The 72,089-nt window shown below is 36.6% G+C and overlaps 2 protein-coding genes and 1 long non-coding RNA gene across 3 annotated transcripts in view; 1 reads left to right on the top strand and 2 right to left on the bottom strand.

Moving 5' to 3' along the window:
• LOC126815470 (uncharacterized) overlaps positions 1-1,984 on the bottom strand; it is a 10,102-nt gene extending 8,118 nt beyond the window's left edge. Inside the window, exon 1 of the long non-coding RNA XR_007677927.2 lies at positions 1,835-1,984. This is a non-coding gene — a long non-coding RNA (uncharacterized LOC126815470). The remainder of the gene's footprint in view (positions 1-1,834) is intronic.
• Positions 1,985-22,324: 20,340 nt separating this feature from the next.
• Positions 22,325-61,519, top strand: LOC126815225 (E3 ubiquitin-protein ligase DCST1). Its single transcript, XM_056099257.1, has 16 exons — positions 22,325-22,333; positions 25,566-25,647; positions 26,677-26,880; positions 27,684-27,823; positions 33,986-34,001; positions 34,884-35,021; positions 36,646-36,779; positions 42,453-42,607; positions 43,102-43,201; positions 43,354-43,449; positions 44,112-44,238; positions 53,944-54,060; positions 55,290-55,432; positions 57,196-57,311; positions 60,737-60,903; positions 61,506-61,519. The coding sequence occupies exons 1-16, from the start codon at positions 22,325-22,327 to the stop codon at positions 61,517-61,519; spliced, it is 1,758 nt and encodes a 585-aa protein (XP_055955232.1).
• Positions 61,520-64,331: 2,812 nt separating this feature from the next.
• On the bottom strand, positions 64,332-68,155 carry LOC126815226 (uncharacterized). The gene is made up of 4 exons (XM_056099256.1): positions 68,145-68,155; positions 66,867-67,240; positions 66,139-66,315; positions 64,332-64,354 (listed from the first exon to the last, which is right to left on the bottom strand). The coding sequence occupies exons 1-4, from the start codon at positions 68,153-68,155 to the stop codon at positions 64,332-64,334; spliced, it is 585 nt and encodes a 194-aa protein (XP_055955231.1).
• Between the last annotated feature and the right edge of the window lie 3,934 nt (positions 68,156-72,089).

The raw sequence follows: 72,089 nt of genomic DNA, 5'->3' as shown, positions 1-72,089 counted from the left end.
AAAAACTGATGTATATTTACCTATATGAACATTTCTTTTTTTTTTTTGTCGAATATATATTTCATTTTCAGAAATCCTAATAAAATGGAGCGTTGAAGACAAATTTATAATTCAATTTAAGAAGACTTTCTGTCGTAGGCTTAAGGCCCGGTCCCAGTGGCCGATGGACACAAAATGTATGCAAAAAGGACACAGCGGACGAGCAAACTTTCGGGGGTGGCTCCATCCGTTTTCATCCGCTCCAGAAATGGACAAAATTGACAAAAATTTGCGAAAACAGAACGGAAAAGAACGAACGTGGGAAGTATGTAGCGGGGATATTAAATGGATGTTCATTGGAAGCCTAGCAGATGAAAGCGGGTGGAAGTGGATGACAGCTCCGAGGGGGTTTGGCAAACTCCAGACATCCTTCAATATACCAGATACATCCCAGATACAAACGCTTTGTCCGTTTTGACAACTTTATATACGAGATGCATACGCTTACACCCTTTCTATTTCCGTGCTACTAACGATGTATTGACGTTCCATGTACCTTATCTTTCCTCCCTCTTTCCGTTTTCAGCTGGAGCGGATGTGGGTTGCGAGGATTCCCAGAGGATGCAGAGAGGATACAGTGGACGTTTAAAAGATGATAACGGACATGGAACGTTTGGTGCTCGTATATGTCGCGCATTTACATCGTACACGACAGAAAGTTCATCCGTTATAAAAGTTTTGTGCAGCTCAAAACTTTTTGTGCGGATGAAATCAAAGTGAACGGATGCTCGATGGATAGAGCGTATGAAACACGTATGCAATGAGTACACAATGGATGCATGGCGTTTTCAAACGGAGGGCACGTTTTTTCCCCCGTTTTACATCCTCTTTGCATCCGTAAGTGCAGTGGGACCGGGCCTTTACTAAGAGAAGTAATAATTTTAATTAATAATCCTTAAGAAAGTTGACAGTCTCATAAGTACGAGACAAAAGTGTAAAATTAAAATATAAAAGACATCGTTAATCTAAAAACAAAAGACCGTTTCGTCAGTTTAAATATCAAAATATCAGTCAATATTAGAATAATCATATGTATTCAGATTAATTCACCAAGTAACGGAAAATAACACTCGAACTCGGATATTATTTTATGAAATGCGTAAAGTTACTTTGTCGTTACTTGTATCATCCTTGAGTGGTATTTGGCGATTGGGCTAAATAAAAAACACAACACAATTAATTTATGCGGAAAATTGTGCTTGTAAACGATAAGAGAACACTAATTGTCGAAACAGCGTGCTAAATGTGTGCAAACTAGTGATGGTTTACCATATAAATTGTGTTTTTGTGTTACTTATATCGTTTCGTATCATTAAATGTATTATCTGCAATTACAAATGGTATCTGAAAAGGGGGTCGACCGTGTAAATAATATCCATGTAAAATTTAAACAGATAAGCCAGTTATCAAATACTAATTTATAACTTATTAATTTATTACTTACAAAAAAAAAAAAAGTTTATAAGAGTAAACACTCCTTATAAAAATCAGATACGGGTAATTATGGCATAGCGGTAATTTGATATACATAATTTCATCTTTTGTAAAGAAAATAAAATTGCTACAGGCAAAATAAAATTGTTACTAACATGAATGGTAGGCTACTTAAAAAGTCCATTAACAAGAGTATTAGGATCGACTACTTCAAATATTTTTTTTTTCCAATAAAGATGAGAGGCTAATGAAATAACCATTATAAAAATCTAAATCTGAGAATGTTTTACGAAAGAAAGATATAAATGCAAGACTTATCGAGCAAGGATTTCTGGTTAAAAAAAATAAGTAAAAAACTTACCCGGTAATGCCGATATAAGGTAGAATGTGCATATAGATAAAATACTTGTTACTGCTAAACGGCTCATTCCACAAATTAATATATGATCAACGCTGGTTGTGTTCTCTATAGGTTGTTGTACTTGTGATCTGATCTGGAAATGAACGATGAACAACACAACTCTTCCTTAAATAAGTCTTCAACACTTCGATACTTCAAGACATCTTCACGTCTTTCTATGGGGGCGTGTTTAGATTGATGACGTCGCTTAATCGTAATTATCAGGACATTAAAAGGAGGTACCAAACCGGTTTAATCACGTATTGAAGGTCTTGTTAAAATATTATGATTGGATGGTTAGAGAATTGACAAGAAATATCTCGTTTATGTCATGGGTAATGGATTTGATGATCTACCGGTATTGAAATACGTGAGCGGAAGAATATTTACAACTAAAGCTCGTCATTCCTTGATTGGTAAGGTCGCCAGTTTTGGACGGTGATCACCAACTTAGAACCATGACATCACCAGGGATGTGGGTTATTGTAGGCCATCTGACTCAATTAAGATATTAACACACCAATGATAAAAATAACCATCGGTAAAAACAATGAGATAAATACTGTTTGGCGAATTCTTAATCGTAAGAATAGGTGATCTACATCTGTCGTTGTTGACCATACATGCTTTCTAATATGCATGTTTTTCTCACTTCATCAAGCTGCAAACAACGAAGAAGAAAAAAATCGCCATCAAAACAAACGTGTATGTGATTAATTTCATGATGATTGTTAATTGGTTGTTCCCACTTGAAACGGACATGAGCCCACCCAAATTGTGCAATATAGTTATAATTCACAATAGCCATTAAAATTGTACACGTATCTTAAATTTTATTCACCCACTTAATTTGCTAACCCCAAGGAATACAGATTTTTCACACCGTGTCAAAATGGTTTCTCCGGGGAGAATTTCTTTTAAAGTTCTAAATTCGATGGAATCGGTAATTCTAGATCGTGCCATTATCGACTGAAGTTATCATCACATATATAAACATTTTATCCACATGAGACATAGTCAGATTTGGGCAAAAATCAAGTTTTAAACTGTCCATGTATATAATAAGTACAAATGTTATGACTGATATTTGTTAATAGATAATGTTGGTATCCACCAATATTACATATATCAACACATTCCAAATATAATATTAACATAGCGATCATTGCTACGGTAGATATACGTAACAAAGATTTAAAGAAACGGGAAGTGACACAACAGGTTTAAGTGGAGAATGAATAAAAACAAGGTAATGAACGGACTTGCTGTTTTTCTCGCCTTCTCTTATCACGTGCTAGCCTATTCTTTTCATGAATTGTCAGATTTGAACAGACATCCTCTTACGGTCTCATATAACAACTTTTCTTCATCAAAGGAATTATCAATGAGCTAAAATCGACCCTGTATCTGTTATCCCTCTCCACTTCAGCCATTTTTTGCGTCACTTCCCGTTTCTTCAAATGTTCTACCGTTATAGAAATGATCTCTGTGTTAATATTATATTTGAAATGTGTTGAACCATTTCTATCACAAATGTATTATTGACCTTTAAAATAAGCGTATAGGAAACCGTCCATTCTTTTTTTATATCTATTTGGTGTGTGAAGGGGCGCAGAAGAAGGGGGTAGAAGTTCATATGTGACGATGGACAGACGTATGTGGGACGATGTGGAGAAGGGTACAGTTGTAAGGGCTTTAAGCAAATAATGACAAGGACATAGAGGTGAAGACTTTTCAGAATGACAAGGAAGCGTAGATAAACCGAGATGATTGCGAGAGTTGGGTACAGGTGAGATGATTTTGAGAAGTTTACAATGAAAATTTAATCATGAAAAAGTGCAGACAACGGACATTGTAGGGATGTACTGAATTACTGTCAGCTCAGACTTCCCCTCATGTTCTCGAAGCAATGACCGCAAGTTTTACAACATATGTACGGAGTTAAAGCCAGATAAAGCCTGCCATTGAAGATGCCCCCCACCCCCACCAAATGGTCCCATTTCGATTGTTACTAACTGTGTGGAACAATAAAATAGAATTCTCTACAATTACGTATATATATATATGATCTGGCACGAATAAGGCCATTATTAACTTATTATACGTGAGTAATCAAATACATTTATAGTATTATTCTATGTTTAGAAAATATTAAATTCAGTGCATATATTAGCTTAGATTAAATGGTCTAGACTAGACAAGACAAACATATAATCACATATTTATAAACTTTTCGGCGGTTCTAAATTGACTTCTAAAGTAGAAGACAGAATCAATGAACAAAAACGATAAGCATCCTATTATCGTTTATCCTAGTCATATACTAAGTACACGACTGTACCACACACAAACTAACAAAGACCCAGAAAACAAACCAAAGGACAAGACACACAACACATGGACATTACAAGAAATAAACAAAAATGGTATCATTGTATTGTATTATTCTATCTAACAATATAAAGCTCTGTGATACATTTGCTAAGAAATACAAACGTTCAATATCTATGTAGTTGGCTTTAGTGTCTGGATGACCTGGCGCCTGGTACGTTCGGGCATTTTTATGCGCGAACTCTTAGTTTTTTTTTACTGGCATGCGCACAGGTACTATTTCTTTTTCTTTTAACAAGTACCCAAATCGGGGATTTCGTGCGGAGGTAGTTCGGAGGTAAACAGTCTGTGAAGTACAACACTTGCCACTGTACCTGTGTATCGCTAATTATAAACCGAATGTGTGAAGACAGTTCATACATATCACTCAAAAATTTTTCAGTACAAACTCAGTTGATTCACGCTCGATTTGCTACTAAACAAACCCATCGGTTTATTTTCTCAACAGTGTGACCCGAAGTGAGCGCGGATTTATTGACCTTGTATGAACTTATCCATAGCTATATCCTTACACCGAGAGAAATTATCTAGTCTCGGTGAAAAGAACCATGGTCATCTGGTAGAAAATTACTTTTGTATTTTTTGGAACGGAAAACAGTGTTTTTAGAAGCAAACTAACCTGCCGCACATGAGGAAGTCATTATACTAATAATAAAAGGCGAGACCTCTTTTTGCGGCGCAGACTTATCACTGAGTAGTAAACCGTCCACAAACAATAATATAGGAAGCCTAGTGAAGAGTGTAGTAAGTAGGCTATAGACTATAGGTTTGAGTCGAGATTACTCGCTTTCAGTTTACTCTGTTTTTGCGATAACCAATTATGTGAGAAATACCATACTGACATTCGGTTTTTAAAAGTTGTACGCCAACTAAATGCGTTTGTTAGATACTGACAGAGCAGCCCCGAGTCGAACAATCGCCGCCCGAGCTGTCTTCGTCAGCTAGTTTCACAATATCGTGCAATAGGTGTATTAATGTGATTTTTAGGTTTAACCCCGCCAACAATGCCAAAATAGTGTTTTCACTGCTTACAGAAAACTGAAATTTTAAAAAAAAAAATTTTATGAGGGTGACCCTCCCACACACTCCCTATCGAGCTGCCGCTCGGTCTGCGCAGCCTCATGCCTGGCACATACTGTCAACATTGTATATTTTTCCGTTTCCGCCCTTCCCCCCCACAATATATATTTCACGGCTACGTTACCAGCATACCCAGTTGTTGACACCCATTACATCACTCCTGTCTAACAAATCATAAAGCTGTGGTGTTACGGTGGCGGCATAGTATTTCACCGTAACACCACAGCCACTCTAACCATTCATAATACATCTAACTATCCCTTTACAGCACTTCACTCCCTACACATTTCCCCTCGTCCTACTTTCCCAAACGTCAACAACACATCTCATACATTCAGTCCGCTGATTAACCCTTGTACCACGTCTACTGGATGACCTGGCGCCTGGTACGTTCGGACATTTTTATGCGCGAACTCTTAGGGTTTTTTTACTGGCATGCGCACAGGTACTATTTCTTTTTCTTTTAACAAGTACCCAAATCGGGGATTTCGTGCGGAGGTAGTTCGGAGGTAAACAGTCTGTGAAGTATAACACTTGCCACTGTACCTGTGTATCGCTAATTATAAACCGAATGTGTGAAGACAGTTCATACATATCACTCAAAAATTTTTCAGTACAAACTCAGTTGATTCACGCTCGATTTGCTACTAAACAAACCCATCGGTTTATTTTCTCAACAGTGTGACCCGAAGTGAGCGCGGATTTATTGACCTTGTATGAACTTATCCATAGCTATATCCTTACACCGAGAGAAATTATCTAGTCTCGGTGAAAAGAACCATGGTCATCTGGTAGAAAATTACTTTTGTATTTTTTGGAACTTAAAACAGTGTTTTTAGAAGCAAACTAACCTGCCGCACATGAGGAAGTCATTATACTAATAATAAAAGGCGAGACCTCTTTTTGCGGCGCAGGCTTATCACTGAGTAGTAAACCGTCCACAAACAATAATATAGGAAGCCTAGTGACGAGTGTAGTAAGTAGGCTATAGACTATAGGTTTGAGTCGAGATTACTCGCTTTCAGTTTACTCTGTTTTTGCGATAACCAATTATGTGAGAAAAACCATACTGACATTCGGTTTTTAAAAGTTGTACGCGAACTAAATGCGTTTGTTAGATACTGACAGAGCAGCCCCGAGTCGAACAATCGCCGCCCGAGCTGTCTTCGTCAGCTAGTTTCACAATATCGTGCAATAGGTGTATTAATGTGATTTTTAGGTTTAACCCCGCAAACAATGCCAAAATAGTGTTTTCACTGCTTACAGAAAACTGAAATTTAAAAAAAAAATTTTTTATGAGGGTGACCCTCCCACACACTCCCAATCGAGCTGCCGCTCGGTCTGCGCAGCCTCATGCCTGGCACATACTGTCAACATTGTATATTTTTCCGTTTCCGCCCTTCCCCCCCACAATATATATTTCACGGCTACGTTGCGACGGTACCAGCATACCCAGTTGTTGACACCCATTACATCACTCCTGTCTAACAAATCATAAAGCTGTGGTGTTACGGTGGCGGCATAGTATTTCACCGTAACACCACAGCCACTCTAACCATTCATAATACATCTAACTATCCCTTTACAGTACTTCACTCCCAACACATTTCCCCTCGTCCTACTTTCCCAACACATCCAAACAAACAAACCAATGGAAGGCTACGTTTACATTGCAGCTCAGAATGTTATAAAAAGGCCATACTTACAAAATATTACTACAATGTCTTTTTTTTAAAGAAAGTGATGTAATGTTCTCAAGGTATCACTCCACAAAATCATCTAATCTAGTAAGAGCTGTGTATCAGTTTCTAATTTTGTACAAAAGCCAGGAGGAACAGTTCTTCCGGCCTCCAGCTGCTTCTAGGGTAAATATTGCATGTTATCGGACTATTCGACATTTAGGTAGATTGGTTTGCCGAAAAGCTCCGGTAAAATATTAGCTCTCGGTCACCATAGATAAGAAACGTCATCTGTTGACCCTGCGTGCCTCAAGATAAGAGATGGTACTCTATATTTTTTTCTGGAAGATGCAGATGTGAATCTAGTCGGAATTCAATAAGCAAAACAGTTGATAATTTGTAAGTTATTACATTTCAGCCACACCCAACTACAATTAAACATGCATTATGCAAGAGGTAAATCTGCCTATTGCAGGTCTTTCTTTCGGCCTGAAATGTTATAAACTATTAAACATACATTATGCAAGAGCTAAATCTGCCTATTGCAGGTCTTTCTTCAGGCCTGAAATGTTATTAGACATTTATTAATAAAATAAGACCATGGTTAACTCTCGATGACATCGAATACTCGAGATTTTATATAGATTAGAACGGTTCGCCATTTGAAAATTTAATTTACAAATGGGAAAGCGAGGCTTAAGTCTCGAATATACCAATGCCCTGGTTACCACTATGCACACATCTTGTCAAAACTACAACAAAACTACAAACAGTCACTGTGATATTTGAATGACATTTTCATTATTTTCATTTTATATTATCTAGTTCTCTTTATCTAAATCTTATATAATGTATCTATAATTAGACATTTATTAACATGAAAATACCTTAATCAACTATCGATACCATCTTATGTGTCCGATTTTCATTGGATTTGAATCCGATCTGCTATTCAACTCCCATTGATGATTAACCACAAGTGACGCAATTTTACTAAAATCTACAATTTTGACAGTTCGGTACCATTTCTTGAAGGGAAATATTATTATTTTTTTTTTAAAAACTGATATGACTTTAAAGGGTGTGGCCTGTAAAGGCGCTTAGAATATCTCGCTCAGTTTTTTTAATTTCGATTTCATTTTCGAACCATTTGAATAAAAAGTGAAAAAGGGTGTAAAATTAAGCTATTTACAACTCATTCAGCATCTTCATATTTCTTCGTAACTTTTATAAATTTGTAGCTATATTCCATACAAAGACAATCTATACGAAAGTAAGTTTGCAACTTGAGCGGTTGCCGAGAAAGAGGCAATTCTGCATCAGTCACTTTTCATGTTTCTTTTGCCTATAAAAGTTTCAGTTATTGATCAGTTATTGCCTAATGCTTATTGTGACAAGGTCAAACCAATTTAACATTTTCACTGCCACCGGAAATGTATTGTTTGCCTTCAAAACAAATATTTTGTTATTTGTTTATAATTAAGATATTTAGTCTCTAGCATGTGTTGTATGTGGTTCGTTTAAAATGACAACAGAATTTATTGCTTTGCATTATGCATGTTTAGTGCTGAAAGGATTGTATTAATATACGTAATTATGAAGTGCATCTTCGCTAGTACTGAGTCGAGAGTGAAGTGTATGTACATACTTGTTGATGCATAGCAAACGCTACCAGAAGAGTAATCATCCTCATTTACCTTTGATTGTGGTGCAGACGAAACTGTGCCCGACTCTCAATTGCAAGATGCAAGACCCGGCGTCGCTGATGTAGCCTTACTCGCTCCAAGAAATTAAACATCAGCAACAGAAGATCACGAATATGAATGACGGACGCATCCATCTTGGATATGAATGACGTTCACTTCTGCTAGTTATGCGCATTCAGTGTGGCGCGTTTCAATATGAATTCAAAGCGATTAATCCGAGACAAACTAATCCGAATTTCGGAGGCCGGTGTCCGGAATTCGCATTGAATGCGCATGCAGTGTGAACGCAGCTTTAGAGATTAAAGCTATTTCGAACGTTCTGCGACAATGCGAAATTTCCAAAATCGCCGAAGTTGTTGTTTTGAAATATTGCCGTAATATTAACAATAATCGTTGGATTTTAACATTTGATACATTTTGAGATAGCCAGAGAAAAGGCACGTAGCTGCGGTTCTTTAGATTTTTGATTTGGCTAATTCAGTTTTTCGGTCCTAGATTAATTATTTGTTGTTCGATTTTTATAAACAAAGTTCATATGCCCTGTGGTCCCAAATGTCATTTTTTGTTACCGAAAAAGTTTTCTGTTGGCACCGGAAGTGATTTAATTTTGCCAAAAACTACAATTTTGACAGTTCGGTACCTCTTTTCGCAAGTAAATATTATTTTTTACAAATCTGACAGGTCAAGATGAATGCCGCTACTACATGCGTAAAAAATCTCGGACTCGGTTTTTTTAATTTCGGTTTTGCATTTGCGCCATTTCGATTTAAAGGTAAAAAAAGGTATAAAAATTTATAACCCATTCAGGTTTTTGATACTTTAAAATATTGCTTCGTAACTATAATAAACATGTAACATTAATCCATACGAAGACAATGTATGTCAAAATTAGCTTGTAATATGAGCAGTTTCCGAGAAATAGTCAATTTTGTATAACTCACTTTTTAAGTTATTTGGCCTGTAAATAAATCAATTATTATTCAATTTTCTTTCACCATTTGATGCCTAATGCCACTTATGACTAGGTCAAACCATTTTAACACTTTTACTTCCCAGGAAATGACGTCATTTTGGCAAAAACTGAAGTTTTAGTCTTCAAAACACATATTTTATTTCAATGAGTCGTATTTGTTATTTGTTTAAAAGTATGATATTTGATTCCAATCAACAAATAGAATGAAACAATGCGATCATACAAATAGCACACAATGGTTTGTAACTTGTACGGTTGCAGAGAAATAGACGATTTTCTACAAGTCACTTTTCAAGGTTTTTGGTCTATAAAAGTGTCAATTATTATTTGATTTTCATGAAACTAACATAACATTTTCATTGTCAACGGAAGTAATGTCATTTTAGCAAAAACTGTATTTTTAGCCTTCCAAACAAATATTTTTTTGAAGTGAGTTATTAGTATTCGTTTAACATTATGATATTTAATTCCAATGGACATACAGATTGGATCAATACGATCATATTGATTTCCAAAAATAGCTTCTAGCATCTTCCCTTGTCAAGAAAATTTTTTGCCTTTCAAATTTCAGGTTAATGATTTCAAGTTAATTATTTATTGCTCGATATGTATAATACAAAGTTTTTTAATTTTGATTTTGTGTTTGGGCCATTTTGATTTAAAGGTGAAAAGAGTGTAAGATTAAGCAATTTACAACCCATTCATGCTTTTCTTATTTTAAAATATTTCTATATAATGTTCATAAACTATGCCGAAATTAGTTTGTAATATGAGCAGTTGCCGATAAATGGGCAATTTTGCACAAGTCATTTTTCACGTTATTTTGCCTGTAAAAGAGTCAATTTTTATTGGATTTTTATGACAGTGACACCATTTGCATTATATCAATTTGAGCAGAATTTAAAATAGACACCAAAAGTGAAGCCCTTTTGTTAAAAACTGTATTTTTAACCTTCAAAACAGGTATTTTATTCAAATGAGTCATATTAGATATGTGTTTAAAAGTATGATATTTAATTCCATTCAACAAATAAAATGAACCAATACGGTCATATAGTTATCACAAAATGGTTTATAACTTGTTCAGTTGTGAAGAAATAGACGATTTTTTGCAAGTAATTTTTACGGGGTTTTTTTGTCCATAAAAGTGTTAATTATTATTTGATTTTCATGAAAGTTTCACCATTTGATTCCTAATGTCATTTGTGATTTCATAAAACCAATTTCAAAAATTTATTTTTACTGGAATTTACAACATTTTTAGCCTTCAAAACAAATATCTTCTCCAAATGTTTAACAGTGACATAAGTTCAAGGGTAACGTGGCACCGGCGAAACCCGCCATTACTGCATCGCAGTTCTAGTTTATATTGAATTGTGTTATCAAAATCTGTAGGTCTATCTCCCAAAGATCTCGGTTCCTTTCGATATTGGCATATATCGGGCGATAACTTCATGGATTATGGCCCCTGATTGTACGAAAAATCACGTTTTTAGCTTGTGGACACTCTGGAGGTGACAATTTTCAAGTGATTTTGATGAAACTTGACATGCATGTTTATAACTCAAAGATCTTGGTTCTTTTCGATATTAGTGCATATTGGATCGTAACTTCCTGAATTATGACCCCTGATTGTACAAAATATTGCGTTTTTAGCTTGTGGTCACTCTAGAGGTAACAATTTTTATCCGATTTAAAAAAAAACACTGTTTGAATATATCACCGTTACACTGTAATTGTGCTTGAGTTTGAATTTCGTGAAAATCGGACTAAAACTGCCGGACAAAATGGCCGCCCTTCGGACGCAAATAGTGTAAAAATATGGTATATCAAGGTTGTGGATCCTCTAAAGGTCATACTTTTGATTCAATTTTGATGAAACCTGAAATACATATTTATTACCCAAAGATCTTAGTTTCTTTCAATATTCACGCATATCGGATCATAACTTCCTGAATTATGGCCCTTAATTTTACGGAAAATCTCGTTTTTAGCTTGTGGTCCCTCTAGAGGTCACAAATTTTATCCGATTTAAACAAAAAAAAACGTTTGAATAATGATAGTTGAGTTCGAATTTCGTGAAAATCGGACCAAAACTGCCGGACAAAATGGCCACCCCTCGTACGCAAATAGTGTATATATGGTATATCAAGGTTGTGGTCCCTTTATATAGAGGCCACAATTATGTTCCGATTTTGATGAAACTTGAAATACATGTTTATAACCCAAAGTTCTTGGTCCCTGTTGATATTCGCGCATATCAGATCCTAACTTCCTGAATTATGACCCTTGATTGTACGAAAAATCGCGTTTTTAGCTTATGGTCCCTCTAGAGGTCGCAATTTTTATCCGATTGAAAAAAAAGTTTGAATATTTCACCATTACATCCTAATGAGGGCTGCGTTAGAATTTCGTGAAAATCGGACCAAAACTGCTGGACAAAATAGCCGCCCCTCGTACGCAAATAGTGTAAATATATAGTATATCAAGGTTGTGGACCCTCTATAAGAAGTCACAATGTTGATCCGATTTTGATGAAGCTTTATAACCCAAATATCTTGGTTCCTGTCGGTATTCGTGCATATCGAATCGCAACTTCCTGGATTATGGCCCTTGTTTAGCTTGTTCTCTATCCATCTCTTGCAAAATGTGGGCGTATCCTGCCCGGCACGCCGCTGGTTATATTTTACGCTGGCATTTATTGCTTTAAATCTTTCTAGTGCTAAAACGGAAAATTTGACCCTTTGATCTCCGGGGACCAAGGTGAATTTAGCAAGTTTACTTTTTTATTGAAAGGTTGATTACTTTCGATCATTTTCAGCTTATTTTCACGCAAGAATGGCTGCGCATTCACTTTCAGTATAAATGAACTCATTTGACCTTTGACCCCGAACATCTCGAAAACGCCCCAACGGCGGACTGATTACCACGCGGCATCGTATTCTACGTAAAATTTTACTATAGACAAAGTTGGGCGTGTTTTTGTGCCCATTTGATGGACCCCACTGAGCCTCCAGACTAGACTATTAGGAAATACAGATCTCTTATAGAATTATCAACCCCCAAATGGTTCAATTCCGTTAAGTAATTACAAAAATCTGTGAAATTTAAATTTCATCGCCCCCCCCCCCCACGCAGCACTGAGCCTCCAGACTATTAGGAAATATAGATCGCTTATAGAATTATCAACCCAAAAATGGTTCATTTCCGTTAAGTAATTACAAAAATCTGTGGAATTTAAATCTCATCGATCTACTATGCTGCTCGCTATGCAATAAGCCGGCTGCCATTTTATTGTCCGCGAATATTTATTGATAGGGCGTTTTTTTTTTGTTTTAAATCCGATTGAATCCAAGTCGAAACGGTATCTATAGGCTGGTAGGAGACACTCCAACCTGGGGAAGTAAATCCAAAACAAATGATTTTTGCTTTTTGTAAGGAGGTATGTACATAGTACCCCCCCCCCCCCCCAAAAAAAAAATCCACCGCAATCTAATTTTACTATAGACAAAGTTGGGCGTGTTTTTGTGCCCATTTGATGGACCCCCCCCCCCCCTCCTCGCAGCACTGAGCCTCCAGACTAGACTATTAGGAAATACAGATCTCTTATAGAATTATCAACCCCAAAATGGTTCAATTCCGTTAAGTAATTACAAAAATCTGTGAAATTTAAATTTCATCGCCCCCCCCCCCCACGCAGCACTGAGCCTCCAGACTATTAGGAAATATAGATCGCTTATAGAATTATCAACCCAAAAATGGTTCATTTCCGTTAAGTAATTACAAAAATCTGTGGAATTTAAATCTCATCGATCTATGCTGCTCGCTATGCAATAAGCCGGCTGCCATTTTATTGTCCGCGAATATTTATTGATAGGGCGTTTTTTTTTGTTTTAAATCCGATTGAATCCAAGTCGAAACGGTATCTATAGGCTGGTAGGAGACACTCCAACCTGGGGAAGTAAATCCAAAACAAATGATTTTTGCTTTTTGTAAGGAGGTATGTACATAGTACCCCCCCCCCCCCCCCAAAAAAAAAAATAAAAAATCCACCGCAATCTAATTTGGGCAATTTTTTTTTATGGACGATTTAGTTTTGATATCTGACCACAAAATAAATGATCCTTGTAAAACCTTATTTAAGTTATCCCAAATTTTACGTACTCAAAATGTATTATCAAATTACAAATAATCATAAACACACTCATAGTTTTTAAAAAATAATATTATTAGCGCAACAATAAATATCCACCATACTCATCTGTATTGGTAGATATATTTTATAAGATATTTGCAAAACTGTGTTTTATATTATTGGATTGTATACAAAAGGGACAAATGATCACCTCAAGTTATCAATTGTACTCACTAACAACCTGTACAGGGAGTCACCCCTCGACCCATCTGCCTTAGGTGGGTAGGGGAATAGTAATTCTACAATAGACATAAGTAAGAGATATACATATTTTTTACACCATTTCTTTAATTTGTGTTGCACAATCTGTCAAAAACAAAACTGATGAGTTGCGAGAATATATATATGATAACGATCTTGACATTTTTGTTTTAACCGAAACGTGGTTAAAGTCAACAGATAACTTTGCAATAAACCAACTCATCCCTGAAAATTACGATTTTTCACTTGCTAAAAGAGAATGTAGGAATGGGGGTGGTATCGTCCAGAGAGAGTCTATGGCGTCATCTATACTCAATTCATCCAAATATATCAGCTTTGAGATCCCGCAGCTGAGATTTCAGTGCAAAAGTGAAAGTATCCATCTTGTGGTAGTTTACCGGCCTCCAGCATAAAAAAATAATATATCTAACTTTGGGAAATTTCTCGAAGAATTGTCTGATCTACCTGGACCAATAAAACGCACTATATCTTTCCGAAATAGACAGGCAAATATATATACTCTTTTAAAAAAGTAGGGGATATTCAGAAACAATACAAAACTGCGGAAATGCACTGCTGTTTTTATTAGAGGTAACCAGTGTATGTTCATAACAGGCCAATTGCCTACACATGAACATAAACAGTTCATATGGGCGGCTTATCCGACGGCCCCATTTCACCCGCAAAGAGATACACGGTCAAAAGTGAAAATGGACGTTTTTGATTTTTGTCTGAATAATGAGTAATTGCCCCACCAATCCTCAGACATTCAGCAATTCGTCGTGGCATGCTCCTAATCAACCGTCAAATCACGATTTGGGGCAATCTGACCCACTCCCCTTGCAGTGCCACGGCCAATTCTTGCAGTGTTGTCGGTTGACGTTGACGTCGACGAACACGTCTCCCGATCATGTCCCAGACATGCTCTATAGGGGAAAGGTCGGACTCATGGCTGGCCAAGTCATATGGACAATATGGTGACGCTGGAGGTAGTCATTCACGACATGAGCGCTGTGAGCATGGGCATTATCGTCTTGAAAGATGAAACGTCGATCTGCACGTTGGGCAAAGGGCAGAACTATCGGTGCCAGGATGTGGTCACGGTAGTACACACCAGTGGCCCTTCCTTGAACAATATGCAAGTCCGTTCTGCCCGTCATGGTGATTCCTTCCCACGCCATAACAGACCCACGCACGAATCTGTCATGCTGTCTGACGTTAACGTTAGCATGACGCTCATTTACACGCCTCCAAACGCGAGTACGCCTATCGGTGAAATTCAGAGTAAATCTGGACTCATCTGAGAACATTACACGCGCCCATCGACGATTACCCCAATTTCTACGCTGCCTACACCATTGACGCCTGTTTGCCATGTGCTGGCGAGTTAATGGAGGCACAACACGCAGTCGTCGTGCATGCATGCAAATGGGCTGCATGTAGCCGATTTCTAATCGTTTGGGGTATAACTCGAATTCCAGTAAGTTTACAGAAAGCTGATTGTCCGTTTGTTCTCGATTTCGCAGGACCTGTGTACGAATGTATCAATCCTGGGCTTGTGTAGTGGCTCTAGGGCGACCTGAACGAGGTCTATCATCAGCATTGTGCGTTTGTTGGTACCGGTTCCACAGTCTGCTGATCACAGACTGTGACACATTAAGCATGTAGGCTGCTGCTCGATGTGTAGAACCCATTTGAAGCATGCCAATAGCACGTAGACGTTCATCATGTTGTAGACGTATCATTACAAATTAAACGTAACACACTAAAGCAAAGATACGCTAAACAGTAAATATTATGCAAGAACCGATAGGAAAGCAAACATGTATAGGATGAACCAGCACGCGGCAGTTTTCATCAACCCTTCCTTGAAGTGTCAAATTTGACAATGAATCCCTCCCACGTGTATGGCGCTATTGCGTGTCGCAGGTGCAGCTCAGTGGTTCTGTTGGGGCGATAAGTTCTTCATCTGTGAACATACTCTCAAAACATGTCAAGACTCCATGACTATTTATCATATCACAACCTGCATAGGTATTTGCATTTCAATAACCCCTACTTTTTCTTTGAAGAGTATATAAAATGTAAAAATGAGACTAACACTACAATAAGAAATGCAAAGTGTCTCCATGTTATGAACAGTATTCTTGAGAATCGTGGTAATACCCGTGAAATTCACAAGATTATCAATAGAATTCTAAATAAAGACGGGCCAGAACAGACTCTCCCAGTAATTTTTTTTGTTAATTTTTTCACAACCAAAGTTGATACTATACGACCAGGTCTTGGAACAATTCCACTCGCTGACTCTCAGGATAGTAATACTTACTCTAGCGTGCAACTCTCAACATTTAGATCCGTATCTAATCTGGATATAAATAAGATCATCAAAGCATCGTCATCAGCACCGTGCACTCTAGATCCCATTCCCACTTGGCTACTAAAACAGTGTCTTGATGTGATTGTCCCAGCTATCACGGATATTATAAATTCCCCTTTGGCTTCTGGCTGTATGCCGGAGGTTCTGAAAGAGGCGTTAGTGTTTCCGCTAATAAAAAAGCCCAACCTTGATAAAGAATTACTATGAATTACAGACCGGTTTCTAATCTTTCATTTCTTTCAAAAATTATTGAGAAAGCTGTTGCATCCGAATTTAAAAGACATTTGCATAATAACCTCAAAGAAGTATTCCAATCTGCATATAGAAAACAACATAGCAGTGAAACCGCCTTATTACGTGTTCAGAATGACTTACTAAACGAAATGGATAAGAAACAAACATCAGTACTAGTCCTGATTGGTCTAAGCGCTGCGTTTGACACGATAGACCACCAAATTCTTTTTAAAAGATTGCTGAACATCTCTGGTGTTGGTGGACTAGCCCTTACATGGTTCCAGTCATACCTTGAAAACCGTACACAGACAGCTGTTATCAAAGATTCCCCATCCAACTCAACGGTTTTAAAGTATGGTGTGCCACAGGGTCCCGTTCTTGCTCCTTTATTATTTACCACATACACATCTTTAGGAAATGTCATTCGTAAACACGGTCCCAACTGCCATCTGTACGCCGATGACACTCAAATTTGTGTAGCTTTTGAGCCTTCTTCTGATCCATCAGAGATATGCAAACGTGAGGCCTGTTTATCAGATATTCGTAAATGGATGGACTCAAATTTATTAAAACTCAATGATGACAAAACAGAAATAATGAAAGTCGGCAGCAGGCAGCAACTACTGAAATCTAAAAAAGGAAAACTATCAGATTGGTAATATCTCTATTACACCAACAGATTCTGTAAAACATCTTGGTGTTTTTTTTACTCTCATCTGGACATGAACAGACAAATTTCGGCCATGTGTAAAACCAACTCCGGTGATAGATTTTTCGCCGTCGGTGCTCCGAAGTTATGGAATTCAATATCAAACAAAACCAAAAGCGCAAATTCTATTAAAGATTTTAAAAAGTATATCAAAACCGAACTTTTTAATCAAATATAAGGTTCTAGCTGTGTTTGTGTCATACTTTTACCATGTGCACTAAATAACGTTCTCCATTTATTATTATTATTATTCAACAATCGTAACTCAGATCAAATGATTGGAAATCGGCACAAAAAAGAAAGATTTTCCATGGCTGAATAAAGTTCCGAGCTGATTTATTCTGAATGTAGGCCTAGCTATGATGGTAAACACTTCCCTATGTTTCCATCCAAATGAATATCGCCCAATTGTATTACGCCCCTTCCCGGAAGACTTTGAAATTCAAGAATCAATATCTTTTGGTATTGATATAAACCATGCCTTATTTTTTCATAAAACAATATTTGAATCAACTTGACCACCATTATGATTTTCAATATTTTGTCTTCTTCGTGATTTTCCAAAAGAGCTTTTTAACAACCGAGTTATAATATAAGTATAAATGTAATATATTTATTTCTTTCTGCCAGGGCCAAAGGACTACTGCTTTGCATACTATGTGTTTCTACAGTGGTAGGCCTACTGGCAACAGTGTCGCATATCTAGGGACCGAACCAATTTGTGTACCAAGTCGAACTGCGCACCGGTAATCAATACTTTATGTGGGCGGTGACGTCACTTTCATCATAACGTCATGAATCCCGATGCAGACGTCATTTTGCCAACATGCACCACGAACCGTACCAGCCTAGCCTACTGCAAACAGAAAGCAGAATGCATAATTGATGACTAGGTCTATAATATCATTATTAATCCTTGAACATCATGAGTAGTAGTAGCAGTGGTAGCAGCGGTAGCTGCTCGGTAAACATTGGTTCGTCGTCTGGTTCAGGTAGCAGCAGTCGCAGCAGTTTTCTACTGAGCCGCAAAAGTAGGTCAGGCCATGCCCATCCATTGCCGTTGATAATGATAGATAGGCCTACACTAGGCCATGACTAGTAGTAGGCCTAAGCCTATAGGCTAAATATGTGGAACAAAATAGCCTTATGAATCATGATTATTAACTTAACTAGGCCTTAACTGGCTATATATAGCATTTTAACGCAGGGTTCAAATGAATTAATTACCGGTCGGTAGGCCTACTCTATAGTATAGTCTATAATACTTTTTTTCATTTGGTTTTGCAGTGGGCTAGGCCGCTAGGGCCTAAATGCCAAACACGAGGGTGTTAGGAGTAGGACTAGGCTTATCAATGGCATATTATCACACAAAGGCTAGACTACACATTAAATTTTAATGACCACTCATAAGTCATTCAGTGATTCCCTTTGATTCACTCACTCCGTTCGTTTGAGTCCAACCTCGTGGGTTTTCTCCGGGTCCTCCGGTTTCCTCCCACTGCTAAAGACCCCTACGCGCAAGCGAATTAATTAAATAAAATTAAACCATATGTTAGTCCCGAAATGACCTAGTTTGTGTCGAGTGGACGTTAAACCCCATTTCTCTCTCTCTCTCTCCCGTTCGTTTGACACTTTCCTGTGCCGGCTGTGGTCGGATAAGCTAGTGATTTGGCGACAGGCGGTATCTGGTATTAATTCACTGGTAAGCTCTATCTCAGCACTGCGTGAAATACTTCCAGACTGCATTTCCGGCACGCTATTTTTCAAAATTGTCTGGGGTAGGCTCTCTGGTCTGATAAAACATACATTATGCAAGAGCTAAATCTGTTTTTTGCACATTGCAGCTCTTTCTTTAGGCCTGAAATTTTATCTAAATTATTAATTAGACGTTAATTAACCTATCCAGGCCATAATCAACTCTAGATGACAGCGCTAGCCTGCGATCTTTAGGGCAATTCCACGACATTTCTACCCGACAACACGACAACCCGACATCACGACATTTTTACCCGACATTACGACACTAAAAATGTCGTGATGTCGGGTAAAAATGTCGTGGTGTCGGGTTGTCGTGATGTCGGGTTGTCGACTTTCATGATCAATGTTATAAGCGGCCACGATGATATTCATAACAAAAAACTGGCAATTAAGAGAATGGTTGATCAAGTGGAAGTAGATTCACACTCACCATAGGCGTACGAGGCGGGGGGGGGGGGGAGATCTTGTGAGATCGGTCATTAGCCGAGGAGTTGTTGAAAATGGGGTGGGGGTAGGGGTATGGCCTTGTCGGGGAAGGCTATGGTCTTGTCGGGAATGAATGCTCAGTTTGTCGGGAAGCGTCGGGTTTTGAATATTTTTAATAATATGGAAGCGGAAAGAAAGCAGTCCAGTCAATGATGAACACGCACGCCATCTGAATAGAACTAGCACGTACACATGGCCTTTCTCAGTTCTTGACTGTGTTCCTGTATACTGGCATCCAACTCCATGCACCGGACGAGCCCAGTGATAGAAGTGATCTGAAAAGCAGTATAAACTCTCTGTTTATGCCTTCCCTGATAAAAAAATGTGAAGTCTCATAAAATGAAAAATGTGGCAAAAGTAAATCGTTCGACTTGTTCTTTGTTTTCGTAGTAATAGAGCTTGTATTTTAAAGATGACTTTTACCAGTTTTTATGCTGCAACTGACATAATTTACTACCCACTCCAAATTACTAGAAAGTATTCGAAATGCATGGAAATCGCGTCTACGGCCGTCTGGTTTTCAAAATTTTATGGGGGAGGCCCCCCCAGACCCTCCGTCGGACGCTTAGCGCCTCCGGCGCTCGCGGGCGAAGCCGGACTCTAAAGAAATATATTTGTCGGGAAAATATGCTGGCCCCCCAAACAAGTTCGGCCACGTACGCCTATGGCACTCACAGTGCAGTTTGAGTTGCATTCGTATCCATTTGTATACGTCCACATTCATAATGTGAACCGTCTTCATTAGCCCAGTCGGAGCAGAACAGTGGGACGTTAAACCCCATTTCATTTCATAATGTGAACATATTATGAAGCCGCCCTTGTCTGTGTGTCTGTCATTGAGTCAAGTGGTGTGGTTTCCAGCCCAAACTTGTACATGACAAAGAGTAGGGTCGTCTGTCTAACCTCGTGGGTTTTCCCCGGGTCCCCCGGTTTCCTCCGACTGCTGAAGACCCCTACGCGCGAGCGAATTATTGAAATAAAATTGAACCATATGTTAGTCCCGAAATGACCTAGTTTGTGTCGAGTGGACGTTAAACCTCAATTCTCTCTCTCCCTCTCTCTCTCTCTCTCTCTCATGATCAAACTCAGAATTAGCTAGAATCAAGGTTATTGTGTCCCAAAACATCGACCAATCAAATTGCTTATCTCTGCTTAGCCTTAGGAAAATCATAAATAAACAACAAGATTATGAACATGTTAACGATTGTATACAGAGTCAGTTAAAAGCCTGATTAAATAAATGTGTTTTAAGTTGTTTTTTAAACGAATATAGAGATGTACAACATGGTCAAGATATAACGCGACAACCCGACATCACGACAACCCGACATCACGACACCCCGACAACCCGACACCACGACATTTTTACCCGACATCACGACATTTTTACCCGACATTACGACATTTTTAGTGTCGTAATGTCGGGTAAAAATGTCGTGATGTCGGGTAAAAATGTCGGGTTGTCGGGTTGTCGTAATGTCGGGTAGAAATGTCGGGTTGTCGGGTTGTCGCGTTATGAAAGGCGACATCACGACATTACGACATGATACCAATCAGCCACCATATAAGTGTCCTACCTGTTGTGAAAATTATCCATTACATCCTATTTTACTTGTCCAGAGGGTTCGAAAATATTTTTAAATCGAAGTTTCATTTGAAAAGGTTTACGTTAGACATTTCAAACCATTATGTTGAATTTTTTAAAATTTTTAAATAAGGTGTGTTAAGATGAAATTTGTATCATCAATTAATTGAAATATTCTAAATAGTACAATTTGTTGACCAGAATAAAGATTGGGACATATTATTCAGTTACAACAAGAGTGGTATTGAGCCTTTAACAGCAAATAACTGGATCAAAAATGATTGTTGCTATTGTTTTCACATACGTCAATATCCATATTTTATATATGTATATAAATTTTGAACATTCAAATTTTTTTTAGATTTTGGGAATAAAATAACCAATTACCCAATTATTGAATTAATGACGTTTTTTTATTGTGTTGATTTTTAATGCAGTTTTTTTTATTTATTGCCCTTAAATAAGTTAATCAAATCAATAATATTTATAAGACAATAAATCTACTACATTAGGAACTAATAATAGCTGTTTTTTAATAATAGGTCTATTTTCATTAAAAATATCAATGTTAAAAAAACCGATGTCAATGTCCCGTACAACACTATTTAACAATAATTTCTTTTTTTTCTCTGAAGATAAAAATATAACTTTAAAGTAATTGAAACTTTCTAACTTCATAATAATGCTAATAATTCCTATCAATTTGAAATAAAAAATTCTACATATTATACTCAAAATTTGCGTTATAATGTTTGTCCCATACAACATATCTCGTGTTGTACGGGACCGTACAACACAAGATTCTACCAAGGCTTATCTAGGGAGATCACTCTGGTACTATAGATGGAGCTAGTAACTGAGGTATTTTGACGATCATCTGTGCTGTAGAAAAGGTCTTCTTGAATTATTTACAACAATAGATGGTAAGTATCATTTAATAATAAAAAATAACAGTCATGTACCTGTATATTCAGTTTATAGAATTATATGCAGTAACATATAACGGTCTGGTATAGCCTTATTATGCGAGTTTTGATGAATAAATTTGCTGCAGGGATGAAGTCTATGGCCACTATGGATATGGTAAGCTCAGGGCCTCCTACCTAATTAAGAAATTAATAATGTTCTCACATATTTTTTTTCTTGGGGGGGGGGGGGGTTGTTTTACCTAATGGAGGCAGCAGTAAAATGTGTAACACTAATACGACGCTCCAGAGGGCTCTCTGGGTTTCATTTTGATATTCACATGAATAATTCATGGCAAAATCAACCTGTAAAATGCGTAGTTTAGGATCATTTTGATCTTCTTGAAACTGTTTTGACTGGATTCTTTTAATATTTATATGAATGACAGTTTCATTAAAATCTTTTTGCGTGGCCATTAATAATTCCTAACCGTGTCTTCGTTAGACAGACACATAAGTTTTTTTGATTCTTTATCAACGATCCATTCTTTCCAGGTGACCTTTTGATTGAGCTCAAGACTTGTCTTCAATAAAATTCCATTGTTACATGATTGGCACTTTGACTGCCAACATGTAGAATTTAAAGCTGAATCACAAAGATGTGATTCCCAGAATTGTTGTGAATCATAATGAATTTTTAACCCATTCAATTTCATAATAAAATTTTCATGTATTCTACATCTACATTCTAGAAAGCACCATTTTACAGTCTAGTCTATATTTCAAAACTTTATCTACTCGAGGTGGTGTGGGGTTGAGGTCGGGGGGGGGGGGCATGTTGGGGTCTGATCAAGTGACGAGGTTCAGGGGCCCCCAACCCTCAGTCCGTTTCTGTCTTGGTGAATTGATTGAAGCTGAATCTCATAATTAAATTGCGGCTAGCATAAAAGTTAAATGTATAGAATTAAGTTAATCCTTATTTATAATATACATGTAGTATAAAAATTTATCTATTTTTAGAAACAACCAAATCTGAGTACCGGTATGGATGTAGACCGTCATGATGATGAATGCCAATGTACAGGCACTATTAGCATTAAAAAAAACTAATGCTGAGAGATGCATGAAATATAGAAAGAAAATAATTCAAAAAGACCCATTGGGAAGAAACAATGCCAGTTCCTGGAATTAAGAAATCACATGTAGCATACTGCAACGTCAATGGTGAAATCAGCATTTATGACAAATGTCTTTCTACCGTACCATTTATAAAACTAAATCATGAAAAGAACGAAGAAGATTGTGATGGTAGAATATCAATTGGTGATTGGTGTGTTGTAACTTATGCCGGTTGTACGTGACAAGGAGTAGGGTCGCCTGTCCAACCTCGTGGGTTTTCTCCGGGTCCTCCGGTTTCCTCCCACTGCTAAAGACCCCTATGCGTAAGCGAATTATTGAAATAAAATTAAACCATATGTTAGTCCCGAAATGGCCTAGTTTGTGTCGAGTGGACGTTAAACCCCATTTCTCTCTCTTGTAACTTATGGTGGAGATAACAATCCCAGAGAAGTGACAGATAGGAGGGGAGAGGATGTTGAGGTATCTGTTATGCATAGGGAAGGACAGTATTTTAAGTGGCCTTTAACTGTTGATAAGATTTTTTACAAACCCACATCCATTCTAAAGAAGATTACCGGTCCACCAATCCTTGTCAATGTCACTTCAGGATCTGGAATCCTTTCCGAATTTCCAGACTTTCATTAAACTTAAAAATACATTATCTAAGATTTCGATAAAGAGCAGTCTGTTCTTGCTTTATTCTTCAAAAGTAGATAATACAAAATTAAAATATTGAAAATTTCATTCAAATTACTTTATTCTGAGCCAAGTTATCACTGTTTGTAGTTTTGACAAGATGTGTGCATCGATTGTTTATTATCGTAACCATGATATTTACAGATATATTTGAGTCTCTTGGCCTTGCTTTTCCATTTTTAAATTAAATCATTAAATGGTCGAATCGTTCTAGTCTAGTTAAAATCTTGAGTATCCAATGGCATCAAGAGTTGATTATGATCTTGTCATGTTAATGTCTAATTAATACTGTACGGTATATAACATTTAAGGCCTATATAAAGACCTGTAAAATGGGCAAATGTAGCTCTTGAATAATGTATCGTTAATGTTCCGATTTCAAATCTAAGTAACTGGTACATACTTCTCATAATTAACTGTTGTTATCTGGTGTCATACATGTACTTTTACACTATTTAATTAATCATTTAGTTTAGTTTATATATTTTTTTTAAAACTTATTGTTAAATTCGCATATATAACCAGTAATTTGTAAACTATTATTGTAAAATGTTGAATTAATAATCCTTGTTGATTTTCTTTCAAACATGGGTTAAATGTTATTGAAATAAATTATTACTAATGTTTTAAATGCGTTTTTGTGTTATAAATTCATAAGTGTCCGTACAACATATTGTTGTTGTCCGTACAACACAATAATTGGTACGTCCTTTTTTTTATTATCACAGAAAATTAGGTTCATGATAAAAACTAAGAGGTGTCCATAACTACCTTACCATCTAATCTAATCACAGATACTGGTTTTATTGTAATAAATGTTTATATTTCACAGACTTTTGACTTCAAGTAATATGTCTGAACAACAATGTCATTTTTTGGTCCCGTACAACACACAGCATATTCTTTAATCTGAAGTCATCTAACATTTTTTGTTTATTAACTCCAATAAAATAATAGTATACATGGATAAACTGTCAATATACAAAAACTTAATTATTGAATAAGTATTAATTTTGTCTAGAATTATATAAAACAAGGTGTGAATGTCCCGTACAACACACATGGAATCGCCCTTTAGTGGATTGTGAGCCGATTTACTGCATAACATTCCTTCTCGATTTAACGATTAAATGGATAATCGAGACTATGCTGTTTATTGTACTGACTTTAGTAATGATGACCGAGGCTAGGGGAAATTTCAGTCGCTTAGTTCTCGGTTCATAGTGGATCAATTTGAATGAAATTTTCAGCAAATTACCTTTACATTATCTAGTTTTTAACTATTATAGTGAGAACTGCCAACTCGTTACCAAATCTCCCATAATGTATCTTTAAGCTGGTGATTTGGCGATAGGCGGTATCTGGTCAGCTCTATCTATCTTAATGATCATACGTTCAATGTTGCCATTTTTCAAAATCTTCGCCCCCACCGACCCCACTTTAGCTTCCCGTCAATATTACATAAGTTATAATCCACTGACTGAATGCGATTCGCTCGTAATTATCGGTTTGTATTGTTTAAGTTTCATTAATTATTACATGTAAACCTTATCTTTCTAATAAATTTAATTTCAGAAAAGTATAGTTTTATCCAGAAACTAATTCGTTCCGACCCAGATGAATATACAACAATGAAATCTATGATCTGTTTTCCAATAGGATGTGTCATTGCTTTAGGTAATGATATTAATAAGCTTAATTATATTATAGTAGCTAAGTTTCTAAAGCAATGGCATCCAAAGTCTTCGACATTGAAAACACGAATTATTTGTCAATGTAAATCAACATTGACGTTGTGATCTTACCGGGAAAAGATGGGCTTCTGATATCCAGTACTTAAGACAAAATACACATTTTACCATTGGTACACGAATCGTGTACCATAATGCGTTTCGGCGCCATTTGTAACAAGGGACTCGAAGAACGAGGCAGATAGACATATTCCACAAGTCATGTCAAATGGTGACGCTATATTCTTATCTGTAGAGCATACGCAATGAATACTATCGGTGTAGACTGAAATAATCAGACGCTAGAGATTGCCATTCGATTGAGACTTCCGGTGTATTTCGCAGAACATAACTGATTAGAAATTACAGTAAAAACAGAAACGATTGAATGTAATCACAGTTTATATACATTCATAATATATTACATTGTTATATGCGTTGAGACCCATTTGCGTCAATTTCTAGGTCACAAAATATTAGCGCTTTAGGTCCTTTAAATTGAAGCTTTGCTCAAATATAATAACATAAATTGCGAATTCTTCAAATGAAAAGTGTACCACGTGTTCTGTAAATAATAAGCATATATACTGTCCTGTGTATGATACCCGCCACTATTTAAAGGCTAAACACAGTCATGTGAAACAACAACTAACAAATGATAAAACAAAATAGAGAATTTAAATTGTTCCTACAATCAAAACTGTATTCGATCGCGACATTAACAAATTACCTTAGTTCTATCTTTTTACCTGGAATCGCCCTTCTTGGTTAAACTCACGATACAGACAATTTTGAATACGAAGAGCAATTTAATAACACTAATTCCAAGACAGGTGCAAAGACACAATACTAGATTTTAGCAATTTAAGTAACCAATAGCATTGTGTTTATGTGACGCCTTTTAACGAGGTTTTGTAGCGAAGATTTTTTTTTAAAGAATACTTATATTAACCCGATTTTAATGCTTTTTTTATAGTGTTTTATTACTCAGTTATTGTACCAATTCGTCTTCAAGAAGACACTAAAAGAGTTGTTGGAGCACTTCTAGGCATATCTCTAGCTGTTGGATTTGGCATCAGTACACAGGTTCGATGTATTATCACACTTGTAATCCCCATCTTCTTTGGTAAAAGTGGTCGTTCCTATGTGGCTGCATTTGCCGTTGTTTATCTTATAGGTGGTATGTATTATTAAATTCGTTCAAACTCTATGCAAATTCTACTGAATTCATTGTCAAAGACAAAGAAAAAAAAAGTTAAACATTTAACGCTACTGAACGTCTTCTGCTCGGGAATTTTGAGTTTCTGGCAAACAACAATATTGTGAAAAGTTAAATGGTATATCAGTCCGTCCAGTATTTACAAAGATAATAAAATGATTATTTCACAACATTCGGCATGCTCTACAAACGATATAAACAAGCCATCGTCACCTATACGAGTTCGGTAAAATCCTTTGACAGATTCTCTTTTAATTTTCAACCCAATTTAATCCAAATTAATACAATCCGAGAGATTTTCTACCGTTGATATTTTCGTTTAGTTTTCTTAATTAGATGTTTGTTGAACAATCAGTTTGAAAACATTTTAACCTGGATTAAGCCATGAATAATTATATATTGTCCAAGAAATACAAATGACGATCGGCGATTTTAATAGGGCCTAATCTCAAAATAAACTATAGAATAGGATCCATCCGTGACCAATTTCAGCAGAACTTGTTTTGAAGGTGTCTTGTAATCAGACAAAAGTGCTGGACAAAATGGGTTTTACCACAATTTCAAAACTTTGAACGTTTTTGCCCAGTTGATAGTGACTGCTTACATCTGCTTTTGAAGTATCTCCGTAGATGCCAGTTTGAAGAAATTAAACATGTATTGTTGCCCCATTTCAAACAGAAACGTCCAAATATTTGAAAGGTTTCCCATTTCTAAAAAGAAACCACTTTCAAAAACAGTTTTTGCGTTTGACATTTTGATTTTAGGTCCAGTAGCCAATCTGATGAATAATGCACAAGAAGTAACAGGTTCTTTAAGTTGTATTACAGAATTATTAGCCAATCATACAGCCTCGAAGTGGGAATTAAGATTAAAGCCTTTAGGTGACTCGTTAAAGGAATTACAGGTAAGATGATACTTCCCGTAAGCCTACTACAACAAATATTTTATTAAATTTAGATCTTGTTTCGTTCGGATTTAAATTATTTTTAATGCAGTATGGATAAACAACATCCTTGTTAGTGTTTTGTTTCAATTCTGACCAGGGCCCGTGAGAGGGGGTGGGCAGCTGGGGCACTTATCCACGGTCCCAGAGACTAGAGTGTCAAGGAGGTTTGCCGATTAATGTTTTAATAAATAATGTTGGTATAAAGTAATAACAGAAATACTTGATCGTAAAGTAGAAGAAATTCGGTGACTTTTCTAAACATGGGTATTAGAAACATATAGAGCAGGAGCCCAGGGGGTTAACCTAGCTGAAAAGTGTACCAATTTTCTCTTATATGGTATCAATGTATGTATATCTGGTATCATCAGAATGTAAGTCTGCCGGGTTTCTGGTGGTGGGTGTGGTATTCCACGCCCAAAATGCCATGCCCCCCAACTAGTCTAGTTTAGCTCAAAAGTGTACCACATGAAAATCGCACAGCAATTATGTATCGTACATCTTCAGGTATTACAAAAACACTCTGACAGACATTTCTAGTGGTGGGGTACCCCTGACAGAGCTATGTAATTGCCAGACATTTGTAGTGATGGAGTATCCCTGACAAGAGTTATCTAATTTCCAGACCAAAGCAAGGCTAGATTAGCTCAAATCTGTACCACCTAAAACAGCTTTGGAGTTGTTCAGTACCACCACAGGAATCATGAATGACCACTGTCAGACAGTTTGTGCGTTGGGTTGCCCCTAACAGACACGCACACCCACCACCAGACACCCGGCAGATATACATACATTGATACCATCTAGGAGAAAATTGGTACACTTTTCAGCTAGGTTGACCCCCTGGGCTCCCGGTCTAATATTCTGTCAGTCCACATTTTTGCAATAATTGGTGAATTGTAAGCCATCTCGGGCCCACGCGTACCGACCCGTCCTCGTTCCCCTTGAGGCTCTCGTCACCATCAGTGTATCGGGGCCCCGAGGCAGTATATGTCATGAAAAAACTGTTCTTTTTGATATTTTGGCGTCTGATGGTCACGTTTTTTGTTTTTACATTAGTACACACAAACTTGTGTAAAACTACAAAGTTATATGACTCTAGCAGGTTGACTGAGATGACGGAAAATTAAAGATTTGGAACATGAAGTGGGGTGACCTTTGGTATGTCATATTGTTGTGTTAAACTCAGTGTCCTGTGTTTTAGCAGAGTGAACTCCGCTTATCCCAGAAATATGTCAAAATGACGCTAGAGACCATGTATTTTTCAAAATCTTTCGAGCCCGCCCTCCCGCCGATCCACCCGCTTGCTGAGTATTTTTTCCGCGGGCCCTGCTTCTGACTTAACTTGTTGTGCTGTTGTGATTGGTTAAAACGAGTTTAACCTAGAGAAACCATCAAGTCGGATCAAATGTTCAGAAAAATGTTAAAGATGCTGTTAGACTTTACAGTTGTATATATTTTAATATTATAAAACGAGAAAGAAACAAAAGATTGGTTGCTTTTACCTTTCCCCTTACCAAAGCCATTTTTTTCTCTCTTTAATGCCCCCCTCCCCTCAATTATTCACTTTTGTTTTATTACTTTTTACAGGTACGTATTTCAACCAGGGCGTATTATGTCGTCACTCATTTCGCGTATTATGTCGCAACCCATGACTCGTTCGTCGGTCCGTCAGCAATTGGCTTGTTATCGCGACAGAGGCTACAGATTTTAACGGATTTGGCGTTGAGCACTGGGGTCATGAGAGGGATGATCCATTCGATATTCAGGGTTCGGCGACATGTGAATGGGATAGAGGTTACAATTCAGTAAAGTGCTTATTTCAAATTTGGTATAAACCACTGGGACAACAAGGGACGGGTCATATCGATATTTAGATTTCCTTGGTTTAAACAATATTTTATTTCTATTATTTCATGATTATTTACAATACTCATATTGTGGATCTGAAAACAAGCCATAGCTTATATAAATTCAACTCCATGTAAATTGTAAAATTCAATAACATTACTAAAATATACAAATTTCAAAGGTATTATATCTTACATTTTTATAAATAAAAAAAAAATAAATATATAAATAATTAAATTAATATAAATAAACATATAAATAAATAAATCATCTTCAAGGTCATCATCATCGTCATCATCACCACCATCACCATCATCACCATCATCACCATTATTTAACATTAATCGCCGTCGCCTGCCATTCTATTCAAAACGCTTGGTTAGTCTTAAATACTTGTGAACTTTACTAAAAATCATTTCGTTGTACGAGTTACTTTCGTTGGGATCGCCATATAGGAACGCTTTTGTATGTATGGATTTAAATGGAAGGGTATTTAATGTTGATATACGCTGAGACAAATAATTTGGGCAGTGCAAAAAGTAATGGTCGCTGTCTTCTTGAGTATGTCCACATCTGCATGTCGGATTTTGTGAAATATGCATTAAAAATCTATGGAAGTTTAGAGCACTTTTACAATTACGAAGTCTGGAATGTATAATCTGAAATTTACGATCTCCATAGTAATAATATTTAGGTATTTTATGATCGTTCACACTTATCTTAATTTTAAAATTTTGAATAGTGGAGGCGTTTTGCGTATCGTAAGAAAGGCTGTTCCAAAGGTCAATTGTTGAAGGTAAAAATGAGTTTTTATAGTAATTAGTGTTAGAAGATATATTTTTTAATTTATTGTTATTACGAACAGGGTAAGGATTTACTTCGGAGATTTTAGGTGGTACTAGAAGACTTAAGAAAGGGGGAACCAATTTATTAACCATTTTATACATAAGGATAAGCTTGTGCCTTATACGTCTTGTTGATAGTGGGTTATATCCGGATTCATAGTAAAGTACATTATGGGAAGTGCCTCGTTCTCAATGCATCTAGATGGAGATTTTCTAATTTTAATGACTCAAATTTGTTACAGTTGTCCCAAACCACGTCAGCGTAGTCGAATAAGGGCAAAATAAATGTATTGTAAATAATCTCTAAAGACTTACGAGAAATACGATATTTTAAGCCACGGAGACAGTCAATAGAGCGTTTGACTTTAGATATTACATATTCAATATGGTTATCCCACTGACAATTACTTTGTAAAATAAGACCAAGGTGTTTGTGGTATATCGATTCCTTAATTCTTACATTGTTAAAATTTAATTCAAAAGAGGTTTGGAATTGTTTTCTAGAGAATGTCATGGAAACTGTTTTTAGGGGGTTAAATCTTACTTTCCATTTAGTCGACCAGCTGTTAATCAAATTCAGATCTAAATTCATTACATTTTCACATTCGCCTGGGTTTTCAATAGTTAGATACAACGACGTATCGTCTGCAAATAAACGTATATTAGAATTGATATTTTCAGTAATGTCATTGATATATATAAGGAAAAGAAGTGGACCCACTACTGATCCTTGGGGAACACCTGTGGTTATATTATTTAAATTAGAGCTTTCACCTTTAATAACTACTGATTGTTTTCTATTCGTCAAATAATCTGATATAAGAGTTAAAAGTTTACCTCGGATACCGATGCAACTCAGTTTGTGAATCAGACCCTTATGCCACACACGGTCGAACGCTTTACTAATATCACAAAATATGGCTTTTACTTCTTTACCGTTATCGAGAGCCGACGAAATATAATCATATATGTCAATTAATTGATAAATAGTACAGTCATTTATTCTGAATCCCGATTGCAGAGGGCTTAATAAATGATTGGTTAATAGAAAATTTTGTATATCTTTGTAAATTAGTCTTTCAAAGACTTTTCCAAGTAAACTTAATAATGGTATAGGTCTATAATTCGCGGGATCGTGAGTATCCCCTTGTTTAAAGATTGGAACAACGATAGCCTGTTTCCATATATTCGGAAATACTGTTGTATTGTGTAGGAAATTAAACAATGCAGAAAGGGGCTGGCTTAATGACGTAGCACAATTTTTCAAAATAATGTTGTTAATTCTGTCAGGTCCACTGGCTTTATTTGTCGATAGTGAGATCAGCTGATCGCGTACCTTAGCCGTTGTGTAAACTGGCTGCTCAATTTCAATCGGATTAACATAAAGTTCCGGTGGCTCATCGTTAGCATTCTCAAGATGAGATTGACTCGAAAAATAATCGTTTAAAATATTAGTTTTTTCACAATCACCATAAGATAGTATATCATTGACTTTCAGGGAAGGGATTTCCGTGGAGGATTTGCCGGTATGAAAAGCATGACTTTTAATAAGTGTCCACCAAGCCCGTTTATCAAATCTATCAGAGTTAATTTTATTATCAATGTTATCGTAGTATTCCTTTTTACTTTTTCTCACTTCAGATATGACAAAATTTCTGTATTCACGAAATAATTTCCATGTATCAGGACAATTATGGACTTTGGCACTGTTATGAATTCTATTACGTTTGCGTATTATACGTCTCAGGTAACCGTTCATCCAAGGAACGTCACGTGGTCTTATAACAACATCTTTATGAGGTACAAATTTATAAACTCCTTCAATAATTTTATTTGAGACACACTCTGCTTGACCTTGACCTTCCATTCCTTCCACCTCCACCCACACCCTCGTTTTCCGAAACCCTGTGAACGCGAAATAGACTACACAGTTTTTAACGGATTTTCCTCAGATTTCTGGCGATTGCTTTTGAACTGGAAATTCACAGGTCATAATTCTATTAAATACAAGTACTGCTTATTACTGGGCGATATTTCGACTAGGCGTCTTTACATACAATAATAAAAATAATTGCTCAACTTTTCCGTAATTTCGTCATTGCTTGATAAAGATTACTGACGCTATAATCGAAACGTCGCTCGGTAATTGTACCCTACCCACCCCCACACATAGATACGCGCGCGATTTCCGGAATGGCTACATTATTTAACAGTTTTATTTTTCAAATTTGGTGTGAAGCATTAGGACCATAAGAGTATGAATCCTGAGTATTCCATATTTTCACAAACCATTATAAGCATAGGCGTTATAACAATTAATTTATCTAAAAGTAAACGGACTACCTTAATTTAAATATCCTATAATGCGTGTATGATGATTTCAGAAAAGAGGATTCATGACAAAATATATCCATGGGCGTTTCTTTAAAGCATATAATCCAATCAGAAAAGAGGTAAGTTACTTAAATTTGATATTCAATATTTGAGTACTTAGAAAATTAAGGGCAGACTATCCTTATCGTGGTTTAACTAATTACCCGGTTTGGCACGGTTCCTTGCGCACGGAACTTAAGTGAAACCTCAGTATATCAATTCGGTTAACCTATATTCACAAGAGGCCTTTGATTTTGCAACTGAAAATAAGAAAGGTACCGAGCCAATCTGAGACACATAAACTATTCAAAATCTACCACACCTGATAATCTAAATCAAAAATTCATCTATCAGGCAATCTGTAATGGAACCCTGACCCTATTCTTGAGTTCTATCAACCTCTACTTAATCTCCAACATGAAGTAGGAAATTAACATGTGTGAAACGACTATATGAGTACGTCTCATCGTGAATTGTTTATAATGAGAACAGTACTATTGATCACTTGTTAAGATTCTTAATCTCCTATTAACAAAGTTGATAAGTAACCCGGATATTGTTATAAAAAGCTCATCACGCCTTATAATGACTATACAAATACTGATCGATATATCACCCTCCTATACCGATATATCCCTTTAATTAAAATCTACACACACCATCCAAATTTATCTTTAACTGCAAGATCGTATCTACATTACATTGGTTAAGTATATACTCTACCCCTTGATAACAAATATGAAAATTGCAGTCATACAGCACCCAAGGCATGGTATATTAAAGACTTTTTCCTCAATCCAGGAAATAATTAACATCAAATCGATTTCAGTGATACAGTCGGTTGCTGTATAAATTGGTCCTTATTCTAAAAATATATATCAAATAATAGGTTGAAGATCAAGAAGAAATAGATCATCTTAAAAAAGATACGGAAAATGCCGACAAGGTTTCGAAAAAAAACGCAAATAGAGTGGGGAAAATAGAGGAAAGATATCGGCACGATCCTGGTCAAACAGAAGATGTGAAAACTGAAAGAAAGTGGGAAAAGAAACTAGATTACAGATGTGAAGGTGAATGTTTGATTATGCCTTATACATATAATTTAAATAATATGTTTCATTTGATAAATAGTCATTCATCTAATCCAATTTTAGCACTATACTATTTACAACACTTCAGTGTGCTTTTTTTAAAAACAATATTTTATTTACAGGATACCGAGACAAGCCAAAGGCTTATATAAATCGGCTTCTCAAAAGCAAGATACATAAATGATATAAACATATAATTATCAATATACATATTGAGTATTAAAGTACATATATAATAAGATTACAGGAAGAATATAATCAAGTTTTAGCTAGCATCAGGACGAAGAAGGGGTCGATACTCGACTGCTGAGTTAAGTTAGTTACCTCAAAATCACGGGCGGCTATTGTAACGTATAACCGACGTTGGTGGGCGGGACAGATGCCCAATTTGTTTTTATCGTATCTTTCTGTATAAAAGTAGAAGCGTTTGGCCTGCATCATAGCAGAAAGGTAGAGAAACCCAGCTTCGCGTACGTTGGATGATCATACACAAAACACTAAAAACGGTAGAAGTGGGAGTGGTTTACGTCTCCTACCACCCGTGAGTTAGCGTTTTCCATTTTAAAGTGTTTGAAAAGCATTCTGAAATTTAGCCAGAATCTTGCTAAGGTGATGTGTAGGTTTGATCTAATAAAGCTGTTGAGGATAGGACAAATATTAAACTATATGTCCTTTACCAATGGGATTTTAACGTTGCTATAAACACATTATTCTACTCAGTTATTCATCGACGTATTGTAGTAGCACCCTGAATTTATTATAATTAGAAAATATGCCATCGGTTTTTTGTTATTTGATGTTTAGGAAGCGTTTTCGATTTCATTCTGTGACCAAATTAAGGCAGTTTTCTTCTTTATTTAGACGTATTTAGCCAAGGCGTTATTCGCTGCAGGAAATGGTTTGGCAGTGCTTTTGATAAATGTATGAAAGCCCTCTGGGTCCTTGGTTATGCCGTCTGTTGGCCAATGAAGTTGGATTTTTTCTGTGAATTGGTACGGTGTAGGTATCCCACTTAATTAGTATAATGTAAGCTTACAATATTTACATCGTTTTTCTTAATATATTTTTTTTCCATCTTCTAAATAAAAATTATAATTATTTTGTTATTCAGGTAAACGACTACAGGTTACACATAACTAACTGATAGGCAGTTAAGAGGACATCATTCATTATGTATAGTTTAATGGTCGAGAGCGAGACATTAGGTATATTGATACCGCACGAGGCGTAAGCCGAGTGTTGTTTCAATATATCACGCAATGTCTTTAGCTCGAGACCATTAAACAAGTTATATTTATAGCACGGCTTGCTATAAATGACTTGTAACATTGTTCTCTTGCTCAACATGCTTGTTATTGTACAGAAAACCCACCCCACTTCTCTATATGATTTCTACTAAAACTAGTGTAAACCAGCAAAAGGGTGTAATAGCATTGAACATGTCTAGTTATTGCACGGTTCAGCTCCACCGAATCTACTAGAGGGAAAACAATCTGCTTATTCATCGAAAAGAACAAAGGAAGATTTCCCGTTCATGTTACAACTTAAAATACGACACTGTCCCGCACGTGCTTTTCAATGAAAAACGTCACGCGAGTTCAATATTTCATCTAGTACAGATAATGTACGATTGTCAAGTTGCCCATACATTATTGGAAATAATGGTACGCCAACGTTAAAGGATGACGTCACATCTGTATTTTAATGGCTATTATTGTGTGACTTTTAGAACATTATATAGGGACGTTCCTCGGAGGAGGCCCGTATTTAGTTATCCGATTTATATTCACTGAACTGAATTTTGATTAACTGTTGGGATATTGTGCACTATTTTTCTCTTTGTTAAATTATTAATTTGTAATGCCAAGAGGGATTTGTAAAATGAAATTATGATCAAATATGTCATGTTTTTTGTTAACACTGTTCAGCACACTATATGCTATATATTAAAGGACAGTGTTGATCCATAAGAAGGAAGTGTGGAATAGTGTAATACTATGTTCCTTGCGACCAAATTGTATTTTTAACTAATTATTTGGTTCCCACTTTCTATAGTCAAATCACACGTACTTAAATGAATTTGAGTGATATATTTATAATATATAAAAAAAACAGTGATAATTTGGTAAAATCCTTACCATTGTCAAAATAGCCATCAAATACTTTCTTGTTAATGACATATGTTGGGTAGACCAAATAAGGTAATGTTCTTTACTGCTAAGTAGTGTACGAGGTGTACGTTTACACCTAACCTAACCTAACCTCATTTTTTTTACCTTTTCACGCTTGGCAGTCAAAGCTTTCAAAGATTACATGGTTTCGAACTGATATCCTCCCATAATCTTATCTAACAACTCTTCAACATCACAGGAATTATCCTTTAGGTTTAAATCGTATCTTACCGCTCTTTTACTTGCTACACTTTCCGATTTTTCAAATCCTTGTTACAGATCAATCGTAGTAAAGATCTTTATGTTAAAATTATTTCTGGAATGTGTTTAACCAGGTCTATTAGATATGTAAAATTGGTGGACACCAACACTGTCCTTTAAGAAACTTTAATGGGGGTCGTATAACCAAATTCATAACATAATATAGATTCAATTTTATTCAATTTCTGCAGTTGTACCTGGTGCTGCAGGTTTAGATTGTAATTCCATGGCTGTTATGAATCCTGGCTTAGGTGAGGTTTTTTTGGCAGCTAAAAAAATGACAAATGGTTTAGAATCCAAATTAGCTGTTAATTTACAGTTTAAGGTAAATATTTAATATTTTGAAGTAGCCTACTAATTAAATCCGAGACTCGGTTGTTAAACTAGTGAGAATTTTTGAGATTGTAATAGGACATTATTATGCAATAGTCTACTTGTCGGCACACCAGAGTATCAAACAGAACGACTTCAACGTATCCAAAATACAGCTTATCGCATTGTGACTAGGTCAAATCCACGCTCTCATGTCACTCCAGTACTGCAAAAACTACATTGGTTGCCTGTTCAAGCCAGGGTCGATTTCAAAATATTGTCTCTTGCCTATCGATGGCTGGACGGAAACGTACCGAAGTACATGTTCGATCTCTTAAAACTTTAGATCCCAGCAAGACAGTTACGATCAATTAATCAGAAAAGAACTTTGTGTTCCTCAGTGGAAATTGAAATCATTTGGTGGTCGTTCTTTCCAAGTCACTGCATCTACAAGGTGGAACAAACTACCATTATAACGTGACAGAAGTCCTACACTTAATCATACATTATGCAAGAGCTAAATCTGCCTATTTACAGGTCTTTCTTTAGGCTCGAAATGTTATCTAAATTATTAATTAAACATTAATTAACTTATCAAGTAGACGTGGTACAAGGGTTAATCAGCGAACTGGATGTATGAGATGTGGTGTTGACGTTTGGGAAAGTAGGACGAGGGGAAATGTGTAGGGAGTGAAGTGCTGTAAAGGGATAGTTAGATGTATTATGAATGGTTAGAGTGGCTGTGGTGTTACGGTGAAATACTATGCCGCCACCGTAACACCACAGCTTTATGATTTGTTAGACAGGAGTGATGTAATGGGTGTCAACAACTGGATATGCTGGTACCGTCGCAACGTAGCCGTGAAATATATATTGTTGGGGGGAAGGGTGGAAACGGAAAAATATACAATGTTGACAGTATGTGCCAGGCATGAGGCTGCGCAGACCGAACGGCAGCTCGATAGGGAGTGTGTGGGAGGGTCACCCTCATAAAAAATTTTTTTTTTTAAATTTCAGTTTTCTGTAAGCAGTGAAAACACTATTTTGGCATTGTTTGCGGGGTTAAACCTAAAAATCACATTAAACACCTATTGCACGATATTGTGAAACTAGCTGACGAAGACAGCTCGGGCGGCGATTGTTCGACTCGGGGCTGCTCTGTCAGTATCTAACAAACGCATTTAGTTCGCGTACAACTTTTAAAAACCGAATGTCAGTATGGTATTTCTCACATAATTGGTTTTCGCAAAAACAGAGTAAACTGAAAGCGAGTATTCTCGACCCAAACCTATAGTCTATAGCCTACACTCGTCACTAGGCTTTCTATATTGTTGTTTGTGGACGGTTTACTACTCAGTGATAAGCCTGCGCCGCAAAAAGAGGTCTCGCCTTTTATTATTAGTATAATGACTTCCTCATGTGCGGCAGGTTAGTTTGCTTCTAAAAACACCGTTTTCCGTTCCATAAAATACAAAAGTAATTTTCTACCAGATGACCATGGTTCTTTTCACCGAGACTAGATAATTTCTCTCGGTGTAAGGATATAGCTATGGATAAGTTCATACAAGGTCAATAAATCCGCGGTCACTTCGGGTCACACTGTTGAGAAAATAAACCGATGGGTTTGTTTAGTAGCAAATCGAGCGTGAATCAACTGAGTTTGTACTGAAAAATTTTTGAGTGATATGTATGAACTGTCTTCACACATTCGGTTTATAATTAGCGATACACAGGTACAGTGGCAAATGTTGTACTTCACAGACTGTTTACCTCCGAACTACCTCCGCACGAAATCGCCGATTTGGGTACTTGTTAAAAGAAAAAGAAATAGTACCTGTGCGCGTGCCAGTAAAAAAAAACCTAAGAGTTCGCGCATAAAAATGCCCGAACGTACCAGGCGCCAGGTCATCCAGACCATAATCAACTCGATGTCATCGCTAGCCTGCGATATTGGAATCCAATCTGATGCTCAACGCTCATTGATGATTAAATCAAAAATGGATAATCGAGATCGAGTATGGATAATCGTGATCGAGTATAGGCCTAAAATCCAATCGCTGAATTCTCGGTTCAGAGTGGGTCAGTTTGACTAAAATTCCCTTTACAAATTACATTATCTAGTTTTTAACTATTATAGTTAGAACTGCCAGTTATCTAATCTCCCATAATGTATCTTTAATAAATTCAAATCTGACTTGAAAACTTATCTGTTTGAATTATATTATTAGAGACTAGTGTACTATGCACCATGAGCACGTTTTTGTGGATATAGCGCTTTATAAATGGACATTATTATTATTATTACTATTATTCCATATGGAACATTAAATATGCGTCTTACACTTTTGCGCCAGGTATAATAAGGTCTGTCATTGAGTCAACTGGTGTGATTTCGATTCCACGGTTGTGTGTGACAAGGAGTAGGGTCGCCTGTCCAACCTTGTTGATTTTCTCCGGGTCCCCCGATTTCCTCCCACTGCTAAAGACCCCTACGCGCAACCGAATTATTGAAATAAAATTGAACCCTATGTTAGTCCCCAAATCACCTAGTTTGTCTATCTTTGGCTTGATCACTGAAGATTGGATTACCTAAATGTAATTCTGAAGTGGAGATATTAATATTAATATCAACAAATTTAATTGTTAAATTTGACGTCGTATTCATTAGAGTAGGACTTTGCAATGTTAAGTAATTCTTGTAGGGCCTTTCTTGTTGGCGTAGTTAAGGTGACATTATCTGCATATGCCAGGGCTCCAAAATGCCAATGAGTAGGAAGTTAGCTCGCTATCCTGGGGGTCCCGTGTTCGTTCACTAAGTTGGACCAGGCAGTCCATCTGGATTTTCCAGCGTGCCCCCACCCCCTTTGTCAGATGTCAGGCGGAGGGCCTGGCAAAGTACACTGTATAGCCAGGTGTTCGGATGGGACGAAAAACTGACGGCCCGTGTAGCGCCGCTGTCCGGATACCCCCCCCCCCCCACACACACACACACACACGCAAACACCCACCCATAGCATACTGCATGACGTATGCCCATCTTCATTAACCCAGTCATTTCATTTAAAATCAGATGTTACTCCAATGAGATAATCTAACACGAAATTAAATATTTAGTTAATGTTCTCGTTTGTTCTCCAAAATTCCACTCTACAGTATTACGAGATCTGGGCTTTTGACAGATTGGGGAGTACATAGTTGATTTATAAATGACCTTATATTCCAAGTTGAGATTAGATATGTTCTCAATCTTGTTTAAAAAATCCCCCTTTTGATCATAAGAATTTGTTTGGCGGACATTTTTTCCTATTAATCTTACATAATGAGCCGTATTTAACTTTCCATTTGCTCAAAATAACCTAACATCCAAATAAAGGGTCTCCAGTGAAAAAATACCCTACGAATATTTATATCGACAAATAAATCTATATATTGTATTGCCTGTCTGTGGACGTGGGTTGATAAATTGCACGCCAAACCACATCCTCTCAAACCTATTATCAGTTCTTATACGTAACTCCGGAACTATGAGAGCAGCAAATAATACCCACAGTTCATAATCAGCTGTCTGAAATCTAAATAATACACCTACGTAATGTTTCAAAAGCACAACAATCGATAATGTTTTTATTTTACAGGTAAATATTACTACTATCCTAATCTGGTACTATACAAGCGCGAATCCAGATATATTCTAGAGACACCCAATCTGTTTCACTGAGAATTACTAATATCTTCTAATATCTCTGTAAAGGATGACTGCCTTTAACACGCGCCGTCACAGCACGCGGCGTCAATCATTGGCTGAATGGCGCGAGCATTGTTTACATAAGACGTTACTGCTTCGGGCAGAATGCTGCCTTTTAGTCATTTTAATACCCATTTACACTAAATAGGAAATAATTTTTACCTACAAATACGTCAAACGTCTTTATTTATTTTTCTAATACATCAAAAAAAATGTTTTATAATTTAATTTGTCGGTGAAAAAAGATAATATTTGAGGCTCATTAAGTCGCATTGATGTCATTCTTATCAGTGATTGTAGCGGCCTAGCGAATATTCACTGCTAATCAGTGTGAGAGAGACCCTCAAAACGGACACATTTTCAGATAGTCGGTTGTTTTGCACCCCCCCCCCCCCCGCCCCCGTACCATCTATAACTCACCACAAAAGAGTTATTTGCTACTCTAATTGATGGATGTTTATTCAATATTTCGATATTTTTTTTTGTTTAGTTACTTTCATTTATAACACGTGTTTATGGATATTTTACCTTTGATTATTTATACACATGACAAGCCCGTCGTCAATAGACCAGGAGCCCAGGGGGCCAACCTAGCTGAAAAGTGTACCAATGTTTTCCTATATGTTATCGCAGAGTATCGCCTCTTCCATACGTGCTAGGTATTAGTATTTTACGCATCCTGGGACGATTTTTAATTTTTTGGACCACGGGAACAGTGCCGGTTAATCTATCGTAGTGGGGGGGGGGGCATTTTGGGCGTGTCCGTTAGGGGTAATCCACCGTATAAACTGTCTGGCAGTGGTCATTCATGATTTCTGTGGTGGTACTAAACAACTCCAAAGCTGTTTTAGGGGGTACAGATTTCAACTAATCTAGCCTAGCTGTTCAGGGATACTCTACCACTACAAATGTCTGGCAATTACATAGATCTGTCAGGGGTAACCCACCACTGAAATGTCTGTTAAAGTATTTTTGTAACACCTGAAGATGTACGGTATACTGCTGTACGATTTTCATGTGGTACACTTCTGAGCTAATCTAGCATAGTTGGGGGACATGGCATTTTGGGCGTGGAATACCACACCCACCACCAGAAACCCGGCAGACTTACATTCTGATGATACCAGATACACATGCATTGATACCATATAGGAGAAAATTGGTACACTTTTTAGCTAGGTTAACCCCCTGGGCTCCCGCTCTACAACTGCGGTGTTGGATGACCGAATGGTTAGATGTGCGCGCTGTATCATAAGGTCTGTCATTGAGTCAACTGGCGTGGTTTCGATTCCCCGGATGTACGTGACAAAGTGTAGGGTCGGCTGTCCAACCTCGTGGGTTTTCTCCGGGTCCTCCGGTTTCCCCCCACTGCTAAAGACCCCTACGCGCAAGCGAATTATTGAAATAAAATTAAACCATGTGTTAGTCCTAAAATGACCTAGTTTGTGTTGAGTGGAGGTTAAACCCATTTCTCTCTCCCCGTCATCAACTCTCTAGATATTGAATGAATACAACCATTCCCACCATATAATCGGTTAACATTAAAATGGACATCGCTCAAAATAAAAGGGTTGACATTCGAGACTTCGTTAATTATCACGGCAGTGGTACTTGACAATGGACTATTTCTTGTCAAAACTTCAAACACTCATAACTTCGCTCAGACTAAATTTATTTAACTGAAATATTCAATATATTCATTTGTCATTTTCTATTTCTAAACTCTTATAGCGTAGCAAGAACGACCAGCTATATACGACCGACAATTTTTTTAAATATTACCCATATTTAAGCTTACCCCTTAGTATTTAACACGGGCGGTTTATGTAGACGCTTCATGTTTTGTTCATACAAATCAACATAAATAGCAACTAATCTTTACATCACGTAATGTAATTCACATATTCCGTAATAAAATTCAAAAAGTGCTTGATGTTTCAGATGGTTAAATCTCCAGGCGATCTTGATTATACAACAGCTGAAGAAACCAGAAAGTCCACCATGCATGAATTCGAAACACGCAAAGTGGTTGTTGACTTTTTCATGACATTACTTCAAAGATTGTTAGCGTTTACTTTTGTACTAGTTTTTATCAGGTACGTTACTTTATCTATTACGTCGTTTTTATCAGGTAGGTTACGTCGAATTCTTTTGGGTTGTGGTTATAAAACACTGTGCTAGAGAGCTTTCAAACAACTCAATTCTATGATGTATGCCTATCATTTTAGTTGTAAAAATATTATAAGTTCGCTTTATTTGGAAACTAAAAGATACCGCGCCAAACTGGGCGCCGAATCAAACCAACATATCCGAATAACTTTCATTCAGCCACCAAGCTCCCATGTGGAAGTCAATATCCCCTCTGAATAGGGCTGTGTGAAATACGGTTAACTGGATTTAACTAATAGTTGAGGGTTAAAACTTTTCCATTTTCACAAAACACAACAGTTTTATTTGGCGTGAAATGACTATATAATTAATTTCAGAAATATGATAGAATTAGCCCTGTACGTGAATATCATCAAATATCTTGCCATATTATATTATAAAAAAACAGGTTGTATATTATGACTCTTTATCTTCACTTCAGTGCTTATAAATACCACAAAAACTATCTATCCGACTTCCGTTACGATAATAATTACATCACTGCCTACTTCCGGCGAATTGATGCCAGGCGACATGGAACGGTAAGCTTCTAATTAAAAAGTGAAATATCATAATTTTAGGCACTTAAGAACCTGATAATATTGACTTATGTAAAGATCTATCGATATGATATTATTTTAATCATATATTATACGTACTCGAATCGTTAAGCTTTTTTTAAATTTATATCTAGGACAAAAAGGTCCTACTTCCATTAAAACGACTAGAAAGAAATGATGTCATATTCCCATCCACGCCAAAATTACAGAAGCGGGAAAATAGAAAATTGGTAAGCATAACCTTATGTTTAGAGTATTATAATTTCCTGTCAGATAAGTTTTGAAATATGAAGTCTCAAACTGTTATGCGAAAGCCATCTTTTATTACTGTCTAACCTGTTTTTATTGTTTTAAGACTGGCACGAACAGGGTATATCGATTAGATGTTAAAAAATGATTTTTTGAAAGAATTGGGTGTAGCAAAAGCAAACAGACTATTAACAATTGTCACGGTTTCAATATATAATATATGCCTCTCTTGCGGTTTACATTAATAAACTGTTTTCCTCCGAACGAATCAAGTATCGGCGTTCATTGTAGATTCTCTTCTGCTGGATCAGCCAGAATTCTGAATCGCTTATCCGGGAAGTCCCGTGTTTGATCCCGGTGTTGGCCTAGAATGTTCATCAGGATTTTACGTCGTGGTTCCTTCTTGTCAGTGGTGCAGGAGAGAGGGCCTTGTAAGTGATAAAGTATAGTCGTTTGGATGAAGCGAAAAACGGAGCTTCCCCCCCTTACAAATTGGCGTATACATAAAAGAACCATTGGCAGTTGGAATTCGATATAAGAGTAGGCCGTAGCGCCTGTGTCGGGGCAGAAGTTCCCTCGGTGTATTGATCCAGTCGGAGCAGAACAGTGGGACGCTATACTACGTATTTATTTTGTATTTCAGGTTAAAGGAACAGTTAAACTATTATTTCGTGTTATTATTAGTGGCATTGTTGTTTTGTTAGATCATTTATTGTATACGGTGCTAAGTGTTATAGGTACACATAGTCATGTTGATTACAGACAAAGAGGTAAATATCTCTAAATATATCTTAAAGCCTGTATCTAGTGCATAATTTCCAAAAAAAAAGAAAAAAAAAAGAAGCAAAACAACGCAACACGTGTCGAACTACAAATATCTATACTCGCAAGAATACCAAACCGACTACCCCTTCACAGTGCTATGTATCAATATGGAGCACTTCAGATGAAATTTAAAAATTATTGTGGTTCTGTGTCTCTCCCATCACATGTCTTTTTTAGTAATAATTGATTAAACTGTATGTCGCATTTAGAATTACATTACGAAAGCGTTATGCTATCGTCCACAAGGTGATGGTACACTCGTTAATTGTATGGAATAAATAAGTTTTACTCATCATCATTTACACATAAAGGGTTGAACATTGGTAAAAACACAACAATAAAAAAAGTCCTTGTAAATCAAAAAGTCACCTTAAAACCAGGGACGTTTTGAGGTTTATCATGACGGAGGCTATACTATTTTGAGGGCCCTCTTTCCCTGGAGGGGGGGGGGAATTCTCTGCGACCGGCCACCAGAGGTCGAGAAATTTTACAAAATAGAAAACATTTTGGTGTATTCTGACATATCCTCCAGTAACAGTGTATGGAAAACGATTGACTCGGACTCGGGGGCCCTTTCCCTTTGTCAGACAAGGGGCCCTTTTGCCTGCCTTTAGGGCTCTCCCTAACTAGGGTACATTTTCATTTTTCTCATCGGTTTTAGCATTTTTCTCCCGTTTTATTTGTTCAATTCTTTGATTTTTTTCGCGAGGAGGCTGGCGCCTTCAGCACCTCCAGCGCCTCAGCTATAAAACGCTTTTGCTTAAAACACAGTTATAAAATCGCTATCGTGAGAAGAAAGGGCAGTCTTTCTTTGTCATAATAAAAACAAGTTAAAACAGGAGGTCCAGCCAAACAGGAGGTTAGGCGTCATCAGTGCGGACAAAACCAACCCCGTGGAAAAGCAAAGTGCTCGCGGTAAAAACCACATAGCAGGACTAGTGGATTATTTACATATTAAAAACTGTTCGTCCAATAAGTTCCATATGGTTAAACGTTAGTTAAAATTAAAAGTCCTTTAATGTGGTTCACCACTTCAGTGTTTAAAAGTTAAAGATAACAGTTACATGAAAAGCAAAAGAAGAGTCAGCAGCAACACAGAACAAAGCAATTAAACCAAATTAAAACATTATAGAAATAATACATGGCATTAAATTTTTAGACATAATTCCTTTTGTCATTATTTTTCCCTAATATATACTCTTCAAAAAAAGTAGGGGATATTCAGAAACAATACAAAACTGCAGAAATGCACTGCTGTTTTTATTAGAGGTAACCAGTGTATGTTAATAACAGGCCAATTTCCCACACATGAACATAAACAGTTCATATGAGCGGCTTATCTGACGGCCCCATTTCACTCGCAAAGAGATACACTTTCAAAAGTGAAAATGGACGTTTTTGATTTTTGTCTTAATAATGAGTAATTGCTCCACCAATCCTCAGACATTCAGCAATTCGTCGTTGCATGCTCCTAATCAACCGTCCAATCACGATTTGGGGTAAGACGAACACGTCTCCCGATCATGTCCCAGACATGCTCTATAGGGGAAAGGTCAGGACTCATGGCTGGCCAAGGCATAATATGGACAATATGGTGACGCTGGAGGTAGTCATTCACGACACGAGCGCGGTGGGCACGGGCATTATCATCTTGAAAGATGAAACGTCGACCCTTCCTTGAACAATATGCAAGTCCGTTCTGCCAGTCATGGTGATTCCTCCCCGCACTATAACAGACCCACGCCCGAATCTGACGTTAACGTTACCAAGACGCTCATTTACACGCCTCCAAACGCGAGCACGCCTATCGGTGAAATTATCGACGATTACCCCAATTTATACGCTGCCTAGACCATTGACGCCTGTTTGCCATGTGCTGGCGAGTTAATGAAGGCACAACACGCGGTCGTCGCGCATGCAAATGGGCTGAATGTAGCCGATTTCTAATCGTTTGGGGTGTAACTAGAATTCCTGTAACTTGGTACAAGTTTACAGAAAGATGATTGGCCATTTGTCCTCGATTTCGAAGGACATGTGTATCAATCCTGGGCTTGTGTAGTGGCTCTAGGACGACCTGAACTAGGTCTATCATCAACAGTGTGTGTTTGTTGGTACCGGTACCACAGTCTGCTCATCACAGACTGTGTTACATTAAGCATGTTGGCTACTGCTCATTGTGTAGAATCCATTTGAAGCATGCCAATAGCACGTAGACGGTCATCATGTTGAAGACGTCTCATTGCAAATTAAACTAACACACTAAAGCAAAGATACGCTAAAGAGTAAATCTTATGCAAAAACCGATAGGAAAGCAAACATTGATAGGATAAACCAGCACGCGACAGTTTTCATCAACCCTTCCTTGAAGTTGCGTATCGGACGTGCAGCTCAGTGGTTCTGTTGGGGCGATAAGTTCTTCATCTGTGAACATACTCTCAAAGCATGCCAAGTGTCCATGACTATTTATCATATCACAACCTGCATAGGTATTTGCATTTCAATATCTCCTACTTTTTTTTGAAGAGTATATCATTATATTAAATCATACATAACACTGAACCGCCATACTTCAACTGCTGTAGCTCCTTCGTTTGTAACTAGATATGTAGTTCCCTATCTTAATGCCAATTTATTCTGATATTATCAAATTATTATATTAAATCATACAGTAGACTGAACCGCCATACTTCCTTCCTTTGTAACTAGATATGTAGTCCCCTATCTTAATGTCAAGTTATTCTGATATTATCAAAGCATACAGATGGCTTAGCTGCCAACCTGGTCTACATAACCAGTTAGCTTTTTTTCGCAACTAAACTGACAGTTGATTCCCGATTCTGCTATGAATTTTGAGATCGCTTCATAAATTTTATGACATATTCCGAGGGGCGGTGGGGGCGTACATTGACGTATATTGAAGTTTTTCATCTTCCACCGGTTGTTTATAATTATTATTTACCCCATTACTCAACTAGCTTGGTTGACTGATCACGAGAAAATTCCATATTCGCCCTGAATTTCAAATGGAGCTGTAACAAAAGTTGTTCTCTGTGTTTATAAATGGTGATTACCATAAATATGAATATATCGAATGGCACCATTCGTATTTCTGTGCTTATAGATAATAGTTTGGGATATTAGTCGGTGTAACGGGGTTATCAAAATGACCGGTAAATGTGTCAGTTGCTTGGATCGTCTTCATTTGCCACGTGGCCTATTTTCACAAAGGTAGCTGAATGGATCTACGGCATGATATATCATTTTAAAATTCACTTTAATATTTCCAATCACAAATGTGTAATCTACAACAATGCAAGACGAGAAATGCCAGCTTTTAAAGATGCTTTGATTTATGTAGTGTAGCTTACATGTCAATAATACGGAGTTTATGATTAAAGCAGACATAGGTTAATTGGACGGTCATTAAACATTTGTCAACTAGTGGTGTATATAGGCAGTGATGTAATGTATATATAGATAATGTATATAACTATGTGTAGTCTCTGTGACGTCACCAGCCAATCAACCGGATTAAAGCTGTAATTGAAAATTGAAAAGTGTATTCGGGTGCCTGATACTGATACGGTAATAATGATTTTGATCGGATTAGTGTGAACTTGCCGTAATACGTATATAGTAACCACTGGATATAAATACACACAATTTAAGTTTCTTATTTTATATGCTCTTTAAACCAATCAAATGCACTTCAAATATCAATAAAGCGTTAACCACCCTATAATTTTCGACGTTTACTCTGCCAACATCACAAGTGAAATTATAGGCGCGGCAGACGACTTCATTCCAAAGACTTCTGGCAGGAAACCAAGGAACACAAAACCTTGGTGGTCGCCAGAATGTCAGAAGGCAGTTTACGAAAGAAAAAAGACACTTCGCCTACGAAAACGCCCCTAAAAAGAAGTCAGCCACCAAAATTGAAATACGCTGCAAGAGAAACCATCCAGAAGGCACAAAGTGGGCACTGGATGATATTCTTTAATGCGTTGAATCAAAACACGCAAACAGGTGTCGTCTGGAAGAAACTGAACGCTATGAACGGAAAGCGCAGATCATTCAACATACCAAACCTTGAGAATGGAGATAAGTACCTTACCAACGGCATTGAAAAGACAGATCTACTTGCTAAAACATTTGCAGACGCAAGCAGAAATGAATACCAATCACCAGAATTCTTGAAGAGGAAGGAAATCTTTTACTCACAGCACCCTTCATTAGTAATTGAAAATGGCACGCCTCAGGGGTCGATCATCAGTCCCACTCTCTTCAATATCATGATTAACAACATACAGAAATCGTCCTACCTCGACGCCAGAATTGAGTTAGCAAAATTTGCTGACGACAGTACAATTTGGAGGAGAGGGACAAGCTACTGTAAACTACAAAAAATATGCAAAAGACCTTAAACAAATTCACGACATGGGCAAACGACTGGGGATTCAAAATCTCAGAGAAGAAAACAGACGGCAAACTTGTGAGTGGGGATAGTGGGATGAGCAGAATGACTGTGTATGAACGGGAAAACCATCGAGTTTAAAGACCAAACCAAGTTCCTTGGCGTAATCTTTGACAGAAGACTGACCTGGGCCCGGTTCCTGGAAAATTCTTAAAGTAAGCACAAAGTCATGCTTCACATTTGCTTACGTAAGAAACTTTATAAAATATCGTCTCTAGAAAATTCTCAAGACCGTTCTTTCGTAAGCACAAGTCAAGTATGAGTCTAAGCACATTGTGACTGGTAAACTGAGGCTACGATGTTCTCTAACGTCATAAAAACAATTTTGGTATGCGAATTACGTCATAAATTGGTCGGCTACTTTCCGGCAAATGGTCGATTTAGATGCATATACATGACCCCTATATATACTCTGCCAACATCACAGGTGAAATTATAGGCGCGGCAGACGACTTCATTCCAAAGACTTCTGGCAGGAAACCAAGGAACACAAAACCTTGGTGGTCGCCAGAATGTCAGAAGGCAGTTTACGAAAGAAAAAAGACACTTCGCCTACGAAAACGCCACTAAAAAGAAGTCAGCCACCAAAATTGAAATACGCTGCAAGAGAAACCATCCAGAAGGCACAAAGTGGGCACTGGATGATATTCTTTAATGCGTTGAATCAAAACACGCAAACAGGTGTCGTCTGGAAGAAACTGAACGCTATGAACGGAAAGCGCAGATCATTCAACATACCAAACCTTGAGAATGGAGATAAGTACCTTACCAACGGCAATGAAAAGACAGATCTACTTGCTAAAACATTTGCAGACGCAAGCAGAAATGAATACCAATCACCAGAATTCTTGAAGAGGAAGGAAATATTTTACTCACAGCACCCTTCATTAGTAATTGAAAATGGCACGCCTCAGGGGTCGATCATCAGTCCCACTCTCTTCAATATCATGATTAACGACATACAGAAATCGTCCTACCTCGACGCCAGAATTGAGTTAGCAAAATTTGCTGACGACAGTACAATTTGGAGGAGAGGGACAAGCTACTGTAAACTACAAAAAATATGCAAAAGACCTTAAACAAATTCACATGGGCAAACGACTGGGGATTCAAAATCTCAGAGAAGAAAACAGACGTCAAACTTGGGTTTAGGGATAGTGGGATGAGCAGAATGACTCTGTATGAACGGGAAAACCATCGAGTTTAAAGACCAAACCAAGTTCCTTGGCGTAATCTTTGACAGAAGACTGACCTGGGCCCAGTTCCTAGAAAATTCTTAAAGTAAGCACAAAGTCATGCTTCACCTTTGCTTACGTAAGAAACTTTATAAAATACCGTCTCTCGAAAATTCTCAAGACCGTTCTTTCGTAAGCACAAGTCAAGTATGAGTCTAAGCACATTGTGACTGGTAAACTGAGGCTACGATGTTCTCTAACGTCATAAAAACAATTTTGGTATGCGAATTACGTCATAAATTGGTCGGCTACTTTCCGGCAAATGGTCGATTTAGATGCATATACATGACTCCTATATATAAAATGTGCCACAAGTTAAAAAAAAACCCACAAGCACATGCAAACAGACTGAATAATTGTGAGAGCGCCTGATCTTAAAGCATCCCGTGTTTGTGTTGTTAACTAATTGGTAAATAAATAAAATGGTTTCAGGGCAGAAACGAAATTTTCTATATTCTTCTCGAGAATAATAATTATGTTTCTAAAGGATTTTCTGTCTTTTAATTGTCTTTTTGGTATCAAAAGATGAAGGAAATGCCGTCGAATAACTCTACGGTCAGCCATCTTGATTGAAATAGACGGGCTTTTCAAGGTTGGTAAGCAAGCTGTATACCTTGCTTGGGACTTGTGCTTAGATTGACAATGTTTAAGAACGAAGTTGTGCTTAAGTTTTTTCTTGGAACACATAATAATGTGCTTGTGCCTACACTGAACTCTACTTAAAATCTAAGCACAAGAACGTTCTTAAGAATTTTCTGGTAACACAAAATAAGATAAGTTTAATTAAATGCAAAATCTACTTAAAATCTAAACACAACAACGTGCTTAAGAATTTTCTAGGAATCGGGCCCAGGAAACCGCACATCGACTAGACTGTGAATAGATGCTCCAAAATCATAAGCTTAATGAGAAAAATAACAGGCACTTCGTGGGGAGCCAACAGAGTTACATTAATGATGGTGTATCGTGCTCTAATGCGCTCTGTATTAGATTACGGCTCTTTGGCTTTCATGAACTGTTCGCCAACACTCTTAAAAGCTTGACACCATCCAATACAAAGCTCGGTGTATTGCGAATGGTGTAGGGCTTGGGACTAGGAGAGAAGCATTACTACCGGAAGCCGGGGAGTTACCCCTATACCTGAGAAGAAAGAAACTAGCGACAAGATACTGGGCTAAGATCTCGCAGTTGGGCGAAAGATCCCCAATCTTTGTCAGACTAAAGAAGACAAGATATGTGAGAGATCCTAGAAAGAAAAGCTTCGCCCAGGGTTTCAAGGAAACAGTCATGGAACTGCGGCTGGGGGAGCTCGTAATAAATGAAGGCGACCCACCAGCGATCGCCCCTTGGACACTCACAATACCCCCAGTCAATCTAGAACTACAGAAAAGAGAAACCACCATATTGCTGCACGTGCTTTCTCTCTAGAACACCTGGAAGACAACTGGCCGTCTGATAAATGGGACAATGTCTATACGGATGGCTCATGCAACCCCGAAAGGGACACCAGCTCGTTTGGAATATACCTGCCAAACGGAGAACAGGGAATAAGCAGGAAACTGCCCAACAACTGTTAGGTCTACACTCTCTGAGCAGTCTGGTTTCAATCCAAAATGACACTTCGGACTCAAGACCAGAAGTCATTTTGGAAATCCGGCAGCTGTACCTAGAGAAGGGAAGCAAACTAGAGCTCGTGTGGATTCCATCACACGTGGACATCAGAGGAAACGAGGAGGCAGATCGACTCGCCAACGAAGGTCTCAGGGACACGGCACCACTCCGCGCCATAGAATACAGCACCACGGAAATATACAGTATGGTTAAAAGACAGGTCAATTCAATCTGGGAACTAAAGCTCGTTGAACTTGACACATACATAATTTCCGGCTGGATGACAAGGGTGAAAGAGCAGCTGCCAGTCTTCGTACACCAAGTCATCGTCTGTGAGTGCGGAGAAGAATGTACCACCATGTCCTGGTAGACTACGAGGTATACAAGGAGAGAAGGGGACTAAGAACCTACTCTTTCCGAGACCAGATCTGAAGCTGTAAATATTCGAACTAATTCACGATTTAATGACAACGGTTGGATTAAGTAGAATAGTGAAGTAAGAGGGGGCCACGGTTAGACGGGCTCGGTATCTAAACACTAAATTACATAGGGGACAAATACCAAATTAGCAGGATAGTGAAGTAAGGGAGGGTCACGGTCAGACGGACTCGGCATCTATTTAACACTAATCCGCTAAAAAGACACCAAACCCGCAGAGTAGGATAGTGGAGTAAGCGGAGGCCACGGTAAGACGGACGTGGCACCTAAACACTAAACCCACAAAGATGACATCTACCGATCCAGAGACAAGACGAATGTCCGCATATGTGCTGTCTCTACAGATCAACAACCAAAGAATACGTTTGGGGTTTTTTTTTATTAAATAAAGGGAATGACTTCCATAGCCTAAGGCCGCAAATGGAAAGATTGCAAAATCATATTCTAAAAACAGCAAGAAGCTTCGCCTCTCCTGTCTTGTCTGCTATATCATTTCTGTGGAAGCAGACGTTAAAGTAGTAGTAGTAGTAGTAGTAGTAGTAGTAGTAGAATAATTTTCGAATAACCAACCATAGCGTTTAAGTCCATCATTGTCTGTAAATCGACAAAAATAGCAAACTATGATTCGATTATAGATAAACGAACGTAGCCTAACTTATTTCAAGTAACAGAACCGCGGTGGCTCAGTGAATAATGCACAGACTCACTAATCAGGATTTTGGGGTTCAATCCCAGTGTTTGGATATTCGGTAACACAAATTGGTCCGGACATATAGAGAATCTCCTACCAGTATTTTTTGATATCAAAAAAGACGAGTAGGAGATTTTATTTATCACCCAATCCCTTCTTACATACACAAATAGATAAATATAATTCTTTGCTGTAGATTTCACTTTTACTGAACATTACGGCGTAGTGATACTTCATTTTTTGACAGCAATTCAACCATTGCAAAGTCCTTTATATTGACCCAGTGTTTCCATCAAGGTCAATTGAATAACAATAGTTCATTTTTAATAAAAAAAAAAGTTACTTTTAATAAGAAATGAACTGTTCTTTGAAAATAAAAAAAAGTAGTTCCTTTTCAACTGACCAATCAAATTCATGTAAAGCGATATCTCCTAAGGAGATATCGCAGTAGATTATGAAATATATCACACAAGCGATATCTACTGTAGAATGTATTATTGGGTGATAAAGTGCCTTTTAGTCATTATAGCTTACTATACTATGTACTAATTTACACTAAATAGAGAATATTTTGTATCTAGACATACTTCAAGAGTTCAAAGACCTTTATTTGTTTTCTTATTTAGAATTGAAGGAGAGTGTTTAGGCGTTATATATGATGGGACGAAAAACAAAACCGAAATAACATGTATACGTTGGCGTGTACGTAAAAGAACCCTTGACATTTGGAATTCGAATAAGAGTAGACTGTGACTGGTGCCGCTGTCCGGGCCAAATTTCTCTCATAGCACACTGCATGGCATACAACCATTTTCATTAGCCCAGCATTTCATTGAACTATTCAAGTTCCACCATTTGTAAAATTTACAAAGAAATAATATCTTCTTTCTGGGTTAACGTTTCCGACCGCGTATAATTTCAAATACGTCGGAAATAACTGGAATTTATCGAGGAATGACGCTTGCTATAACCTGACATAAAATAATTGGGTACACGTTACTAACGATTTTATATAAAATAAATATCAGTAATGTCAGGATAATTAAGGCACTGCCACCTAATAAGTGGAAGCATTTTATTAACGCTGAGCCAACTTATGTACCTTGTGAGTTGTTAAGATATTTTTGATTATTAACATATATATATATACATTTTACCTAAATCGACCCATATTTAGAAAAAAAAAACAACTAATATTCAGGTGAGCACCACATCGATTTGAAGGTATATGGTAATGGTTTTATGGGAGATATTGTCAAATTGTTCCTGGAAGCTTTTAATCAAAAACACGAGATTGATAATATTACTACAAACTTAGGTAAGGATGTTTTACAACAGTCCATTTCAAATAAATTAATTACAAATGCAGATTACAATTAACGTAACGCTGCCCTTGTCTGTATTCCGAAATGTCTGATCCATCCCAAGCCTCTTTTTTGTTGAAGGCTGGCGGTCAGGGGTATGCACGAAATATAAAGTCCGGAGAATTTTAACACGCAGATTCCGACCCTGAAATATCGTATATTATTAGCTTACATTTTTGGACAGCTGACTCATCCAAAGATACATCTCCGACATATCTATGACTTCTTTAAGTGGCATTTAGTAATTGAACAGTAACACACAAACACTATTTATGGAATAACAATCACTGGTTTATTAACATGCAACGTTTCGACGATGATACTCTCGTCTTTATCAAGCAAATGATGTAAAACATCAAGTATTTATATACAGTAAAACAGAAGCCATAAATATAGACCTTATATATAACTAGCACTTTATATAGACCTTATATATAACTAGCTAGTTATATATAAGGTCTATATTTATGGCTTCTGTTTTACTGTATATAAATACTTGATGTTTTACATATATATGTTATCATTTGCTTGATAAAGACGAGAGTATCATCGTCGAAACGTTTCATGTTAATAAACCAGTGATTGTTATTCCATAAATAGTGTCTGTGTGATATCTATGACTTATCTATATTTAAAGATGTGTACAAAACAATAAAACTGCCATGTATCGCCACGATCGTGGGTTTTTTCAGACGCTACTTTCAACATGTCTTATACAGGTAAATAATATAAAGCTTTGGGTCAGTGGCAATGGACACAACACCTATCAAAGACATTTTAGACAACGCAGTTGGCAGCTATTTGAACAACATTTTTCTGATTGAAATAACAACCATCTGAGACAGAAAAATAGCTTGGTGATAACCATGTCACCCCCACGCTTGGTGACAAATTAATTTAACTGACATATTTTACTATGAATGCAGTAAGTACATTGACAGTCCTGTAACTTCCGGTCACCATCAGTGTAGCGGAACCTGTGCAGTTTGTCTTAGGGAAATGAATTCATTTGTTAAATTATTTTTATTTCCCATGTCCCTACCAGATATGTATAATTATATCTGCGACTATTCTATCCGTGTCGAATATTATTGTTAGCGTCCCTAAAACGTAAGCCATCCTGTATACCATTGGACACAGAAACCCAAAGATCGACGTTTTATTTGTGTGTTTCGTATTGTAGGATGTCTACCGAGGCCCAGTAAAGTTGATTCTGTGAAAGTGTATATGATGTTTGGTATATATGCTGCTGTTTGGTGTTTATTATATCTACAGGCGTATGGTCTTAGGATGAGACGAGTAATATCAGGTTTTTATTATAGAAAGGTAATACTCATGGCTGATTCATATTATTGGTTCAACAATCCAAAGGTGAAGACAGTGTTGGGTATAAATATTCGGTGGAAGTTTCACTGAAAACTTTTAAAGTGGCTGATCGTCATTTCAGATATTGAATCCCTTGCAAACTGCTATATTGTGAAAGCTGATTCTCCAAAAACGAATATCAGTTCATAAATGGTCCAGATCCCTAATTTCGATTATTATCTCCAAGGAGATGGCAAATTAATTAAAAGTTTCCCAATATTCAGATTCATATGGAGACGATACAAAACAAACCCCAGTGTCACCTAATTGTTGTGTATAGTCTTTCAAATGGTCTTTTTTAAACCGATTAAATCCAAGCCGGATGAAATATTTTTTAAGTTCCCTGAACAGAGAAAGCTGAGCTGACAGTTTTTAACTGAAACGATTTGTTGATTATATCTTTGTGCAAGAAATATTTAGGTTAGCTATTTCTTTGTACATTTAAAACTTCACAGCAAAATTATTTTTAATAACTGAGATTTTGGGTGGAACAAGAATGTTTAACACTGGCCGATTGGTATAAGGAAAGGAATCTACTTTCACAGAGATTGCTCCTACCAGTAAGGTCCCTGTACAGTCGCCCATAGTGTGAGCATTTCGTTGATTTAGAGATGGCTGGTTTGTTGTGACCCCAGCGCAACCTTATCGTTTACAGCATGTCAGATCCTTTTTCGTTTCGTTTTTTATAGTTCAAAATTTCGCTTTACTTCTCTTCACAACACTAGGATCTGGAAGAGTTGTTATATAACAGACGTTCTAGTTGATGTGAAGAATAAGCAAATGAAACTGTCTGTTACGGCGAGTTCTTGGCGTGCTCTGCACGGAACTGTGGGTAAAGCCCTAGAAACGCCAACGCTGATTGATTAATCAATGTCTGGTGTCATAGGGTCAAAAGCCGCTCGTATGACCCCTGACGCCATCCTCCCCCAGTACAACTGGTCAGATCTTCATGTAGTGTAGGCCATCCAAAGTATAAAAAAACGAAACGAAATATAGATCTGTAGTTTAATCAGATTGGTCAGAAATATGAATGTGTCAGCCCCCGCCCCACACACACACTATTGTGGAAGTATGTTAATGATTATATCACGCATTGTCCGTTGCATTATGTTCTCTACAATATTACTTGACTGAATCACAGAAAGTGGCTGACGCTGGTAGAGAAACTTTTAGAAAAAAAAAACAACTTACCAAACATTTGAATGAGAAATCGAAACTTTCCGAATAAGTAAATCGTCCTATCTTCCAATCTGATTTTATGTCCACTCAATATAGATAAATAGGCACCTACAGATATCGTGTACGCTCAACACGTTTTCTACCTCTGCCCCAATCAAAATCATACTTTAACCCTTTGGCGGGGAGCGGGGGGGGGGGTCGTGGAAAGAGATACATTTGTAGAACATATTACTTCTTTTTTTTTGTCTATACCCACGCAAGAATTTAGAAGTAATTGAATTATTTATGTGTTAAGTTATTATAGGTGTAAAATATTTTAAATGTCATTTTATAGTCCCGTATACCCTGTTCTTTGTTTGTTTCATTGGCATTTAGTAATTGAACGTCGCTGTAATTGTATTCCATAGATTTGTGACCTGTATGTTCTTAGTTTGCCCTTTAATAGGTGAACTTAAATATTAATATTTTTTCATGTCACTAATTTCACTGCAGTCTTCTGGAGTTTTTCCGCTTTTATATTATTTTTTTAAATTATTTAAATGTAGAGGGAAAAACGACGCACTTTATATTTATATAATGATATGCTGAAGAAAAGAAATGGTTTTTTACGTCATATGAGACATAAAGTTAGAAAACAAGTCAAAGCTAGAGAATTAAAGGTGCGTAAATAATATTTATTATTGTTTAGATACTTTATATGTACACAAAATGACGTGACTCAATTACCCATGTTTTTATCATCTTAATTGTTAACAAATTTCAAAAGAGACATTTCGCCGAGAAATGAAGTTTTTAATGACATGGAGTTTAACGTCCTACTTTTCTGCGCCAACCGGGTTGATGAAGATTTGATTTGGCCTAGATATTTATTTCTAGTTATATTTAGAATGCCTTATCATTTAGTGTTTAAAATCCAAAATTCAGTATATTTAATTATTTAATTTTGTGTCACAATGTATACCCGACATACGATAAAATTGACAAAATTGTTCACATTCAATATGTGTTTTAATATGTCTTAGAATATCCCTTGTTATCCCCACGCAGTCATTGATTTATCTTAAATAAATATTTTGCCAATTGGCTTCAGAGTGATATCGCTTTACATGAAATAAAATCTATACCAAAAAATTATAATTATCTATTTGTGCGTGTAAGAAAGGGTTGCGTTATAAATAAAGTCTTCTTCTCGTCTATTTGGATACCAAAATAGGAGATTCTCTATCACGCACTGATCAAAATCATGGTCAACATGCTACATGTATGCAGCTTTTAAAAATCTTATTATTCGACTTTAGCAATCATTATAACTATTAGCTGTCAGAAAATCTATTAGTCATAAAACATAACCATCCTCCAAAAACATTACAATTATTTCTAGGTATTCCTGCCGTTAAGAGAAATAGGTGTTTTATTTGATAGACATTTAATACGTTTCTGCTACTCGTATATAATAAATAATGTTCATGTCTCGAGGATGTAAACATCCTTATTTATGAAATCATCCCATTCAAAAATATAATTATACTAAACCTTGTCGGCTTATTATTAAAGCGGTATTAGGTAAGAATCGACAAAGAGCTGACAGTTCTCGCTATAATAGTTAAAATAGTAGATAATGAAAAGAGAATATGCTGAAAATTTCAGTCAAATTACTTCACTCTGAGTCTAGATATCGGCGATACAATTACAGCCTAGCCTCGATTGTTATTACTATCGTTGTTACGATAGATAATAAACAAAGTTTCGATTATTCATTTTTACGGTAACCACATCTACCACAAAACGTATTTAAATCTACTTATCTCGCAGTCATCCGATGGCATCTTGATAATTTAATTGATGTCTAAGTAATAGTTTATATAACATTTCAGCCCTAAAGAAAGACCTGCAATAGGCAGATTTAGCTCTTGCATAATGCCTGTTTAATATGTTTTATGTTCAGAAATTTCAACCATGCAAATTATAACGATTTGTTTACCTAAACATGTTTTAAACGACGTTTATTTGATATCTTTTGAATTTAAGGTCATTTTACATTTTATCGGATCTAAACGAACCATTGGTATGAATTTCCACTTTCGAAAAGCAAAGACCAATTTTTTAAGATTATCATTATGACGTTTTCTGACGTTTTTTTGTTTTTTTTATCAACAACTAATTTTGGAGTACTTTTGTCATTTTTTTTTAAGTCTTGAAAAATAATTAAAAGATATCTTTAAAAAATAGCGAAAAAATGTAAAATAGTCAGGAAACGTATTCCCATTTTACAATACACTTGTATTAATGAGCTCTAACATACCTAACACGAAGAACACGATATAATACAGACAATTCTAAATGTCAAAGTGAGTGGCAAGGCGCGTCCCAATGCCATAATGGCATAAAAAAAAATTGAGGGTTGAAGTACTAGAAGAAACTAAACTAAGAGTCAAAAAGAATACATTTAAATATCAGTTAATGAACCTACCCGATTACCTTTCTCACACAAATAAACCCAGTTACAAATGGTATCGGGTGTTCCGGAAAGGATGGGCATAGCTCGCCTAGTGCATGACAAATGACGCATATTGAAACTAGACCAAAATAGATGCGCATCTTGGCGAAAGAAATGTCCAAGAACATGCACAGGTAGGGGATCTTGCACCCTTCTCTGTTTAAATGTTGATTAAGGCCCACGTTACGGTGCTATAGATCTCTATTGGGTAGATGTAAGGCTTAGAACTATTAACCTCGCATTGGGAGTCACGCCATTTGATTTCATTTAACCTAAAGAAGAAAGACTATTTGTTTTTATCGTAAATAACCTTTTATGTGTATTATATGTTATGTAACCTTCGATTTTATTTATAAAATTTATAATTTCTTGACTGCCATACATCTGACTTTGTGCAGATACCAGAAATAATGACGGTTTCGATCTGAAATTAACCATACTTATATTTACTGAAATCAACCATATTTATATCTACACAGTTAAAAATAATAAGATAGTTTAAACCAATTCGGGTGGAAACTAGTTGCCACCTGAATAGGGGTAACTCCTAGCCTTTAGTGGTGTAAACCGATAACACCCAACTGGTGTAGAACATTACACCAGTTCAGGTTGCCACTCACAGTAGTGTAACTTGCCTGATGCACCGAGACTGTAATGTTACACTTAAATAGTTTACACCCGTGGGTGTAGATTAAGCATTACCCTTCAAGGATGTTTTGTAAATTACACTTCCATTTTAAATATTAGACCAACGCGGGTGAAATTTGTTTTGTTGGATATTTATTTCAAGCCACCGACTTTTAAGTTCAGAAAACTTGAAATTGGCTATCGGTCTCTATGATAATTAGTATAGGGCGTTTAGCCCGACCCAGATTATACATATAGACCGTCATTTTACAACGACACTAAATTGACACATACCCATCAGACTGATTCAAATTCAACTGGTGTTGGGCAATTAGACAATCTGTATTAATTTACAATGAATATAAATCATGAGGAAAAATCAATACACATATTCTTACAACTAATATGGTTTATTCAATTATGCACCTCACCTGAATTAAGAATTATTAATTAAGATATTGTACTTGGTAATATTTTAGAACATTTACACATCGTTAAGTGTATACACGCTAAAATAATCTATACTTTACACGTTATGAGTAAACACTCTAAAATGAGTTATAGTTGTGTTACTAGTGCAATTAACGCCATATTTTACAAAAAAATGCAAATTGGTGTAAAAATTGACACCTTATTCGGAGGAATGTTTCCCTAAAATAATTAAACCTGTTGGTGTAAATACAATAAAACGCTTGTAGATGGGTAGCTCATCCCAAACATCCTTTATCGGCTACAATTACACCTATCCTGGTGCTCAGTACTCATGAATATCGATTATAGGTTTTAATTACACCCATTTTTAACAGTGTACTGAAACCCACCACACTTATATTTACTGAAATCAACCACACTATATTTACTGAAATCAACCACATATTTACTGAAATCAACCACACTTATATTTACTGAAATCAACCACACTTATATTTGCTGACCTCTGATGAATTCTTTTTATTTCAGAGAAAAACGAGCTTAGTCGTTTCCTTAAGAAGAGAGTTTCCTATCATTTGTTGTTTTCTCATACTGTTTGGTAGTTCAAAAGATACTTGTCTAATATGTGAGGATACAGAAGGGAGAGGCTTCTATAAATGTACCACTTCAGGGTGTAATTTTGGATATTGTCAGGAATGTTGGATTGATATTAAGGTAACTATGTGTTTATTTGTTAAATTAAACTGCTTTATTCCATTTGCAAGATTCTTAAAGCTATACTTGGGCTAGTTTTATGTTGATTATTTTGGTCATACATAAGAACCTTGTCAAAGTTCAAAATATTTGTTCGACCATTAAACGCAGAGTGTTCACCATAATTTAACTTTAAAACGTGTTTGGCTATCTGTCTGTCTTTTCGTCCAATCGTCGGTCCGTCTTTCACATCCTTTGGGACATGGTGACTCTGCTTTTGTGGTAAGAATGATCAAACTTTGTGTAAACATATATGTTCATAGGCGTACGAGCCAAGGGGGAAGAGGGGGCGGAAAGAGGGTGGGGAGGGGAGCTGCCCCCTAACTTTCGGGCAATCTGACTTTTCGGGTCGACGGGTAAAGTGTAAAAAAAATTTATTTCATCTAGTTGGCAAAATAAACTGCCAGAAATCTAATAGAACACTGATTTACTTTTCTTTTAATTGAATACCACGAATTGATACTGAATTGACTATGGATTAAAACATTTTGTCTGGAGCCACTCCTTTTTTCGGACATCGATTATTATTAAATTTTGTAAATGCAGCTGCAACATTGTGATTGGGTGGTTGGAATTCAGGTCGGCATAGAGTGGGATTTCGGTTAAAACTATTACAGAACTTTATAGTTGCTTAACAAAGTGGGTAGAGAAGCAGAAAAACGCATTTTCGGTAGTTAAATTTTCAAAATTTTCTCCGGGTGGGCGAAGCCCCCATACCCCTAGGAGACTGATTGGTTGTTGGGGATTCAGGTCAGCCACCAAAGGTATATTTTGGACCACATTGAAGATGCTGTATTCACAGACTGAAATAGCAGGCAAACGCGTTTGCAGCAGTTAAATTTTCAAAATTTTCTCCCGACGGTCCCATCTCCGTCCACTGTAAACGATTGATTGGAATTCGAGTCATGCTAATTAGACCACTTTGAATTTGCGTTTGCGGCCGTCAAATTTTCCAAACTATTCTTGGGGGCCCCTACACGGTAAGCTCCGCTCCTCCGCTCTCGCGGAAGACCGGCGCCGCCGTCTGTAACCCGAAATATTTTCGGGCATTTTCGGATTCTGCCCCCCTAACTGTCATCGAAACCGTTCGCCTGTGTGTTCATTAGGTGAATGTCATGGCTCGACGATAAACATTCTGTAATTAGGACATAGCTGAGGTTATAACTATGTGCATGTACTTGATATAATGGCAATACTGAATATTACGCTAATTAATACATATTAATACATATTTTGTGTGTTAATTTAATAGGAGAAATGTTACGCCTGTATGAAAGGGGAAGATGATGATAATTCGGAGTCGGGGTCAAGTAGTGAAGACAGTGACGTAAGCGATGCAGACTGAACAAACTGCACCATTATATCTGGTGTACAGATTGATGACGTACGTTCAGGTTCATTAACCTCTCCATGCTCTTTTTGTAATGTGCAAAAATGTCCATCAAATATAGTTCATATATTCAAATGGCAATTTGAAACGGAGATAAAACCGTCCTAACCATTACGACTTTTCTATCTACGTGGAGGAATGCGGAAGTATATGAAAACATAGCGTTGTCAGGCAACGGATATACGACGTGTGACTTTCAATTTGTCAGGGTCGGGAACAATTACTACGGTACGAATTACTACGGTACGAATGAAAACACCCTGACCTTTAGAGCTTTTACAACATCATCAAATAGGAAAAAGCGTTGCAGGATTCTAAAAGTTGATAGGCCGAACAATCCCAGCAAGTGTTTACAAGGTTTTGGTGACAAGCCCAAAAACTCGGCCTATGAAAATTATCATTTCGATAAGGATCTTTCTTAGAACAAACAAAACACTCCCAGCAAGTTTGAATGTTTTTTCGACAGCTATGGCCTGTAGAGTGTTTACAAGGGCCAACCCTTGTAGGAAGGACAATAAAATTGATGCGTTACAGGGTTCTGTCTAAGAATTGTGACCTCAAGGTATTCTAAACGGTTTTGGCGACAAGGGCAATAACTCTATGCACAACTATTTATTTTCATTTTACTATTTCAACAGAATAACAAGTTTGAAAATAAAGGAGCGTTTACAACAAATGTGAAAAGACAGACAGACGGGCATGGTACTGATCATAGACTCCCAGATTAAATATGGGCGTAAAAAAAAAATTATAAAAATAACATCCAAAGGGTACACTTAAATAATATATTACGATAAAAATGTACATATATATAAGTATATAATAATAATGTATAAAAACATTGTTTTAAAGGATAACAAAGCCGATTTCGGAAAAAATGGAACTACTGTTTATACTGTGTTAATAATAATATTTACATATAAGCAACGAAATGAATGATTACAAAAAAAGAACACACAAAGTGGTTTTTATTCTTCTGTTTGTAGCTGAAATTAATGTTTGACACCCCATCGCCGAAAAACAGGTACGATAGGCGATGGTTCCAACACCGTGAGTGAATATTTACATTATGGTCAATGAATGGTTTATATTCTTTTTCTTATTTTTTTTTTCAACACGATGATGTAGCCTACAAGCAATGTTCCTTTCCAAATATCAAATGTTTAACTGTTTAAAACAACCCCCTTTGTCCTTGTTTACTTAATTTTGACATTTTTCAACATAAATTAATAAGATCAACTTTTTATATTTATGATTTCACCTGACAAAATTGTGACGTTAACTATCTATATGTCTAGAAAGAAAAATAGCTATATTTAGTGTGTCAAATTTTGTATTTTATATACAATTTATATAATACTTAATAATTTATTGCACACCACAAGCTTTAGAGCATGTAGAACAGTAGTTTAAATTAAAACTTCAAAAAACACCCGTAAATGAGGTCTATTTTTGACCACGAAATGTTGCCTGTGTATGGACCAGTTTATTGCTTATATAAAAAAAATTAATGATAAGTAGGCCTTTAGTTGGTTCCAGTCTGCACTCGTTGAAAAGCAATACTTATTTACAATACTCTAATACTGTTTTGTATTGCAGGAGATTTCAGTATGTAAAACTAGTTAATTCTGTCTGGAAGGCTCTTCGAAACCTTTATTTATAGTCTTAGTTTTGTAAGTAGTGGGGGCAAAATAAAGAAGCAGTGGGTCAATACCGATGATCTTTTCGAGAGAAAATCACACGCTTTTGTTAATAGTTGAGAAAGGGAAAGATTCATATTAAGGTAGACATCAAACTGGTAACAAAATGTGTAGGGCGTTCGCATCCCAAAACAACGAATACCAATTAGAATGAGATTATAATGATTCTGTGTTGAACCAACACATATTTGAGAAGTTTGACACGCTGTTCATCTTTCGAGTAATCAAAAGATAACTATATAAACTACTTACTCCAACTAGACGATATGCTTGAATCATAATTTAGAAAGATTTGGTAGTACAAACTACAACAAAAGACAAACATTTTTCGTTGTTTTATGCACAGCGTGGGTTATGATGCTTTTTAAATATTTTGACTTATGTTCGATCGCTGGTGAAAGTTACGCTTATTTCGAAATCTCCAGGTATGTCTGCATTCAAAAATTCACGCGCGCCCTAAGCCCCAGTGCTTCAGATTTAAAAAAAATAACCTGTGCTGAAGACAGGTCCCTTAACTATCTGTCTATAATTGACACGCATGGTCAGTTGCATTTTCCCGTTGTTCTATTTGCATCGCTTTCCGAAGAATAATAGAATTCTGAAGGTTTCTAAACCGGGTAACAGATTAAGCTGAATCTTCCAGACTGTGTGGCGTTTAATTTGCGCACTTATAAACGACACATTGAAAACTTGAACCTCCCATTTAAAGTAGCATGAGCAGACAATATTTTATTTACCGGTACTTCAATATCGTCGCACTTCAAACTGTCTGTAGACCATCAAACCAATTAGAATAATACATGCAAACTAACGAGGCATTCATTATTTGGCGGAAGTGGATCCAGTTTCAGTGGATTCCACACTGCGTAGCAAAACACACCTCACATATTTTTGCTCCGGATTTGTATGTTGGTAACTTTTATTCGGTTTCATTATTTCGCAAACCTACAATCACAGTAACCAGCTGGGCAGTATCCCAAACGACAATTATTATAACAGTAGACATCGGACACACCCGCTCTAATAGATAGGCACAGTATTCTTGGCACGGGCGTTGTTGTCACAGGAGGTTTCTCTCTACAGACACAGTAGCAGAAATACGGTGGGCAGAATTTTCTACGACAATTATCATTACACCAAGTGTCAGTCACAGAACTATAAATACTATAACATTTCAAGGTCTGTGTTGTGGGAGAACATGTCAATGGGGTATTTGGTATAATAGGACGAGGTGTTGTTGTTGGGATCGGGGTTGTTGTTTTGGGAGATGGGGTTGTTGGTGGCGAATTTCTAGATGTTACAGGGGTTGGAATGATTGATTGTACTGGTGCAGGATTTGAAACAACTGGTGTCACTGACACTGTGATCGCCACAGTTTCTGTAACAGTCACCATCATGGTAGAAACTGGTATAGATGGTGTTAGACAAACAGTAGTTGTGTGTGTACTCGCCGTCTTTACACCATTTTCAAATATCACAACATATTGAGCTTTCAACCTTTTAACAAGGCTCAGTAGATTATTCAAAAATTCATATGACAAATTTAATGTCTGATCCACTGGCTTCGGGGTCATGCTTACTTCAACTTGGAAGCTGGCTGTCTGCGAAGAACCACCAGTTACTGTAAACATGTCTAAACCGGTTGCTCTATGGATTGTTGAAAGTGTAGTTGCTTCAGGTATCGTTGATGTATATGAACGAGTGGGAGTATCTACAGTATCGGTTTGTAAACTAGTCGATAACTTTATTGTTGATTCGTCTATTAAAGCACTAGATGGTAGTATATCCGATACTCTGCTGGATGTGGAAAGTGTGGTTGCTTCGGATGTGGGAGATGGGTATAAGTGAGTAGAACTATATATAGTATCAGTTTGTAAACTAGTCGATTCGACAATTAAATCACTGCTGGATGTTATAGACTCCCGTATTGTTGTTGTTGGTTCGGTTATACAAGAACTTACAGTAACAGTTGCAACCGAACTTAAATTTGAGCATACACATGGTTCGATAGATATAGATGATGAACTAGGCAGACTTGGGGTGACATTGTATAACGGTAAAGTACTTATTGGTATAGAAGAACTGCTACTGAATAGTATTTGTGGTTGGGTGCTTGATGCTATTGGAGTGTTGCTATCTTGACTCGTCGAGGATGGTATATATGACACATCTCTTTCTATTGATACGTCAGCACAATTATAGAACTGCTCTTGTTGACCACAACCTAAACAACCACAACCACTTGATGCTTCAGGTGATCTGTAACCTAGAAAATTAAAGTATTAATACTATAGATAGACATCATCACACCATGTTCCTAACGGTTGAAATAATCTGACTGGCAAGTCAAATATTCACATATTGCTGATTGTCAACTTGGTATACGTTTGCAAATTGCATGTTAATTCATCAACAAATTATGCGTATGTTCAGCTTGCTAACATGATTTGCGATTATCCATGGGCGGTTGTATTTCGCTTAAGGATCAAGACTTTTTGACAAATCGACGACAGGATGAGAAATAGTTTGTGGGGTTTTTTAAGGGCTTCATTGGGCGCGTATCCATTGTATCTTGCCAACCTCTACAACAATTTCCTATCTATCACAAAGCCAGGTGATATTTTAATATGCGATTGTGTTATCTATGGTGATCAAATCGTTAGCTTCAGTTCACCATTTTTCTCTCGGAATAAAAGGCTGGACTGTAGTGTCAATATGTCGAAAACATTTCTACACCAGTAGTGATTTATTGAAATACACCACAATATCAAGTGTACTCTCATTAGTTAAATTATAAGATTTTTTTTATGTGTCTACCTGTATTGTATTTAAACTGCATAATACATCGAGTACAGAATAAATCCGGGGGTAGTTTCACATTTAGTTGAAAAGTTTGTCCGCCAGATCCAGGGTAAAATTGCGTTGCAAAATCACTCTCTTGTATCTGTAACAAATTCCTATTGAGACATTCTTGAGTCACAGCCTGATCTTCAGGTGGTTCACAAATTCGAAACTCAAAATATCCTAAGGATTGTTGGTTTGTCCTGACGATTGTTACCGGAATAGTAGCACCTTGCAAATATTTAGAAGCGATAATATTTTGAGCATATCGTCCACCAAATTCATTTTCTCTAACTCCATCACATGGATCACCACACACACCACAACACCCACCATTTTGAATCCATTGCCTCTAAAGAAAAGATGGGTACATTGAAATGTGATATTGAAGTTTATTTAAAGATCAAGAAAACTAAAAAATATAGATATTGATAAAATGACATTTGAAATCAATTTTGAGCAATAATAAATATGAACGTTGTTGACTTTATCAAAGTCGAAGTGAAAAGACATCAATATATTTAATTGTGGTTATTGCTCCTGGCGATAAGATGTCATTGATTTATTTAATGTTAAGATTTATAGCTTTAACCACGTATAATATGGAATAAATAGCAACGATATACAGAATCATCCGATCATACATGGTTCCCAATAAATTATAGATGCCACGTGAGGAGCATGATATAAATGTCATATTTCAGGTCCTTTAATATAATTATGCGTGTTTAAAGGGCGTATGGGTTTATTCTTTGGAACCTAAAATACGAAAATGGCTCTAAAAGTGATTTATATTCATTTTTTAAATAGTTTACTGTGATTTTTTAATCAATTATATTCGGTGAAATACGTGAACAGTCCAATTGAATGGTAGTTGTAAACGCTTGCTTAGTTCATTCTACGGGTTTTTGGTTGTTTTTTTATTTTGTTTTTTTTTTTCAATTATTATAATTTTGTCGTTTGTGAATCAGCCATAACTAATTACTTCTGCCTTGTCTTATAGGATATGTTTTTCTTTCTTCATTACAAATGGCTCCCGAAACCCTAGAATACACGACTCCTGTACTAGTTTTAAAATATTCATTATGTCTTAAATATTGGATATTAGTATCTCATATATTCACGGCAAGATAAAAACACGAATATTGATTGAAATAGACAAATATTGAATTTAAATTCGTGTTTTTAATTTCGAATTTTATGGCATATATTGAGTTAAAGGTTTACCTCCTTTAAGGATGGTAAAGCTATTACAGTTTAAACATAGTTTTTTTCTTTTTTGTGTGATAAATGGCTATAATAAAATAATAATACAAGTATTCACATTGTACTTTAAAGTTTTACAGAGTTTTTATGACAAAAGGAGTCTCGATTTGCTCAAAAAGATACATCTATAGTACATAACCATGAACTATATGGGCTAATAAAAATAGTTTTCGATTGAAATATGGTTTAATTGGTGCATACATCAAGATTAGACAGAGACCTGCTATGGAATGATAAAATGAAATTCCAAAGCACAGCCAAAATGTATAGGTTATCATCCCATGGTGATCAGAAGAAACAGGTTATCCCATGGTAACCTGATCAGAGAGTTAATCCATAGTAACCTTAAGCCAAGCAATAGAACACGACTTTCATCTAAAGCGATATAGTGCTGCATGTTAATAAGAAGCACGGAAGGCTTTAAAACAGGATAATTAGACGCTCATACTTAGTTAAAATTAAGCTAAACATGACGTGACCATCTATAACTACGCTAATGAAAATATCAATAAAAGAAATATATTCCTTGATAATCTGTATAAACATGATGAAAACTTTCTGACTTTCCTATAGATTAACTTCTGATTAAGATTCAGTTGGGTAATGATAATTCAGGCTGAAATTTTAGTGTTGGAATTTGTCAGTTGAAAACCAAAACAAGACCGATTTAGGGAACCTGGGAAATTGATGAAAACGTTTATGGTTGTCGATTTTCCTTCCAAAAAATAGGGTCGATCGGGTAACTGTAAACAAAAGTCTCTTGGCCCTTTTTGTGCCTTTAGTCAAAATATCAGTAGCCTATCGATTGAAGACGGTCAACCTTCCTGGGAAATTAGGTGTAGGATAAAGCACGAGACTGAGGTTATGCTGGGGAAAGAAAGACTGAAGAAAACAACCCGAGAAAAAGAAAAACCGAGGCCGATAGGCCGAGGTTTTTCTTTTGAGGGTTTTTTCTGAAGTCTTTCTTCCCCAGCATAACCGAAGTCGAGGACTTTATCTTGCTTATAAACCGTTTATGTTTACATGTAAAGTGAAAATATAAGTAAAATACGAGTATAATCTGGAAAATTAAATTACGTATGTTCGGGTATACTTCAACGCCAATATTATATTGGGTGTAAATATGTTGGCAGTATAAATATATATTTTTGATTTTTTAATAAAATGTAATAAACATTTTGTTAGAAGGGCAATAATAACACTAAATCTAAATAGAATATTCCCTGTGTCATGTCGTCTGCAGTAATGTTAAATATACATCAAATTGTTGATTGGTTCAATTTTGCACGTGCAAATCACGGCCGACCTTTTCATTAGTTTGGCTGGCGTACGCACTGTTCACAATATTATTTGAATCGCGAATGGTTGCATAACGCTTGTTAATAGGTAATTCTTGATTTAAATTCAAAGAATTTGTTATGATGTCAAATGTTTTCTGAAGAAGACAAAGAATTGTTGTTGCAGACTGTAATAGCTGGGCCTAACAAGAAAGACGAGCATGAAAATACCAAAACAAACAGATATTTGAGATATGGAAACGTGGTGTTTTTGGGAGTGATACACCGGCTGTTTTGCTTGACACTATCTTCTATCTTACTGCCAATACTGGTAAGATTATCTTCTAAAAACTAAAATTTAAAATAGAGGGTTAATACTCGAAACGAATGATAATTTTCCTTTCATGAATTTTTACATACGTGTATATTGATTGTTCTGTATTTTAGACGAATCGATTCAAAATGAATGGTGTGTGGGGGGGGGGGGGGGAATTCAAAGGAGAACTAACTTCAAATACAATATTTTGATAAATTTTTCAGGTCTGCATTTTTTACTAAGATTTACCGTTATAGGTTTATAATTCACGATAATCTATAATTTATAATTGACTTTTCTTCATTAACATATCATTTTTATTAAAAAGGAAGTGCAATTCGTTTACAGAACCAACCCATGGATCACTTTTTCGGTGTATTCTAGGCGTTGTTAGACATCGTTCATGTTTAATAAGTTAGTTGTCATATCGTGATGAGCATCAACAAGCCTTGCGTACGTAGGTATCATAAATGTCATCACGCTGACTAAGTTTTATAAATTAAAAGGTGTTGTCCAATTTAATTTTTACTTTCAAACTGAAATAACAAAGCGAGCACAAGGCGTGAAACGTACAACGAGTGGTCCGGGCGGATTCCCTCGGACAATTTCTAAAGCTAGAAGCCCGGAAATGCCATTTCCAGTGATCTGAGACAAGAATCCGGATCAACCCTGGAAACGAGGGAGGTATCAGTTGAAAGGAACTGGGAGGGCCCATCGCCAAATTAATGTCTTTTTGTGGTTATTTCTGATACTTCTAAACTTGGAGATTTGATGAAAGGCAACTGTTACTAGCTACGTTTTACCCAATGACCAGTGACGTGCAGAGAGGGGAACAGAGTAGAGGGTGTAACAGCCTCGGGTATCCATTTCATGGGGCGTCCAATCAAAGAGTGATGACATTAAATTGTTTTTTTTGAAATTATCGCGTTTAACTTGGCCCAGATTAATTTTGATTTAAAGGTTATTTCAAGTGTTTTGGCATATTTAAAATGTCTTTTTTCAAAAATTTTATTCAATAAGATTAGGACTGGGGAACAGGTTATAGACCTATATCACCCCTCTCCTTTCAACAAAACAATATAATTACAATTAGTTTACTTAAATACATGTATATAGTCGAAACTATTCATATTGTGTTATTAATTAATAAAATTATCAAAGGATACAATGATATTTTTTATTAATAAAAAGGTTTTTTGATATATATAATGTTTGATCTTGGTTTAAGGCCTGAAAGTGAACAAATATGTAAACAGACGCTAGTGATGGTAATGATAATGGACGATTACAGTACTTAAAATCTATTACTTAATTCTAAAAAGTTTTGTACCTCAGAAAATATTAATTGATTTTGTTCAAGTGAAATGTCCGTAGAGCCATACAATAGAAATTTTGTGTTCATGCAGAAAGTGATAATGATCTTCAAAATTGTGAAATGTCCGTAGAGCTACACAATAGAAATTTTGTATTGATGCAGAAAGTGATAATGGTCTTCAAAATTGTCCACATCGGCAGGTTGGGAGAGTCGGTTATGGGTCACTGTTTGATAAACGAAGTCTTAAATGGATGATTTGAACTTTTCTTTTACCAATATCGTAATAAGAAGGTACAAGTGATCATGTTTTGAGAGTCTTTGTTTAAAAGTGAATTACGTATCTGAATTACGTATAAGAAACATCTAGATTATTCAAAAGTCGCGGAGTTGAAGGAAAGAAAGAATTATAAAATAGGTATGGAAGGTTTTGACCGTTTCTTGATGAATATTTACTTTGTTTTGTTTAAATTGTCATAAAGGGAATCAGGGGTTAAGTGGTTTATTATTTTATATAGAAATATCAACTTGTGTCTTTCACGACGTTGTTTTAGAGGTAATATACCGACTTCTTTATATAGTAAATCATGGCTAGTTCCCTTCACAGCGCCACATAGTGTGCGTAAAGCATCTAATTGCAATTGCTCTAACTGGTTAGCTAAATATTCCGTGCACCTATACCACATAATGTCAGCATTGTCAAAGTGTGGTAAAATATAGGAAGTATATATTGTTTTGGGTGATTTCCTGTCTAGTCGGTACTTAAGTGATCTTAAGCAGTTGATAAATTTTGAAACTTTATTACAAAGATTTCCTATGTGTACGTTCCATTTAAGATTATTTTGAAAAATAAGCCCCAAATGCTTGTGATGAGATACTCCATTTATTTTAACCGTGTTCATGAAAATAGGCATCGAATCGCGCTTAGATGTGGTTGATATTGTTAATGTTTCAGTTTTACCAGGATTAAAGGAAACTAGCCATGTTTTAGCCAATGTGTGTATTCTCTCAATATATCTGAATTTAAA

The sequence above is a fragment of the Patella vulgata genome, chromosome 3 (genome assembly GCF_932274485.2).
Source record: "Patella vulgata chromosome 3, xgPatVulg1.2, whole genome shotgun sequence".
In the NCBI taxonomy this organism is placed as follows: domain Eukaryota; kingdom Metazoa; phylum Mollusca; class Gastropoda; family Patellidae; genus Patella; species Patella vulgata.
Note: the sequence above shows the minus strand (reverse complement) of the source record. Positions and strands in the feature narration are given on the sequence as shown.

Coding starts and splice junctions, on each gene's coding strand:
- LOC126815226 (XM_056099256.1), bottom strand. Junction 66,316..66,866: donor GCAGTTTAAATACAATACAG/GTAGACACATAA, acceptor TTAATTTTCTAG/GTTACAGATCACCTGAAGCA. Junction 64,355..66,138: donor CCAACCACAAATACTATTCA/GTAGCAGTTCTT, acceptor CTTTTGTTGTAG/TTTGTACTACCAAATCTTTC.
- LOC126815225 (XM_056099257.1), top strand. Junction 43,450..44,111: donor AGCGGGAAAATAGAAAATTG/GTAAGCATAACC, acceptor TTTGTATTTCAG/GTTAAAGGAACAGTTAAACT. Junction 44,239..53,943: donor TGTTGATTACAGACAAAGAG/GTAAATATCTCT, acceptor ACTAATATTCAG/GTGAGCACCACATCGATTTG.